Here is a 63,574-nt window from a genome sequence, read left to right on the forward strand (position 1 = left end):
ATAATTCTAATTTTTAAAAATGATTTCCTTTTTCTCTGTAATAATAAAACAGTACCCTGTACTTGATCCCAACTAAGATATAATTAATCCTTATTGGAGGGAAAACAAGCCTATTGGGTTTATTCAATATTTAAATTATTTTTAGCTGAATTAAGTTATGGAGATCCAAATTATGGAAAGATCCCTTATCTGGAAAACCCCAGGTCCTGAGCATTCTGGATAACAGGTCCCATACCTGTATCACTGTTTTTTGTCAGCAAACATTCTAAAATGCCTCCGTAGGAAACAATTAAAGCAGCTGTTAAAAGAAAAATGTTATCCCTTGGAATACCTGCTGCATGAATGTTGGTTCTACAGTGATCCAGAAAGTCATTGTCGGTCATTATTACACTAATGTTTACATAGCAAATTTACAGCATTCTTGGTGCCTGGGCACGTTTGCTTTAAAGAGTCATTAGCTGGAGCTCTAAGTGTGAAAGAAGTAAGAGTCCCAGTGATAGTCATTAAATGCCATTTTAATTGCTGCCTTTTAGAATCCATGATCCAGTTTACTGCCGGAGAATAGACTTTCGGATTATCTGTATTCATGGTGAGAAGTTGTTTGCCCAAGAGTCAGTTATGCTCCAAATGTGACTCTTTATATAATTGTTAAATTTACCACTTTACCACAAATATTTTTTAGATTTTTCTGAGGTACCCTTGAATATTACTAGTGATCCTACTGCAAATGAATGTTTTTTTTTTGTTTTTTTTTAAATCTCTTTGAGAATGTTGGCTTAATGACATGTTACCCTCTCAGGATGTGCTGGCACACAACTCTGTTCAATTATAGAAGTGGGTCCCTAGACGTCCCTCGACTGCATGGTACCTCTTAATGGACTAACATAAAATGCTTCATACATTAAATTACTTAGCATTGGAAGACCTCTTGGGTCTCTTCAACAAATGTACAGCCCTGCTAGGGTGAATATAGTTGTACTCCATAGTTCTGAATTCCGTATTGGCAATTCCAGAGTGCACTTCAAGATGATCCTTTGAAAAACCTGCATTTTGTCCACATTTATTCATGTCTTCCCACTGCATCACAGTACACACAAATATATGGACACACCTGTAGGGTTAAAGGACAATTGCTACTATTATTAGATCAGATTAGATCAGGAAAGTGACACTATGTGCATTTATTGCTACTGAAATCAGCACACTACTATTTCACACCAAAGGCCAGATTTGTACTCCCCAGTGTTGTGTGTGAGTCTACTCTCACACACAACACTCCTCCTCCTGCCACTTGCACCCCAGCACATCTCCAGCCCCCTTACCACCACTCGCCTATTCCCTTTCTCCCTGCTTCTACCCCAAATAGATCTGCACTGGTGTCTGGTAGGGCTTGTGGCCTTCTCAAAAATAGACTGTTCCCACCAAAGTTGGATTGTGGTAGAACTTTTTATTGTGCCTTTTTAGATGAACATATTTCTTTGCATCTGACACACAAAAGGAGGCAAAATCACACTTACTTAAGTACCTTCCTTTTTATTACCTTTTTATTAGTGTGGAACATTACTAATATTTATTTTCATCTGCCATTATTCCCAGATGATTTATTGGGACACTTCAAAACACTGAACTTTGGAGCAAAGCCTCAAAAGGGGACCTATTGAAATGGAAGGGGGCTCTGCTATAGGCAAGTTTTGTGGAAATGATAGCTTATTTACTTTTCTGGATATCCCTGGTATTTGAACATGGCATCTTATATAACTATGGGGCAGATTTACCAAAGCACGAATTCGAATCCCGAATAGCAAAAATTCGGATTGGAAACGAAAATTTCGCGACTTTTTCGTCGCCGTTGCGACTTTATTTTATTTTGCTCGACTATGTCATCGCCATCGCGACTTTATCATATTGAACGATCATAAACGGCGGAAAAACCTTTCCAACTTTGCATGATTTTGGAAGCCTCACAGAGGAATAAATGGCACTCTGCAGCTCCAACCTGGCCCAAGGAAAGTCACAATACTGAAGCTTGAATGAATCCGAAACTTTCGTACTCGGCACAACAATACGATTTTTTTGTGACGGCGACAAAAAAGTTGCGAAAAATATATGAAAAAGTTGCGACGGTGACGAAATAGTCGCAAAAATACAGATCATTACAAAAAAACCGCATTCGAAGCGTTCGTGCCTTAGTAAATCTCCCCCTAAGTCTTCATATAGTTGCAACCCTGTTATAAGCTTAGGGGTCCAACTAATTCTTGGAGCAAAAAAGAGGAAAAGAAACAAAAAGACCTCTGCTTTAGGACATTATACACCCTCAATCAAAATTCATTGCACAGCTTTTTAAATTAGATAGATGAAATAGATTCTACATAGTCCTATTGTATTAATGCAGGGATGCTTGGTGAATTTCAGCATATTTTTAACACAACTTTATAGGAAATGCAGTTTTGCATTGTTAGTAGATGAGCTGCATTTCCATATTTTTTAATCTAAAAAAAATAAAATGGCTTTCAATTTGCCTACTTTGTGCATTCATTTTAATATGTTGTTATTGTGTTGTCTTTATAAAACAAAATCCTCTTTTAATTAGTATTAGGGCTTTCCATGATAATATAACCAAGCTTCAAATGATGCAAAGCATAATTAATGTATGTTTATGAACTGGAAAGCTAAAATACATTAGAAACCACGGCACAGTATGTTGTGAATGAATTGCCTTTTGTTTTATTTTCAGTTTTTAACAGTATTTCTTGGAATCTACCCTTCCATATATTAAAGGGCCAATGAAATACCTTTCTATGGTAAATGACATATTAAAATAAAATAGTGTTGAGCCTTTATTAAAAACAAATAGGGCCGGGGGAAAATTTTCAAACAACATAGCAAAGCCATTTTTCCCTCCCCCTAGAAGTTCCTTGAGTAGGCTTGGGGTGTGTGCAGAATACTGTGTGACCAAGAAGACTTTCTATGTGCAAAAGGAATCACAGGTAAAGGAAGGTGGAGTCCAGTTAATAAAATCACTGTATTTTAGTGGCCTGCTGTCATGAGCTCAATTTATTGCTTCTTGCATTCTGTTGGCTTAGTAGCTATAGCTTTCTCTTTGGCTGTACATGTACAGTGAAAGCTCAATTTTACATACCCCAATTTTATATTTTCCTGCATTTTACAGGTTTTTTTGTGGTCCCAGCAATTTATAATGCATTTAACTGGGCGCTTTTCCCTGATTTTACATAATGTTTGCCAGATTTTACATAAAAATGTTGCCCTAATGTTTCCCATAAATGTTATTATAGAAATAAAGAAGTTTAAAATTCCAGCCAGATGCATACTTTGCCCTGCTTCTGTCTGTAATTAGTCAATTCCAATTAGTCTGCACCTCATACAGTCATGCACATAGTGTAACATTCATGTTGTCTTTGTCATTAACACAGTAAATATTGTCAAAGTAAACCTGACTCCTCTGCTTATATCTTTTAACTACTTGAAGAGTGATTTGCTTGCTGCTTGATTTTACATTTTTACATTTAACACAATTTTTGTCTGATCCCCTGAAAAACTTAAAATGGGGTTTCTACTGTAATTTCATTCGGTAATAGCCTGTTTTTTTTGTAATAAGAACCAAATCCCATGTGTATGTGTAATAGACCTGTCAGATTACATTTAATGTGTAAGAAAATCTAATCTGATCACGGAATTCTGACCTTTGTTGTGTTTGGTCAGTGGTCAGCTTTAGGCTGAGTGATTTAGTCGCCCCACGATAGATCTCTTCTACTGCGTGTGACTATTCGCTCCAAAGTGCCTTTCCACCAGCAACAATGGCAATCGCTAGTGGAAAGGCCTACGCATCGCTTCGGTTTTCAAAAGTCACACGAAGTTTCCTGCTGCAGGCAACTTTTTGTGATTTCGGAAAATCAAAGCGTTGCATAGGCCTTTTATCACCGGTGATTGCCTTTGTTGCTGATGGAAAGGCAGTTCGGAGTGGTTAGTCACCTGTGGTAGCAGAAGTCTATTGCTGGCTACTTAATTGCTCCTTGGGACATTAGCCTTAATGTGTATAAAGGACTTTTTAGCCCATAGTATGGCTCTAAATGTAGACTCTATAGGTTATAATGCTACATACAGAACTATGTGTATTAGTATAGCTACATTATAACTTCAGTAATACAATGAATAATATACTACACAAGATGAGAGGGTGACATTAGACTTCAGAAACTTTATCCAGGAACTCAATATCCAGAAAGATCCGAATTATAGGAAGGCCATCTCCAATAGACTCCATTTTTAATATTTTGGCACCCCTCATGAAATACGCTTTAATTTAATAAATCTTTTCTGCATAATGGTAATACATTATATCTAATGGCTGTTGCAATTCAATTACAATTTGCCTAATATAAGGTTGAAGGGAGTTGTTGCTGGCAGGAGGAGGGCCGTACCATAGTATCCAACAGCTAGTGCTTTAATGGAGACTGTTACACAGTAGAAGCTGCGTGGAAATAAAAGTGCTGGGAATGAGACAACTGCTGATATTGGGGCACAGTATAACCTTCCAGTTTGGGGCAGCGCCACTAAACACACACTTGGGCTGCTGCTACTGCACAGTTCTGTTTGTCACTTACAGTTATGACTGTTTCTTGTGGGAGAAGGAAAGGACTTGCCCAGCCCTCATTAAAACAGTAAAACACATTGTAAACCAATTGTATATTTGACATAATACAGTTAAAGGAAGGGGGAATATGATACTAGGAGAAAAGGCTGCATTTTGGGATACTGTCAGCCCAAGTGTTGCTCCATAGAACAAGAAGCCCTATCTGAAAGCTTCACTGATGACATCATGAGCTGGAAAAGACAAGAGAACTATATGGGCAGTCAGTTAACTGGGCAGTACGGTGGCGCAGTGGGTAGCACTGTCGTCTTACAGAAGCACTGGTCACAAGTTCAATCCTGGCCAGGGCACTCTGTAAGGAGTTTAAGTGTATGTTCTCCCCGTAGCTGCGTGGGTTTACTCCGGGTTCTCCGGTTTCCTCCCACACTCCAAAAACATACAGATAGGATCCCCCTACCCTTAGTGAGTGAATGTGATGTGAATGTTGAGCCAGTATGAATAACCTCCATAGGTGGAGGGAGATACAGGTGATTGATGAGTGAATGTTTTGCAAAACATTTGTTTTTCCCCAAAAAAGAAACATTGAAGTCAATGGGCCCTTTTTATCATATGCGTTGTTTTGCAATATGAAATTTCAACATGCAACAAAATTTACCTAATTTATCTATATTTTTGGAGGTAATATAATACATTTTCTGAAAAATTTACATTCATATATTTTTATAAAGGACATGTCAACCCCAAAAATATTTTTTTGCCTCATAAAAGAAAACATAATTCGAAGCAACTTTCCAATATCAATTAGTTAAACATTATTAGTGCTATAATAGTTATTGTGTTGGGTTGAAAATCCCACAGACTGTTCTTCCACTTTGGTTTATTCTTCCGCTTCTTATTCTTAGCGCCCCCCATTTTCTAAACGCTACTCCTCCTACAGTTTTAGGGGTACAACACCCAAACTCCCCACACTTCTTCGCCCTATAGCGGAGCAGGTTGCTTGTGCTTTTCTAAGCTATCCGGCCCCCCATCTTTTTGTGGCGCCGCTCCGAACACCCCAATATTTCCATTGACTTTGACAGGGAAGATTTTCAAACTGCTGCCACAATTACAGCTTTAAAGCTACACCCCCCAAACTTGAATAACATAATCATGGGGTCACCCCGAATGAAAGAGTGACATTTGTTGGATCACCCCAAAGTGGGAGGGGCCAACAACAGCCAATCAAATCTTACCCATTGACTTTAATGGGGAAATTGAAACTGCTGCCAATCTTACAGCTTTGAGGCGACATTCCCCAAACATGAATCACATAGTCATGGGCTCAGCCTGAATGAAAATATGATGATTGCTGGATGCCCAAAAGTGGGCGGAGCTGTGAACAGCCAATCAGATTTTACCTATTGACTTGGTGGAAATCCAACCTGTTGCCATTCTCACAGTAATAACACCGGGGTCCCCAAACTTTGCAGACTTAGGCACCAGGTAACTGCGGTTAAAGGTTAGAAAAAGTGGGTGGAGTCACCAACAGCCAATCAGAGTTTACCTACTGACTTTCAATGGGGAAATTCAACCTGCTGCCATTCTCACAGAATTAACACCAGGGTCCCCAAACTTTTCACAGTTGGTCACTAGGGGACTGCAGCTTTAGTTTTGAAAAGTGGGTGGAGCCACCAACAACCAATCAGATTTCACCTATTGATTTTTATTGGTTTGTTGCCAGGGTTCCCAAACTTTGCATAGTCAGTCACTGGGTGACTACGCATTTAAGGTTTTTTGTATTTTTTTAAGTGGGTGGAGTCACTAACAGCCAATCAGATTTTACCTATTGACTTTTAATGAGGAAATCCAGTCTGCTGCCATTCTCACAGTATTAACACCAGGGTCCCCAAACTTTTCACAGTTGGACAATAGGGGACTGCAGTTTTAGTTTCGAAAAACTAGGCGGAGCCACCAACAGCCAATCAGATTTCACCTATTGAATTTTAATGGTTTGATGCCAGGGTTCGCAAACTTTACACAGTCAGTCACTGCGTGACTTCGTACACAAGGTTAGAGAAAGTGGGCTGGGTGGCCAAAAGCCAATCACATGTCTTTTGTTTTCAGTGGGGAAATTTTAACTGCTGCCATTCTCACATGTTTAATGTCAGGGTCCCCAAACTTTGCACAATTTGTCACTGGGTGACTATGTTCCAAGTTTAGAAAAGTGGGCAGGGCCAACAACAGCCAATCAGATTTCACCTATAGACTTCATATGTTTAAATTTAAACTGCGGCCGTTCTTTAAATATTTATACTAAGGTCTCCAAACTTTGCAGAGCTAGTCACCAGGTAACTGTGGTTAGAAAAAGCGGAGGTTTTGAAAAGTGGGTGGAGCCACAAACAGCCAATCAGATTTTGATTGATTTTCAGTGGGGAAATTCAACCTGCTGCCATTCTCACAGTATTAACACCAGGGCCACTAGGGGACTGCATTTTTAGGTTTTGAAAAGTGGGTGGGGCCACCAACAACCAATCAGACTTCACCTATTGAATTTTTTTTGTTTAAATTTAAAATGCTGCTTTTCTCACACTATTTATGTCAAGGTTCCCAAACTTTGCACAGTCAGTCACTGGATCACTACATATTCAGGGTTAGAACAAGTGGGCAGAGCCACCAACAGCCAATCCATTTCCACCCATTATATTTCATTCTTTAACTATTAATCCTAGGGTCCCTAAACTTTGCAGAGTCACTGGGTAACTGCAGTTCCAGGTTAGAAAAAGGGGGTGGAGCCACCAACCACCAATCAGATGTCACTCGTTGCCTTTCAGTGGGGAAATTTATATTGCTGCCATTCAGACACTATTAAAACCAGGGTCCCCAAACTTTGCACAGTGGTTTTTACTATATAACTGTGGCCCAAGATTAGAGAAAGTGGGCAGAGCCCATTCAGTGACTTCATGTTTTTCAATTCAACATGAAGTTTGTTCTCAAACTTGCTTTTCTAGTTTTAATCTATAATTGTTCTAAGCATGCAAATTGCATCTTTCTCAATGTGAACCTACAGTAGTTACACAGTTGGTAGCAGGACATAACACAAAACACTGCATCTTTTGTTTTTTTATTCATTTATGAAACGTTGCGCGTCAAAATGAATTGTTGCACGAGTAATTTTTTTGATGCGCATGCAAATTTTTTTTGATGCAGGTGACAATTTTTGGTCCCACAGCAAATTTTTCCGCCCGCTTCGTGAACCAAAGCGCCAGTGGCGAAACAGGGATATTCACCACAAATCCATGCCTGCCAAAATATTTCAGCCATCACTAGTCTCTCTATGACCATAGTCCATAGTTTGGGTCCCTACTATCTCTTTACTTTCCCTTTTAGTCTGTATTCTTATTAGCACTTCCCTATCTGCTTATTCTGTCCCCACTATTTAGCTATTAACACATTCCAGTTATATAAAGCAAGAGACGAGCGCTTAAATGCTAGGGAATATGTACAGTTTATCGAAAATTTGTGAAAGTTACAGTGGCACAACTAATATATTAACGTCAAAAGTAGGAAAGTTATAGTTGCACAACAACTTTGTCTGAAAATGAAGTTTCAAAGTGCCAATGTATTAATTAAATACTAACAATTTCATTGTAATAAAGTGCATCACAATGAATTTTGTCTAAATTGTTTGCATTTAATTAACTTATAGCACATTGGCACTTTGAAACTTCATTTTCAGATAAATTTGTTGTGCAACTATAACTTTCATGCTTTTGCCAATAATATATTAGTTGTGCGACTGTAACTCACCAATTTAGGATAGCAACTCATGTTTCAGTCTGTACATATTTTGTGTGGGTGCAGTTTTATATCTGTCTTAATACAGTTATTAACAGTTTACACTATGGGTCTGTTCCCCTATCATTGTATAAAAATATATGGATGCACATAGTATATCTAATACATATGATGTAAATGTTTATTTGTGCCAATGGCTCATTTTTAGCATACTTAGCCATTCGCTTCCCCCGCCCCCCCCCCCCCCCCAAGCGCACTGGCAAACCCCATGACCCCATGCGACTGTTTACAAAGACAAATTTAAAAAAATTAAAAATGAAGGTAGGACCACAATCTTGGCAGGCTTATATAGAAGCAAAACAGCCTTTGAATATTTTATAAATCTCCATGCCTCAATCAAACTAGGCTATGCTAAAAATAAATATTTTAGCATAGGGAAATCCTGCTGTTGGTGTCACAAAAAAATACACAAAAGGTTTTTTTGAGGTATTGGGAAAGCTTTATTAGTACATTAGGCAATACTAAACAACAAGCAGTCTTACAACACACGTCCTACTTTAACACAAGGGCAATGCTGGACGCCCCCACTGATATAACACCATTACCGTTACACCATTGGTAGGTCCTGACTGAGATTCAAAATAGGCCCTGACATTTCATGTAAACAGAGGTCCGAAGAGCCCTCGCCAACCAAATAAATAGTGAGACTGTCTATAGCATCTTATAGTATCCCCTCTAGCATTTGCCAGAACCCAGATTACCAGTCTGGGCCTAACTAAAAAACTTAGAATTCATGGTTGAAAATGCAGTGCAAACTTAGAGACCTATATATATTGAAAAAGGTCCCAAAAGGGACCGAAACGTTGGTTGTACATGCAATTATAATACACGAGAGATTTTTTGAAACACAAAGACCCTTGGTGCTGGCTGTTTTATTTTGATATATATATATATATATATAGCGAACCCAGGGTGGCACTCTGCTTCAGCTCTTACCTCGGGTGCAAGGTAAATGATTTAAATATCCAAAAAAACACCAGCAACACCGAGTTATATTCCAAAAAGATCAATCGTGTATTAAAAATGCATGAGAAGCCAACGTTACGTTTCAGTCCCCATCGGGACCTTTCCCAAGCTGTTCAAGGCTGTTCATGCGTTTTTAATACACCATTGATCTTTTTGGAATATAACTGTTGCTGGTCTTTTTTTTGATATATATATATACATACTGTACATGTGTAAGACCCATTATCCAGAAAGCTCAGAATTACAGAATGGCCATCTGCCATACACTCCATTTTAATCAAATAATTCACATTTTTTAAAATGATTTCCCTTTTCTCTGTAATAGTAAAACAGCTGCTTGTACTTAATCCTAAGATATAATTAACCCTTATTGCAGGTAAAACAATCCTATTGAGTTTATTAATGTTTAAATTATTTTATACTTAGCTTAAATTATGGAGATCCAAATTACTGAAAGGTCCCTTATCTGAAAAACCCCAGGTCCCAAACATTCTGGATAACAGGTCCCATACTTGTATAAATATCCCCCAGAACTGCCTTAAATATAATGTGTGAAGGCCAGAATGTTTTTCCCAAGAGACAATACACAAAAATAAATAATGGAGGTTTCTTTCTTAAGAAAAAAAGGTGCTTTTAGCCTAATTATTAACTAAAAGAACTTTAGTCAAGCTAACCTGGGCATGGAGTTTGGAATCTGACCTTTACTACATCTAGATAAACATTATTCCTGTGCCTGAAGCTCCCTTCACTTTGTGCCTCAGTCTGAACAGGTCACTCATTCATTTCTCTTTAAATTAGTTATAATATTTTTTGCCGGCTGAAACAAACGGCACCAAAAGCTGAGAAACCAGAATAATGATACAGTTAACCTTGCTGTTTTTTGTTTGTATATTTTCCACATTTTCTGCTTCGATTCAAGGTAAGAATGGAACAATGACTCCTTTTATATTGGGGAAAATGTTTAATGATATGGCAGCATTTGAGAGTAGAAAACAAGTTGCCTTGAATAATATAACATATCATATTCTATATTTACTTGGGCTATAGATAACTGGCAGAAGCTAGCATGCTATTGCATTTCAGTCTCAGGACAGCCTCCTGTTGTTCTTCCTATAAACTTACATATGTTATATTTGCCCTGCAGATTTTTAATATGAAATCTGAGTGCCAATACCAGAAGAATCCAGATCTGCGGTATTAGATGGGAGCTGTTTTGAATTTATAAATGGGCGCTATCACTTTTTTAAGTGCTGCAGTTTAATGCTTCCTTTGTTTAATATAAATAAAAAATGTTTTAAAAATTATTGTACTACTTACAATGTTATAGTATTTATCCTGGGAGGCAGCCTGGCAGTCTTTAAACACAACAGCCAGGTCTCTTTTATCTACATTTGCCTGGTATGAGCTTTATTGAGCAGGGCCCTCTTTACCTAGTTTCTTTCAGTATTTGTACATAAGTTGTATATTATGTTAGATGTATACACCCTCCTACTGTGCATTGGTGCGGAACATATTGGCACTGTAAACATACAGTACGTATTTATAGTAATAATAACTACTTCAGGTCTGATTCTGTTTTTAAAGAATCTATGCAGACAATTTACATAGAGTAAAGTTTTTGTAGTTTATCTTCTACACCAATGGCATTTTTCAAGGATATTAGGGAAGTAAGAAAGAGAAGAGAAAATGAAAGATTCCATTGCATTCTTTTTAGTAGATTACAAAATACAGCAATGGTGCAATGTTTAGCATGGCTGCCTTATAGTAACCCAGTCCTAGGTTCGGTTTCAGCCAGAGTGAATGATGTATAGTCTCCTTTAAAGGAACAGTAACACCAAAAAATGAAAGTGTATAAAAGTAACTAAAATATAATGTGCTGCTGCCCTGCACTGGTAAAAGTTGTGTTTTTACTTCAGAAAGTCTACTATAATTTATATAAATAAGCTGCTATGTAGCCATGGGGGCAGCCATTCAAAGGAGAAAAGGCACAGGCACATAGCAGATAACAGATAAAACACTATTGTATTCTACAGAGCTTATCTGTTATCTGCTATGTAACCTGTGCCTTTTCTCCTTTTTTCCAGCTTGAATGGCTGCCCCCGTGGCTACACAGCAGCTTATTATATACATTATAGTAGTGTTACTGTAGCAAACACACCAGTTTTACCAGTGCAGCGCAACAGTACATTATATTTTTATTACTTTAAAGCTCTTTCATTTTTTGGTGTTACTGTTCCTTTAAGTACTGCAGTATATGTTGCCATTATATAAATAAAAAATAATATTTGTGTGAACTTTAAAGGCATATATGGGGCCAACCAGACATTAGTTTCACCCAGGAGCCAAATGATTATGGTCACAAATACATAACAGTCACCTTTCCATTGTTCTGCTAATAGAGATGTAGCGAACTGTTCGCCGGCGAACTAATTCGCGCGAACATCGGGTGTTCGCGTTCGCGCAAATTCGCGGACTTTTGGCGATGTTCGCCGCGTCTTTTTTTTTGGCGCCGCGTTTTTTTGCCTTGGTTTTTCCGCCGCGTTTTTTCGCTTCGTTTTATCGCCTATGCATATACATAGGAATAGCTTGCGGTTTTTTTTTTGGCGTTATTTTTTTGCGTTTTTTGGCGTTATTTTTTTGCGGTTTTTTTTTGGCGCTTTTTTTTGGCGTTTTTTTTACAAGTATTTTTCTGAGAAGTTTTTGCCCTTGATCCCCCTCCTGCATGCCACTGTCCAGGTCGTGGCACGCTTTAAACAACTTTAAAATCATTTTTCTGGCCAGAAATGGCTTTTCTAGGTTTTAAAGTTTGCCTTCCCATTGAAGTCTATGGGGTTCGCAAAGTTCGCGAATATTCGCGAGTTTTGGTGAAAGTCCGCGAACGGGTTCGCGAACATTTTTGCGCGGGTTCGCTACATCCCTATCTGCTAATTCAGTCTTCCTAATTTGCCAATGCAACATGAACTTGCACATATGGTGCATCTGCAGATGAGGTTCTCAATCATGCCTGATTAATGAAACAACCAATAGTATATGAATATCCATCTGGATCCCTGGGCAACCATTCATGCACCAAAAAAGTTATCTGTATGTGTATGGCTAGCTTCAGATTCAGTTTAATTATCAAAGCTTTTGTGCAGTTTCATTATTTCACAAAGTCTTAAAATTATGGATTGTATGTGTCAGTGGACATAAAAAGACAAAGACATCCTTGGTGCCTCAGAATATGTTAAGGACTAGGTTTAAGAACCGCGGGTATTCATTTCAAACTTATTTTTTAAAAAGCAAAGTGTTTGCAATTTCTTGTCACCCGGTCTCGATGACCTTTGAGACTTTCCTTTCTTAGCCTTCTTGATTATCAATAAGCAGGGCAGATTGCTTTCTATCTGACTTCCAGTAACTTGCAGTACACCCACCTTTGACTCACTAAAGCAGTTACACATTCCATACACATAATTTAAGAAAGCAGAAGAAGTATTATTATTATTATATTGTATATTTAGTAATTCAGTCCTGTCAAAAGCTAAGGAGATTCCATTTGGTAATAAGATTTATACAGCTTTAAGTATCAGTAATTTCTTCTGGGCCTAATACAGATGGGTATGGTCTAGATTTATTATAGAATTCTGTAACATAATCCTTACTGATGTTTATTGGAAAAAAAAATAATATAACATTTTATTAGATATTTAAAGTAGACTATCTCCATAACTGCACAATAGGAAGTATGGGTCACTGAAGATAATTTGCTAATAATAAACACATTTTCCCTAGTCCTAACCTTTCAGCAATTAGGTCTGATCAACCTACAGAGGTATTCTATAATGATATGAGTGAGTCTACGTGGGTCTCTGAACATCATATCTAGTCAGTGTCGGACTGGCCCACCAGGATACCAGGAAAACTCCCGGTGGGCCCAGGCGTCAGTGGGCCCTCTTGCTTCTACCTATTTAGCCTATTTCATGGTCATTCCCTATTTCTGTATGGGAACAAGGAAGCTTGATAAATGGATGAATAGAGTATATTATGTAGAGAAAAGAGACTAGGATAATAAACATTTTGAGGGAAGAGAGGAGGAATTAAAGTTATGAGAGTTGGCCCATGGTACAGGGTTTTCTGGCGGGCCCCTGCCATCTCGGTCCGACACTGTATCTAGTGACAATTTCAGCAACATTTTAGCTGCTCAAACCAAAGCATATTTAGAAGAGGGATATCTAGAGTCCAGCTCAGGATATATCTAGAGTCCAACTCAGGATGTAACCTGACAACTGAGATGAATCTCAACATCCAAGCCACACTGTAACAATGTGAAATTGTGCAATATCAACAGTAGATGTGTGCAAAACTAGTCCACTTTGGTTCAGAGTTCAGAAAATCTCACGGCTTTGCCTAATCTGAATTAGGTCATAGAAGTCACTTGTTGGCAGACTGGCTTGTTGAAGTCACTGGTGCAGCCAGCAAGTTGTTGCTCAATGTGCATGTATGCCCTGTAATTTTCTTTTAAAGAGGACTTTCACTTTAAACCATTAAGCTTGCAGGTATTGCCAAATAAGGTGTTACAAATAAAATTGCTGATTTCAACATTATGAAATCAAATTTTGTTACAGAGGTCAGTTTACAGAGGTCAGTTTTTCATTTGGCACAATTTAGAAAAGATAGGCTAGGGTGTCCCAATCAGGAGTATTTTATTCATTATCAGCTGTTTCATAGTTCTGCTTTATTTCTTTTCCACTTCTGACATAACCAATAATATTCTTGTCCAGGCAGCTGCAGGCCATTGACAGAATCACTTAGAAAGTTTAGTAATTGATACATAGTGAGGCTCCATATATTCTTAAAGATAATGCTGTAACTAATTGGTCTTTGAGTTTTTTATTTATTTGCCTTTCTATTCTAAATCTTTTCAGCTTTCAAATGGAGGTCACTGACCCCAGCAGCCAAAAAACTATTGCTCCGTGAGGCTAAAATTATTGTTACTTTTTATTACTTATATTTCTATTTTGACCCTTCTCTATTTATATTCCGGTCTCTCTTTCAAACCACTGCCTGGTTGCTAGGTTAAATTGGACCCTAGCAACCAGTTTGCTGCTGAAATTCCAAACTGGAGAGCTGCTGAACATAAAAAGCTAAATAACTGAAAACCTGCAAATAATAAAAAATTAAAAACAATTGCAAATTGTCTCAGAATAGCAGTCTCTACATCATGCTAAAAGTTAAAATGTGAACAACCCCTTTAAGATATAATGTTATGAATGGGAAAGAGATAAGGGTACAAGTGAAACTGTAGCCCTCATCGGTGCTTAAGACACCCAAGTAAAACATTACCTTATATAGCTGAGGCTTTACTTTGCCTGGTATCTCTCCCACCACAAACAACATGTTGTGTCTTGAGCAGGGCTTCTTATTGTTATGTGTCTTTTACTTTTTTGATACATTCATTTACTCTGCTCCTGTCTTCAATATCATAGGCTTTTTGTTACAAGTTTATCATTCTTTGTCTTCTCTTCCATCTAATCATCATATATCCCATTACCACCTGTGATACTGTGCTAATTCTAATTGGCAAATGGAAGTGGAAATAATGGTAAATTACATCTTATACTGTAAAATGATTGGGGTTGGTCCCGCTGGTGATATGCAAAAATCTTTTTTCAAACCTACTATTAACTAACCATTACTTTAATGATATCAGGCAATACTCCTTATCAGATTTCTGCAGTGGGATTATCAGAACACAGTATGGGTATATGAGTAAATTAAATTTGTGGCTCCAGAATATAAAAGCAAAACAATCACATGCAGGGCCATTACACCATTACCATTACCATGTTTGGCCCCTTACTTCCCCAGAAGCAAAACATTTCTACCTTTCAACTTGTATTAAAAATATTCCATAGAATAAATTCCCCAACCAAAATTGTCCCTGCTGTTTTTCTCAGGGACCAGGTACCAAGTCCCCAGGAACCCATTTATCTTAAGAATTAATACATAATTATACATAATACAAAAGTTGTACACATTAACTTTTACAATAAAGTCCAACTGTCAATATAACAACCTAAATGCACTGTAATGTAAAGCCTAAATACTTTTTTATTTTATTTTATGCTAATAGCTTAACTTTTTGTTGAATGAAAGAATGGTTGTCATTAAAATATCTATGTCCTACAAAGTGCTGAAGCACAGTTCACAACCTCCTACAGTTTCAATACCCACTATCGCAGCTGTTGTAATCCTGTGACAGACTCTCCTGTATGGACAGGCAGCAGACCCATGGAGCAGTTGGTGTTTATTGTGGGAGGCAGGTCAATGCCAACGTCAAATTAACTTGCCATACTTGTTCTTGCTTTGCAGCTTTATTTTTAATGACATCTTATATAAAATGAATCTATTAATAAAGGTTCATCCCAGGAAGGTCTTTATGACTCCAACCCACTGAAAGTTTTAATGTGTTACTGTACTTGGTTTGATATGAGTGGTTTCTCTGTATTTAAGTATGACTTCATTTTCTTTATATAAGCATCATCATAACCGCAGGAGCTGTTTGTGCATGGGGTTAATGTACATCAAACTTTTAGCAAATAGTCACTTGCAACTTTACAATAACATTACATTTGTATCTGTTTTTCATAACATATTTTCCTAGAAATGTACCTGTGTGATTAGTGCCTTCACTTCATATACATCAATGTTGAAAGGTAGAGTCTTTTCTTATAACAATATAGTGGTTAGTCTGCAATATATACAGCATGCCATACTTTCATATATACAAAATAATGTTTTTAGCAGGCATGCCTTTCTTGTCTCTTGGTTGGTGGCTGTGGAGCTTCATTGTTTGGTATTGTATATAAGGATAAGAACTTCCTAAATCTGTTAGGCAAAGAAAAAACTTTGATGCTATTTTGACATTAATAGAAAAAAAAACAAGGAGTTGAGGGAAATATCCTCTTCCAACCTGTTGTAGGGACAATAAGACACATCTTGTTGTTGAACAATGACACTTTATTTCCTGAACATTAACATATCTGTTAATGAATGAGTGATGTCACTCTTATAAGATCAAAAGGTATCTATACTTAATCGTGCCCATATGTTAACATTTGTTCTTTCTATAGAATATTAGAGTAGCAAACTTGGGGGTTGTGTCTGCCCTCAGTTGTTGCTATCTAACATTTTTTTTTAGCAGAAAATGTATGCACACATTAATTAGTATTTGCTATGACTAACCTACCATTCTGTTAATATTTCTAAAAGTTGTGCACAAAAGAAACTGAGAAAGTTAGATGGAAACTTCTATATAACGCTCTAAACAAAGTTGGTAACACCTGAGATATGATTCTGATAAATTCTAACACTCACAGTAGGCTTAGCAACCCTCTGGCTTTGATATATTAGCATTCATCTATGAATAGTGTGCCTAGAAAAAAAGTTCCACCTGCAATGGTATCCCTTTTGGTTTAACATTACAGACTGTTGGGCCCAGGGGAGGCTGTACTAAATGCCTGTTTGAAAGATGCTCAAGCTTAGGGGCAATCCAGGGAACACAATGAACTTTGAGACCACTGTTTTCTTTGTTTATTTGCTTGTTTCCCAGTGACTAAGCCTTTACGCTGATTTTACATTGGTCAAATCTCAATGATGGTTAAACGTCAAAGGAAGTCATCCAAAAATATGACAAAGTGCCTCCAGGTGAACATGGAATATAAGTGAGCTTCATCAGATATATTAACAGCAACTGGATAGTGCTTGATAGATCCATTCGCTTAACAAGTTGCACTGCTTGGCAACTAATCAGCTCCTAAGAGTCTGGAAGGAACTAATACATGCCTGACTCTGAATTTATCTACATCATTAGATCTGGTTGTGCTATGCAACTTTTGTGGACCGCATCTATATATATTTAGTACAGGTATGGGATCCATTATCTGGAAACCCTTTATCCAGAAAGATCCAAATTACAGAAAGGCCATCTCCCATAGACTCAATTTTATCCAAATAATTAATGTTTTTAAAAAATGTTTTCTTTTTCTTTGTTATAATAAAACAGTATCTTGTTCTTGATCACAACTAAGATATACTTAATCCTTATTGAAGGCAAAACAATAACATTGGGTTTATTTATTGTTTAAAACATTTTTTTAGTAGACTTATGGTACAAAGATCCATATTATGGAAAGATCCCTTATCCAGAAAACCCCAGGTCCCAAGCATTCTGGATAACAGGTCCCATACCTGTACTGGGAAGTTGCCCATATTTACATCTACAGTAGAGGGTTTCTATGGTTTCTTTGTACATACAAGTGAATTCAGGAAGTGAGTGAAAAACAACAGTTTCACATGGAAAATCATCTCTTAAAGTTGCCAGAGATGGCTTTTTGGTGCCCTTGGTAAAGTGTTGTTTCAGATAAGGTTCTGACCTTGGATAATGGTGAAAGTGGCACTGATTATGCCTCTTGGGAAAATCTAATTTCCATTTCTAAGAATTTTTATCAGTAGCAATGATTTTCAAGCATGTTGTAAAAAAAGTCTACTGTAAAACATTTTGCAAATTTGAGGTGGCTGGGGCTACAATGAGCCTTTAGGCAAGATTCATTATTGGAAGCTAAGGGATATATACCAAATATTGGATGACCTGAATTCAAAAAGTCTAAAATGAGTTGTTCACCTTTAGATTAACTTTTTATATGATGTACAGAGTACTATTCTGAGATAATTTGCAACTGACCTTCATTTTTAATTATTTGCAGTTTTTGAATTAATTAGGTTTTTGTATAGCAGCACTCCAGTTTGGAATTTCAGCAGATATCTGGTTGCTTTGGTCCAATTTAACCTAGCAACCAGGCAGTGGCTTGAAACATAGACTGGAATATGAATAGGGGCTAAACAGAAAGATAAGCAAAAAAAAATAACAGTAGAGTTGAAGCCTCACAGAGCAATAGTTTATTGGCTGCTGGGGCCAGTGACCCCCATTTGAAAGCTGGAAAGAGTCTGAAGAGGAAAGCAAATATACATACTAAACGTTAACCTGAAGGTGAACCACCCCTTTAAGGCCTCTACTATAGGAAGTACTATTAGAATAAACTCCCAGTTAAAACCATCATCAAATCAGTATAAGAATATTACATTAAGGATGCAAAAAATCTATAATTTAAATTTTTTTTTGCAAAATACTAATCCAAATCCAAACCCTAAATTGCACATTCAGATTTGAGATAAGCATCAATTGCGAATGTGTATTCTTAATGCTGTTTGAGGAGGGTAGGAATGTGTTGGTGCTGTGTAAACCCTCCAGATGTGTCAAAAATGGAAAGAATACTACAATTAAACACTACATGCTTTTGCCTGGCGCTGCCACACTGCTCCTACCCAAGACTGCCATCCATTACAATAAAAAGTATAGCTGCTATGCATTGGGTTTCTGTAAAACTGTGAAAGAGACAACAAAGAAAGGGAGCTTGAGTGTAAACATACATGATTTATTATATCTAAAATCTTCACTGTCAACAATCCAAGGGAAGTATTTTTAATATAGAAAAGAAGAATGTGGGAGGCAGGTGCCAGAAATGCATGTCTGTCATATCAGCCACACACTGACATCTGCTTATGTATGCACTGCAAAGTACACCGTATACAGTGACAAGATTTAATTATAGACTGGGCATGCTTTTGTGATTGGTGGACAGTAAACATCTCTTCTTCTTAAACTATTCTGCATGTGTTGTGAAGGTAAAGGACTACTTTGCATTTCTAGTATCGGGGTTTCCAGCAGAAATCCTAACATATACTCAGGCTACAGCCTATGCTCATATGGGGAAATTCTTTAGGTTTAACTTTTCTATAGTTGCTGTTTTATTTGTTTTTTTTTTTTAGTAAATTGCCATTCTGTATTCACTTTGACAAAGCTTAAACTTTTATTTATCTGTAACAGTATTATGTAAGTAATATTAGTTCATATACTTTGTTATTCTGTTTGCTCACTGTAATAAATACTTGCTACATCCAATTAAAATAGTTACAACACAGAATCCCACAATCTTTCATTGCTCTTTTAAAACAAGTTTGACCGACCCAGCATAGCTGAAACGATTGTTACTTTCTCATATCAGAACTGACTAAAAAAGCCCTGAGCCCTCTACTTTTGTAGGCAACACAGAGCAGCAGTTTCACCTTATTATGCTCCTTCAGGTTTAACATGACTGTCCAACTTGTGTGACCTTGAGATCATAGGCTGGTTATTTCTTCCCAGATTGTTTTGAGATTCACTCACTGATATCATCCATGCAATTTGGCAGTCTGGGTATACAGTCTGTCAGTATGGGTATAAACAGCACCTAAACTCAGCACATTATATGAACTGTAGGGGCATAAATATGGCATAAACCATGCAGAAATTGCAAGCAATTTAGTTAGATATTAATTTTTATTTTAGCTTGTTTTTCTTTCTATCTCCCTATGGCTGCTTTTTCATATTGTTTTGTTTTGTTTGTTAAGAGTGTACTGTTTTTGATCACATTTTCCATTTAAAATATAGTGCAGACAACAGGGCCAAGACTTAACAATGACAAGACCTACAAGTATTTCTATACAACAGAAGTCCTTATTGACCGACCTAGAGGATCAGTCCAGGATAGTGTAGGCTTCAAGATTTCCTCTGATGTAGATGTCAGCCTGGTATGGAGAAACCCAGCAAACAAAGACGACCAGCTTGTCAGATTTGAGGTATGGTTAATGTCATGTAATTAAATACATACTGTGAAAGATGACATTTAAATTAGCTGTGAGTGATACATTGCATTTCTGTCCCACCACCTGTTGATGAAATAACAACCATAACACACAGTATCCACTTCTTCCAGTATTTATTTTCCATTCCTCCATATGTATGAAACTTCTTTAAAAAAAGCCAATCTTTAGCAATGGGCCAAATCGGGATTAATATGATTTTTTTGACCCCCCCCCAAAAATGACGTCAATTATGGGGTGCCTGCAGACCCCTTATGCAAGCCGTCCTATAACTATCAGTTATTAATTGAGGGAGCTATTTTGCTGCATGCATGGGCCAATAATCTGCTGAATAGGTCAAGAGTGGTAGAACTGGTAACCAATAATAGTCCAGCTTTAATTTTATTATTTTGCACCAAAATTGTTCCATCTTTGCTATAAAAAGTGATGGGGAGCAATTAAAACAAAAAAGTATTAATATAAAATAGTATCAGGTACCTCTTAATTTATATGGCAGTAAGTTCACCAGTATGATAATGAGACAAATTACACTGGTGCCACCCACAAATATAATTAATATGTATGCATTTTTATCTTTGTATAATCACTAAAGTATTGTTTTTACTTTGTGCCCTTAGATGAAAAACATTAAAGTTGAAAGTGTAACTGAGCGTCCACAGAACAAGGATATTTTTACTGGTACTAATGCTGCTAAGATACTGGGTGACAATTATATGAAAAGTCTTCAGAGGCCATTTCTGGTACAGTGGAGTTTTGGGAAGGTAAGTAGGAACCATGTAGAACAGATATTGCAATAGGTTTGGCAGAATCCCTGGTTGTGTTGTCATTAATTTATGTGCTAATAATTAAATATAATATCCCAGCAAAAGAATGAAAATAGCATTTCACGGCCCAGGACCTTTTGGTGGTACTTCAGCCTGCCTGTATACAGAATATACAGTATATATATATATATACACCATCCATATAGACCTGTTTTATTCAAAGTGCTTGATTAATATAACATGGATTCAAACCTGATAATTCAGTTGCAATGTTAATATCCCTAAACATACAAATGTAGCCCTATTCTGCTACTAAAAGAAATCTTGCAGTGATTTCCTTCTTTTTGGTGCTACAGAAGTCCTCTGCAGCCTCCACCCACGGTCATGATAGAATGGGCGTACAGTCTGCCTGTATGGGTATAGACAGCACCAAAACTCAGCACATTATATGAACTGTAGGGGCATAAATAAAATATAGTACAGACAACAGGGCCAAGACTTTACAATGAGAAGACCTACAAGTATTTCTATACAACAGAAGTCCTTATTGACCTACCTAGAGGATCAGTCCAGAATAGTGTAGGCTTCAGGATTTCTGGAATCCTGATTTAAAAATTGCGCTCTCTGCACAAGTAATGTGCCCCCTCTGATGTGGCTGTTAGGATGGCTAGGACCCCTAGCCCTTCATTCCTGTCAGCTTATAGGGGTGGGGACACCTCCTCCCACCCCTTGCAAAGAACACAGGGAACACATTTTTTGCAGTAGACCAACTTATTAAATCTGCCCAGATTTTTTAATATTTCTTTTAATAATTATTTTTGGTGAGTGCCGACATGCTTGTGGACTTTGGCGACTAATTCTGTTGTGCTAGAAGCAATCTAAGTCTTTGATTTTTTGCAAATAGTGGCAGTGACTATTAGTGATGGGCGAAAAGTTTCGCCAGGCATGGATTCGCGGCGAATTTCCGCGTTTCGCCATTGGCGGATTGTTTCGCGAAACGGATAAAAAATTTCGCCGCGGAAAAATTCGCCGCACGTCCAAAAATTGTCGCTGGCGTCAAAAAAGAATAGTCGCGGGCGACGAAACAATAGCGCGCGACAAAATAATAGCCGCGGGTGACGAAACAAAAGCCGCGCGACGAAACAAGAGCCGCGCGACGAAACAATAGCCGCGGGCGACGAAACAAGAGCCGCGCGACGAAACAAGAGCCGCGGGCGACGAAACAAGAGCAGCGCGCGACGAAATAATAGCCGCGCGACAAAACAATAGCCGTGGGAGACGAAACAATAGCCGCGCGACAAAATAATAGCCGCGGGCGACAATTTTTTTTGTCGCACGACATTTTCGCCGTTTAGCGAATTTTTCGCCGTTTCGCGGATCTTTTCAAAGATTCGCGAATTTTTCGGCGAAGAGAAACGGAACAGGTTCGCTCATCACTAGTGACTATGTTAAATATGACACCTCTCCATTCAGGGGGTATGTCTGCAAGGCCCAGATTTAGCAGGGCTAGTTGCGGGGTAAGGTTGAGGTTTACTCCTGTAGTGTTAGTTATCAGATAAGAGACTGATCTCCAAAAGGGTCTCAGACATAGACAGCTCCACCATATGTGCATAAAGTTTCCTGTGTTTTCACAGATTCTCCAATATTTGTTGCTGGAATGCTGGTAAATCTGGTGCTATTTTTTTGGTGTATAGTACCAAAGTGTTATATGATTTTAAAATATACCCAGATGCAGCCTTGTGCTCTGCATGGCTGTTAGCCTCTATATTCATTTGATTGCAATAAAACTGAGTGACAAAAAAAATATACTCAGCTAGACAAAGTGTTTCCTTATCAGCAAGTCTGTCACCAAACAACTGACATTTAGTCAAACAACATACCAGGTGTGCTTGTCATTGTCCAAAAAAGCCTCATGCATTTTGACCTTTGGCACATTTGTTTGTCTTACACTTGGGAATAGCACCTTGAGCATATAAACAATTTGGAGGGTGCATACAATGGAGTCAGTGGGTTAGGGCACTGGCACACGGGGAGATTAGTCGCCCGCGACAAAACTCCCTATTCTCGGTCGACTAATCTCCCCGTGTGCCAGAGCCCTTAAAGTCCCCAAGTACTCACATTCTACCAGTGATTGCAAAAAGATTATTTTTATTATGCTACCCCTAAGTGAATTCTTATCACAGACTAGATTATTTTTTAGATTAAAATGCTAAAATTGCTGTCCTTGCTTTGTCATGAGGTTATAGCACTCAGGAGCATCAAGTAAAACAGATCCATATCTGCCATATTCAGCAGCCTATCAATAACTATATTCATATATATATATTCATATATATATATATATATATACACTTGTGTGTGTATGTATTGTGTACTTTTCTACTCATACCATGGTTATTGCCTAGTTTAAGGTGACAGATATTAGTTTTCTTCCAACAAACACTCGGAAATTGGTCGTACATTTTTGAAATTGTAGGATAAAGCCCTTAAAATACAAATCAGAGGATGTTCTGAACATGATATAGTTGGCAGTCACCAGTCAAGCGAAAGTGACTTCTATTGTACTGTAGGTCCCCCCAAGGAAATCGTCCGATACACAATACATGCACAGGCTTTATCCTTATCCATCATGGTATGAAAATTGGTGGGATGATAACTCAGAGCCCACACGTGGTCAGAAAATTGTACGAAACTCAGTTTAGTACGATTCTATTGGTACGTGTGTGGCCAGCTTTACATGTGTTCATGGGAAGCATACATTTTTGGCTTTTGTTATAGATAGAGCAGGTTATTTATTCTTTATGTGAAGGTCTAAATGTGAAGCAGTACCCACAGATCAGTATTTTTACCCAACAAGACAAAAATTCATCAGCACCCATTATAATCTTCTATCTTTATCTATCTGCTAACGGTTAAAAACAGGTTTCATATTATAGTACCGGTCCCCTTTGCATTGGCTGAAGCAGCGTATGAAGGCCAACAAGACAGTCTGTTAGGAAGACACTGTGGGTAGCTAAGTATAGTCTTGCAGTCTTGGGTTTTGCTAGAAACTATGCAAGGCAGCTGTATTACCTATGTTTTAGTGTATCTGTAACACTGCTATTAGTTTACATAGGCCTAATCAAATATTAGTCCTAAAAGTCCCTGCACTGAGTGCATATGTTATGGCAGCAGTTTCCAAATTGGAGATTATGGCCTTTGGCCTCCTAGATTCGCCTGATTGCTCAGCTTGAAATTCAGTTAGGGTGAGCTTTGGGGTGAATATGTATTTGATGTCCAACAAATTCTTGTAACAATGACTGAATGACAACAACATTGTTTTATATCTGTATGGACTTTCAAGGGGGCCCTGGACAAAGGTTGGTCCGTCAAGTCAGCTTGAACTGCTGGGTTTATTGCAGCTTTACATTGATCTGTTTCTTTCAGTTACAGTGGCCAAATATTTTTTGTGTTCTGTTCTTTTTTCCTACAAATCACATGTTCCAATAGAAGTGCAAGTTACTGAAAGGAGCAAAGTCCCATATCTGTGAGAATCCCATGACATCAGATAATGAGCTGTTTAAAGGCCTAGAACACAACATTCACCTACATGTAGTTTTCCAAAGTAGAACTGCATTTACAACTGCATAGTTGTAATATTTTATTACAGTAACATTGAACTATCTTTCTATAAGCATTGTTTCACTGCACCTACTGTCATTTTGGTATGGGAAAACCCTAAGGCATTCTAAAATTATAAAGCTAAATTACAGTCCTAATTTTTCTGTCACTGAACTCAGAGCCTGCACAAACATATTTATTTTTCATTCTTTTCTAACAATTAATAGAGAATGTAGGGTCTATGGAAATTACTTGTTGCAAGTCATTTTTGCATTACTGCATTATGGATAGAAATAAACTTTTAGACCCTGTTATAAAATGTTTATTGGAGATTAGAGATGTACCAAATGCCGCTTTTGGTATGTTTTTCAGCAGAACTGGTATTTGGCCCTCACTGATAATTTATATTCCAATGGTATACATCCATGAATAGAAATAGAAGGAAAAAGGGAGGAAACAAAATGCTATGCTAGGGCTCATTTATTAATGCGGAAAATATTTGAACAAATTTTGCAGCAAAAATGTATGAAGGTTTGTGAGTTTCACACAATTGTACACCTTGTGACCATGACATAAGTGATAACAGATAAGCGCACACTTAGGGGCACATTTACTAATCCACGAATCCGAATCACGAATGGGAAAAAAACGTATTGGAAACGAAAATTTCGGAAGATCGCAAATATCACGAAAATGCTTATGAAAAAATCGTATTAGTCACGATAATATCGTATTGGCGATCCGAAAGTCACAAAATTTTCGTACCGAACAATTGTAAACAACGGTAAAACCTTTCCGATTTTTTCGTGCAAACGTCCGAAAAAGTCGTGCGCCATACAAAAAAGTCGTGTGCCGTACGAAAAAGTCGTGCGCCGTACGAAAAAGTCGTGCGGATGCCCGAAAAAATCAGCGAAAATGCGCTCGGATCGTTCGCATGAACGCTCGAGCATTCGTGCTTTTGTAAATGTGCCCCTTACAGTATGCTACCTTCAGTCATGTGCAATTTTAAAATGCAACCACTTACAATGGACAAAAGAAGCCTGGGCAAAGCAGGTGTTAGGTATAGCACTTTCCCGAGTTCTCTGTGCAAGTATATGTTATATTCATTCCTAGGGGATTTTTAGAAGTGTATTTATTAGTGGTTTAAAATTAGAGCTCAACATGATGAATACGCCATAGGAATGAATAGAAATTGGGTAAAAAATTTTGTGGTGAGCTTTAATCTGAGACTTGCATTGTAGGGAATAGGACTTTAATTGGTACCATTTACACCTTAGTGCTGTTCCAAAATATAATAAATGAACCCTGCCACATGCACTGTTAATATTTTCATACTTCAGCTGTTTGTTGGTTGTTTTCTCAGGTGAAAAGCTTTTTCTCATACCAAGATGAACCCACTGTCCTGCTAAATATGAAGCGAGGCTTGGCTAGCTTGTTCCAGATACAACTTAACCCCGGCTCTGTCAGTGAGGTAATACCATCTGTAATATAAGGTGTAGGCAGCAGGCTCAAGTGGTAGCTTGTCTGCACAGCATGAAATTGGTTGAGTAATCAATGGCTTCTGTGAAATGGAAAGGCTGTGGGTGTGTCACAAAAAAGGAAGATAATGAAATGCTTTGGGCGGTGGGCAAAAATGAATTGTGGGCCTTGAAAATATGTAAATGTGGAGGTACACCTGTTCCGTAAATAATCTCAAGCAACATTTTTTCAAAGCACCAAAACAATTATTAAATGATTTTTAACATGTGAATTTTATATGTGCCATATCTGCTAGTGCAAAGGTGTGGTACAATGAAGGCCATTAAATAAAAAAACATTGTTTTTTAATGAGGGTATAGCATATACAACTGGACCGTGGCTTGGCAAATTTCTGAAATCAATTTGAGATAGGACCTTAAATGCCACAACATAGAAGACTAATTGTTATTGAGCCACATTTATAGTGAAATGCTTGCCTTTAGTTAGGCCTATAAAATTCCATATGTCCCTTAAGCCCCTATTAACTAATTTTCCCCATAACTAATAGCAGTAAAATCACTTACTCAGGTCACTGAAGTATAATAATCTGGGGAGTGAAATAAATCGAACCCATAAGTGTAGCATTTACAAAAAGGGCTTCAAAAACAAAAAGATTCTTTTTATGGAAATATGTTTTATGTACTGTGGATTGATATTTCCTATTATGATATATGCATATCAGGTTGATGTTTCTGGGAACTGCAAGGTTAATTATGAAACACGGCAGAACCAGGTGACTAAAGTAAAGGATATTGCAAGCTGCAAGATATCAAAAACAGGCTTCTCGACCTACAACAAGGTAACATATAGATAGATTTATCAGATTATTGTATTCTGTTATTATGTATATTTGTGGCCTTTGTAGTCAAGGGAATGCTGAGTAAAATGTTATTTAATCTGCCCAGATCCTCATGTATCTGCATATGTGTAGACATTTGAATGTATAAACAGTACAGTATTACTTTGCTTGGGTTATATATGTGTAATTATCTGTCACTATGTGGGAGTGGAACACTACTGGGAGTTACTGTAAATGAATTTACATTTAGGGGCCAATTCATATTTTTTTCACAATTAGTATGTTTTGCACTTAAAAAAGGATTTTAAAAAGGTACATTTTCGGCATTTATTATTCAACAAAACCACAAAAACTGCCTATGTAAAAAAATGCCATCTAAAAATTGTCGAGGTCATGTAGAAGTCAGTGGGAGCTATCCTAGACTTTTTTTTCGAACCTTCTACTTTAAAGTATTTGTAATTTTAGGGGGAGCTATTCATGCTATTTTTTTTGCTTTTTTCTTACACACATTTTGGAGTCTTCTTTTTTTGTCCTGGTTCAGTCTTACAAAGTTACATAGGGTTGAAAAAAGACCAGATTCCATCAAGTTCAACCCATCCGAGTAAACCCAGCACGCACAACCTATACTTACCAATCTATACACTCACATACATAAACTATATATACAACCACTAATACTAACTGTAGATATTAGTATCACAATAGCCTTGGATATTCTGCTTGTTCAAAAACTCATCCAGGCCCCTCTTAAAGGCATTAACAGAATCTGCCATTACCACATCACTAGGAAGGGCATTCTACAACCTCACTGTCCTCACCGTGAAAAACCACCTACGCTGCTTCAAATAGAAACCCGTTCCTCTAATCTAAAGGGGTGGCCTCTGGTGCGTTTGCTTTTATGGGAAAAAAGAACATCCCCTATCTGCCTATATTCCCCTCTAATTTATTTGTATAGAGCAATCATGTCCCCTCGCAAGCGCCTCTTTTCCAGAGAAAACAACCTCAACCTCGACAGTCTAACCTCATAGCTTAAATCTCCCATCTCCTTTACCAGTTTAGTAATTAATTCAGGTTATGTATAAATAAAAAAAGGTAAACGTTGCAAATTTGTGATTTTTTTTTCAAGATACAGAATCAAAATTCAAAGTTGAGAATTAATAAATTTGACCTTCACATATAGGATCTATAGCAAGGGTTGTAAGCCCCTCATAAAACTGTCCCATAGTATCCCCTAATTCTCTTATGGTTATTTACAAATACAAGAGAATCCACCAATGAGAATACTGGTTACCAGCACTATGTACCATCTTACCGATAAAGCTTACTATGTTATTATGACCATGATTATTACACTATCATGAACATCACAATCAGAACATGTTGCAGTTTAGTTGCAGTGAGAAAATTCGTAAAAAAAACTCAACTTTTTCAAATTGTTGCCACAAAAATCCAGACTTTATCAAATTGTTGCTGCGAAAATTAGAAAAAGTCATGATTTTAGCAACATTTCTAAAGTTTTGAGACGAAAGAACTTCAAGGAAAGAGAAGGGACCTCTGCTATTGACTTCTACATGAACTCAGCAAATTTAATCTGGTGAATTGTCGAATTCAGATTTTTAGGCGTTTCAAGGCATAGTAAATCTTGGAAAAGTTGCAGGGTTTTTTCTTCTGCAACTTTTTTGAAAAATAATTGAATCGAGTTTAAAATAAAAAATTTTGGTTAGTAAATAAGCCCCTATAAGTCAAATTGTTGCAAAATGTAGCTGCTATGAAATTTAAACAATGATGGCAGATTTTTTTCAGACTTTCAGTAAACCTAATGTACATAACCCACAATTACATATTTATATTTATGTTTTTCAGGTGACTGGCACTTCTAATAAAGGAACATCCAGTACAATTTACATTCTTGATGATAATTTTATTAAATCGGCTTTAGCTGAAGAAAATCACGTGTTGACTCTTAATGCATATAATGCAGTGGCAGGGAAAATTGTGTGCAAGTAAGTGAAATCCAACCATCGCCACAGTGTGCAGTAGTGTCAGGAGCCTGTGCACTTGCCCATATCTAAATATATCTACCTCTAATTAGGTTTCCTTAGTGGTGTAGCGGATTAGTAGTCAGTATAGTGCTGTATAGTAAAAAAGTACAGTGCTTTGATAGAAACATATAACGCTAAACTGAAAAAGGTATATTTTGGTAAATTTGCTCCCATGCAGTAACCTGAAGCAGCTAAACCCCAAATTCCCTTTACTGCTCTACCTGCAGTAGACTAAATAAAGTTAATTGATGACTGGTTGCTATGGATATGTATTGTAGGATTTATCTAGGAATGCAAGTGCAATGCACTAGATGCAAAAATGAGCTCAGAACATCATACTTTTTACTCATACTGCAGTATTTTCCCCCAGAATTACAATATAATAGTGGGCACCCACAAAATAATTTAAGTAAGATTTACCAGTGCAGGTGCAAATTATAATCCATGTTTACACGTGCAAATTATTTGCTGGTGTAAACTGGTGTGCAGATTACATTATTTCAGATGCACAAATGCTTCTGGTGCAAAAATCTATGGTAGCATGCAAAGAGAGCCCTTAAAGTAACACCTCCTATGCCTATACTTGCACCTCATGCCACTGCCCTGCACCTTGCACCTCATGTATAGAAAACTGCAGTTAACTGGTGTTTTGATGCAAGTACCTTTGTGAATTTCATTTAAATGGATGTTGTATTGCACAGGGCCGGATTTAAGTTCTCGGCGCCCCAAGGCCGCATACGCCCCGCCCCCCCCCCCCGAGTGCGCATGCGCGAACGCGCGGTGCCCACTCTCCCCGACTGCGCATGCGCGATCAACGCGCATGTGCAATCGCACATTTAAACTCCCATACGTAGCAGTGGGGAGAGGTCCCGACTGCTCCGTATGGGAGCCAAATTTAAAAATTCTGTTGCAGCGGGGCGGCATGCCGCCCCTAAACTTGTGCCGCCCTAGGCCCGGGCCTTTGTGGCCTTTCCACAAATCCGGGCCTGGTATTGCACACATTTTTCCTCTTATTTTGTTCATAAATTATCCATTTTATGTAATACTGGCATGTAGCCAGGGCTGACCTTTTATGGATATTCAGATATACAGAAGAACCCAGGGCCTGGGGGCCCCGCTGCTCGTTTAGGGCTGAATCGTCAGATATTGAGGTAGAAACAACAGGGATTCTACCTCCACCTGCCGATTCAGCCCTAAATTTAGATTTTGCTTGGGTGCCGTTCAAAATCTCTTAACCCACCCGATCGGCGAGACGATATCCGCAGGCTTTGTGATATCAGTCACCTCGTTAATCCGCCATACACGCACCGAATACCGCACAAAACGAGGTTTCATATGATAATATCGGTGTGTGTATGGCCAGATAATCTGATCACAGGGAACTACGCAAGTTACCCCAGCTTTCTGACCTTAAAAAAATATAGTGTTTTAAAGTAAATAAATAAATAATGTACTACAATCTCTACCATAGTTTATATAAACTATATATAAAAAGCTGTTGTGTTGCCATGGGGGTAGCTGTTAACTATTAACTATACCCTTAAAACCCTTTAATTAGCTGTACAAAGAAAAAAAAAAAAGAAAGCCACTAAATAATACAGAACCCAAGGGCTTATGCTTTTCTTATTTTTTGTTATTTATTTTTTTAACATATAGGCAAAAATTGGAACTAAAGTCTACACAATCTGGACCCAAAGAAACTCCAGGCAAGCAGATTGGCACAGTGATAAAGGCAGTAGATCCGAAATATGTACAGTTTCCCTTGGTAGCAGATCCAATAAAATCTGACTGCAAGAGTTGTCCTTCTGTAAGTCAACAAACTCCAGGTTTGGCAAATAGACTTTTTTGCAGGTAAAATGTAGACCAGGCTTCAATACGTTTCAGTTACTAGGGAACTAAAATCATCAACTACATATAGCAAGTGAGCAGCTGCGTAGATACATTCTGTTCTGTGAATCTCCTAGGATAAAGCAAAGTAAAGATTACCATATTACCAAATTACCTAATAAGTTATACAACAGTATACAGCTTTTCTTAGTTTAGTTTTTTAGTTTATTTATAATATGTCAATAAGAGAGGGAAAGATCAGCATTATTTACCATTACTGCACTTTTGCTGCTGTCTTCATTCATTTACATTGCGTTAATCCTATGTGCTCTTGATTGGATTAATACTATGCAGATGAATAATGAAGACACTGGGCAAGTTTAGGCGCAGTACAAACTTACTGGCATTTGGAATTTTTATCTCCCTGTTGCCAAATTTCTGCATCAAAGAGTAGGGGACAGTGACCATCTTCTTTAGGGGGGGTAACCTAAATTCTCAGAATCAGTAGGTACAAACTTCATTTATTACATACAAGGGGCCATATTCATTTAAGAAAAGGGTTTATCACATGAAAACACTATTGAAGTCTATGGGAAAAAATGGAATTTAATTAGGAGAAAAGGTTTTTTCCCTCAAAATGAATCTTGTCCATAAGTTTTCACATGATAAACCATAAGATAACTTTCTCGCTGAACTGAATCTGGCCCAAACTCAGAAACCGTTATATTAGGAAGAGTGTTACTTTTGCAAAATCACATGCAAAGAAAGCGAAACAAATATTATTTTGTACCAAATTTGAACATTGATTGGAATATTGGGTTCATATGCCTATATAGTTGACCCTCTCCATGCTGCCACTGTTTGTGATGCTGCCCCCCTAGTGGCTGGGTTTTTTCGTCTTGTATGCCTATGCAGTTATATTTCACACACCTTCCCACCCCTAATCCACCTAATATGACTTCTATGCAATTAGTCAGTGTTGTGTTTGTCACACTGGATGGCAAAGGTCACAATCAGTGAAGTCCCTGTGCTGTCTGTAGGAAGAGCAGTCAGTAGAGCTGTAAGGCATGGAGAGATGCAGAGAGCTGCATGTACACAAATAACAAATCCTCTCATAATTGAGATTTTTGCAGCCTAAGGACAGAAATTGGGTTTAGAGAACTTGGAGACAGCGTAGGGAGTTCCTTTCAGACAGACTGTTACACTTCTAATTCATAGTGTACCCTTTACCAAAACTGATAAATATATTATTTCACCTTGAAGTTTTATGGTCATGTTCCTCTGTGGCTTTTATATCTTCATAAACTGCAGTAAGTGATACTTTAACCTCTGTATTACTGACATAAGGAGGCTCTGGATAAATTGAATTGCTCAATTTGGCATATATTCAAAATATAGGCATAAAAAGAAGGCCTACAACAAAAAAAACATTTGAACACTTTTATGGCAATTAGGCAGGGTCATGTTTGAAGTGTTTCATGGCACAAGAAAAAAAGCATCCTAATTTTTCCAGATTCATAAGTTCACAGTGGGCCCTATAGTGCCATGTGTGTGGCGTAAATGTGCTTTAAGATCTTGACTTGCTGGAAGTTGGGTAGAGGAGAGAAAGGCATTGTAATAAACCTTCCATTAGCATTTAGACCACTAAGATATTTGTGTTAATGTTTATTTTTTAGCTCTTACAGCACTGGCAAGTTAATCGTAAGCATTTTGAGCCTCAGAATCTTTCAAAAGCTGAAGCAGCCCGTAGCTTCCTCTCTCTAATTCAAAGTCTCCGCAGAGCAAAGAAATCCGACATTTTGAAGCTTCTAAAGTCAGAAAAGGAAGATGTTCTGTAAGTGCTACTAACTGCACTATGTGTTGAATGGCTAAGACCAAACATGAAGATTGTTTTAATACAATGCATTACAGCAAAGTCGTCTAATAAGTTAAAGAAATACATACATGGATACATGCATTCTATAGAAATGATGAAGCTCAATATTTCAGGGGATAGTCCTCCCTTTGCACCCTGAAACTTCATCACTATAAACTCTTAATTCCCAAACATACACATAAAAGGATTTGGTTGTAGATTTTTTTTTAACAAGAAATGCTCCACATGGCTGTATTAAAACCATAGCATACTTTCTGGCCTGCTACTGAGAGTGCCCTCTAATGTCAGCAGTGCTGCATAGCAATAACCATGAACAAGGAATAACAAAAGAGCCACTGTTAAACAAGTTCATTTCCTGAAGTTATTTAGGTTAATACAAAATGCAATTTACCATCTTTTTCATGCAAGCCGCAAGTATAAAGGAGCATGCAAGTATTTTTGATATAGTGTTTATATGAATGTTGCAATACAACGGGTTTTGATGTATGCAGTAACTTAATGTATATATGTGACACATTGCATGTGGTTCAATTGCACACTTGAGAATTCTATAGAATAATAAAAAACATATGTCCTTATCATCCCAATAGTCCACAGCTGGTTGATGCTATAACTTTTGCCCAGACATCGGAATCCTTGGCGGCCATGCTAGAGTTTCTTGACTTCACCAACGGAAGCAGACCATTGCTACAAGAGAGATTCTTGTATGCTTGTGGATTAGCCTCACATCCAAATGAGCAAATGCTCAAAGCTCTCATCGTAAGTTTCATGTATTACTGTTTAGATTTGTAATATTTTTATAATATTTGATAGAACATTTGCTGATTATAACCAGGGGGCATTGTTTTGTTTCTCCTAGTACCATTTTATATTCTCAAATGGGCAACTTGCCAATAACTGTTGTGAAAAGAGCTGATTTTTAAATATGGCCCTCTTGCTCATGTTTCACTAAGTCAGAGGTCTTCAGTCTGACCTTATGACTCCTCTTCCCCATAAGCGTTAGTTTTAATGATATCCTTACATAAGCAAACATGGATCAGTCAGTGGCTCAGTCATCTGACCTCTCCACCTGTGCTCATTTGAGGCGTTCATTAAAACCTTCCCTTGCCGGAAGAAATGCAAAACTGGAAATGAAAACCTGCATTAGACACTTAGATATTTATCCTACAAATACACATCTTTGATAGGAACCATATTTAACATTTGTGATTCACCTCATCACTATTAAAATAAAAATATCAGCTCTTTCTATGGGTGGGTGTAGAATTAGTACCTTAATACTGACAGTTTAGGGCTTGGATATGAAACTTGCAGACCTCTAGCTGTTTGGAGCTACAGATTCAAGCATCCTGGTGCATCACAGAAACTTTGCTGGGATTCAGAGAATTGTAGTTTACAACAGCTGAAGCGTGTCCTGACATATTTCTGGTATGCTGAAGTTTTCTTTTAATTCCACCAGGCAAAGTCCAAGGGGACAATTGCAAACCAGGAGATCAGGGAAACCGTGGTCATAATTATTGGTGCGCTGATCAAGAGACTGTGCCAGAGTGGAATATGTGATCATCCGGTAAATATTATGTTGCGTTATTTCATGGAATAATTGTATTTTGTACTTGACCTAGGGTTGTTACCCCTTTAAAGCTGAATTTGCAAAAAAACTTAAATTAGCAGTTAATTTAGATGAATGCTGCATGAATACAAGATGATATCATCTTCTAAAATAAAGAGATGCATCTGGTACTCTCCCATGATGATGGAAAATATAGAGAAAATAAAAAGTATATCATGGCTTATTTATTCATTTATGTAAGATAAACTCTAAATGAATGCAAAAATGTGCACCTTGTAATACTGAAGTTTCCTGGCAGTCAAGTAAGTTTTAACCACTAGACACATTTATCAAATATAAAACAGATTATTCCTTTGAACAGCCAAATACACCCCTTCCCGATACAGTATGTGTCACAAAGTACTTTGATATCTGCAGCAGTATATTCCTCAACATTCTATAGAAAGAGTAGATAAAGAGCACTAGTAAGCTAGAACCTTAACTCAGTGCACATGTTTATACAGATAAAATGTGGAGCTGTATTATTGTTATTCTGCCTGTGTTGATAAATACAGCAAGTATGGCAGCAACATGATTTTCTCAGACTTGTGTTGTAAATCTGCCATGTGGCAAAGGAACTACTATTATTTTCATATTCAACTTAACCAGGACAAACTAATTAGGATATTTGTCAATATTTTATAAACAGCTGTGCTAAACTCTAAGGGTAAGGCCCCACGATGCAGATTAAAGGCAACCGGAAGCAGGCACATGCAGCTGATATCTGCCAACAAATATAAACAATATTGGCTGTGTGTGCCTGCACCCAGGTGTATTCAGTGCTTTTAGGTGCAGGCACAATTAAAAGATTTTCAAACGTATAACAGTAATATACTGTTGTCTAATGACGAGCTACTCTTTAGAGTTCTTAAGATAGCTTAATTTTCATTTTCTTTACAGTCAGTTTTGGAAGCAAAAAAGTTGATCATAGAAGGTTTGGAAAAGGCAGAAAAGCCAGCGGATATCAAGAACCATCTTTTGGCTCTAAAAAATGCCATACTTCCAGAGGGAGTTCCTCTGCTGCTGAGATATGCAGAATCTGGGGAGGGTCCTGTCAGCAGTATTGCAATCAGTGCTCTCCAGAAATATGATACGACTTTCATCAATGACGAGGTAACTAACAATTTTACGGCCGCAAACGAGTGCACAAGCACCGAGAAACACTGTGCCAAACAATATATAATATAATATAATTCCTTCTGATCAATATATTCTGAAATTGAACTATAACTGTTAATATTAGCAGACACCTCCAGAAAAATAGGGATAACAAAAGGCTCACAAAAATAGGCTTTAAATTAAATGTGAGCGTATGACTTATTGCACCATTTTGAGGCATAACAATGTTGACAACAACAATCCCTGAAATCCATCTTTCTGACCATGGTAGTCATTTTCTCTGGCAAGACTAGCTTAGGACTTTATCCTGTCTAACTACTTACTTGCATGGCTCTTAGCTGAATAAATATTTAGTGATTTATAAAAATTGCCAGTACCTAAGTGCAAACTTTCTGTTTTGTGTTGCCACAGTTTAGCTGTTTCCTCTTCTTTATTCTGGATTAAAATAATGAATTCCGTTAAATAAAGTCAATTTCTCTACCTTCTCACTGTCCAGAAAAAAAAAATACATATTTATATATGCTTTTTAGCATAACTCTATATGCACTGTATTTCTTTCAACTAGGTAAAAAAAGCAATGAACCGGATCTATCATCAAAACTATAAAATCCATGAAAAGACTGTGCGAACGACTGCTGCTGACATAATACTAAACAATAATCCTTCCTACATGGACATAAAAAACCTCTTGCTTTCTATTGGGGACCTACCAATGGAAATGAACAAGTACATGCTCTCTGTGTTCCAAGACATCCTACAGTTTGAGATGCCAGCCAGGTATATCTAGTTTTTATAGCAGCCGTTGTGCATATTGCAGAAATATCGGTAAACTATACTCAGACACTGAATAAGTGGCCTGAATATAAAGCTATAAAGCAATGTTATAAAAAGCCTTTTAAAAGAATAATTCATTGGCTTTTGGAGTTGTAAAACCAAAACAGCTGTGTACTAGCTTACTAATAACTGTAACTTTTGTATCCTGCAAGTTAATAACAGATTATTATTAGTATCCTTTATAATTTATATAATATAGCGCCCACATATTGTGCAGCTCTTTACCGACATAATGCTAATTATACATCTGTCATATAAGTCCCAGCCCCAAGGGATCTTACAATCTAAGTACCTGTCACTGGATCCTGGCTGTATGTTTTGGTATTCTGTAAGAAAACTATACTACACAAAGGAAAACTTGCGCAGACATGGGGTAAACATGTAAATATATATCATATAAACTCCTTCCAGCCCTTACTGGATTAAAATTTAGGAACCCAGCTCTATGGCAGCAGTGCTTACCATCGTGATACCATGCTGCCCACCATATTGCTATCTGATAATGTACAACACCAAAGAGAGTATACACATATGTCAAATTGTATATTTATATAAATATATATAAATATATTACCATCCACAAAGTTAATTTTGAAAGGTTAGTTCTAAAATCATCCCCTCGCAGCTCCAAAATAGTGGCCAGTCTTTTGATGCCAATTGAAGAATGATGTTAGTGTAAAAAAAGTGGGGGAAAATTTGTCTAGAGGGCAGGAAGGAAGGGATGTTATTTATATTTTTAATATCACAGGTGTTCTTTGGTAATACAAATAGGAAAAGAATGATACATTTTAATTTCTAATCATTAATTTATATAGTAATGGAAAATAATCATTTTATACTAATTTATTGGACATATTTATATTTAGAATTAACATATTAATATATGTATTGAAAACGTCTAAACTAACCATGTTCAATTTGTATTACATATTATTCATAGATAATTACTTTCTTTGAACAGACAAACTGTGTTTATATTTTAAACACATTAGAAGACTTCTATGCAATTTCACAGTAAGAATTATTTTGTCAAGAAAAATTGATTGCATGATTATGTTATATTTTACAGTAAGCTCATTCGCCAAGTTCTAAAAGATATGAGGGTTCACAACTATGACCGCTTTGCAAAGACTGGATCCTCTTCAGCTTTCTCTGGCTATGTGACCCGTATGTATTGTTAATGAAGAAATTAGCATTATAAAATGACAATTATACAATAAAAATCTATAATGGAACATAGTCTGCTCCAAAGTACTCCAAAGGAAGATCACATGTTATTTGTTGCATTGCTATTATAGAGATGTGCATACCTTTGTTAATATATTATAATATAATATAAGTATATGTAAAAAAACAAATTTAGGGAGCACCTGAAAGGGAAAAGAAAGGAGAAAAAGAAGAAGTAGAAAAAGAAGGGGTAGCATCTCAAAAGACAGTTCTAATATATACAGGAGGGTAAATAGTCTGCTAAAATGTGAATAGCATAATTTTCTTAAACAAAATTGGTTTGACTTTTCACAACCATTAATAAATGTGCCCCATTTGTTGTAAGGAGAGCCCTCACCTTATTTTTACAGTATGCAAAAAAGTAGCAAACCTGGGAACAAAGCCAAGTTTAAATCTATTTTTATGGAGCACCCTAAAGGTTAAAAAACTCACGGTGCTGCTCAGATCCTAATAGTAAAGGAGGGATTACAAACACAGTAAGTATATTAAATGATAGATATATTAGATATAGGTTAGCATAGTGAATATTACATGTAATTGCTTTTTTTAAAGCAGATTTTTGTACAGTTTACTGTGTGACTGTGCAGAGAGTTTACTGCTAATCATGGTTGTGTTTTATATATTGAAGGTGGACTCGATTCATCATCAACCTATAGTCTGGACATTCTCTACTCTGGATCTGGCATTCTAAGAAGAAGTAATATGGATATATTTTTGTACTCTAAAAACACTGAGCTGCATGCAATTCAGGTGAACTTATTTTTCTTTTATAACCAATATCTTTCCAAGCTTGTGAAGGTACCTGTTTTTTTCCAGTGCAACTCTAACATACAATCCTGCATTGGGATATACTGTGCTAGGCAATATCATATGCTGACTTACGTTTATGTGACTGTATGAACTGTGAGATGTGGAACAAGTTGCAGCTTTTGCACAAAAATTGGCAAGCTGAAGCAGACAGAACCAAGATCATTAGAAGGAACCCAGGCTAATGTCACTGGCAGGTTGATTGCTGCGCACTGTTAATCAGTTATGTAAACTTTATAGCTATTCCATAGGTGGAACGTTGGGTTGAGCTGACAATATTATAATAATAAATCACTCTGGGAAAGTGACATGTATGACTCTAGTCTAAACACAACTTTCAGTTGTTTCTTGACCTTCCATTAAAAATACCTCAAAGAAAAACAGTAATTTTGTTTGGTGGGGGGTGGTTACACTGAATCTAGTATTGGTACACTAGTGATTAAAAAAAAGTTTAAGCTTACTTTCTTATTGTCACTGCCAGTTTCAGCACCAGTTTGTGAGAGCAAATTTATTGGTGCTTATTATTTATTGGTGCATTACGTTAGTCAGTATATGGTACTCAAGGGAAAGAAAGGAAGGGTATCAAGGTGGACAGATACTTTGTGTGTATATTATCCCACTTATCCTAACTAATATCTATGGTATTATGGATAGTAACTGGTTCCAGATCAAACAGGTTTAAAAATTTCATCAGCCAGTGCACGATGCATCAGCTGCGGCTTCTCTTCAGTTTTTGTTGTTCCAAAACTGGACCTTAAAAAGGTCACATGACCAGACAACCCAAGAGTTTAAAAGCTTAAGCAAGAAGCTATGAAAGACTAGGGGGCAAAATTATCAATAACAGCGAAAAATAATGGGAAAGAGTATTATCTGTGTGTGTATGGTGGTCTAGATGCCCAACCCTATCTGTTCATCCTTCTCTCATGTTGCAGTTCTTGTTTTTTAGCCTAGAGAATTATTATAATTATTAAAAAAATACCCCTTTTCATTGGCATTATAACAAAATGAAAAGATTATTATCAATATGTGTCAGCTTTACATGTGGTTATGATTGACAAATATAAGATATTGGGCAATTGGACATGTTATATCTTAGATGGGAGACGGCCCTGCATAATGGCATTGGCCATCATATATAACAACCCCCCCCACTGCATTTTTATGCCTGACCTTTTATTGTTTTTTTCTTTACCTTTTGACTGTGCAGACATTATTTATTTTTACTGTTGAACAATGTGATTTTGTTCTTTGGCATACTTAATGTATATACTCGAGTATAAGCCTAGTTTTTCACCACCCAAAATGTGCTGAAAAAGTCGCCCTCGGCTTATACTCGAGTCGGGTGCCATGGGTCATGGCTGCCCTCAACCAGACCTTCCAGTGCCCTGGCCCGTTTCCAAATTAATCTTCATTTACCATCCTCACCTGTCCCATTCTGCACTAGACATTGCACTTTATATTCTATATAAACTATATATAGTTTTAAAGGATTTTACCTCTTTGTGTTTTAGCTTGGTTGCTGTTTGAGCTAAAGGGGTAGTACTCTCAAGGTATCATTGTTGATACCATATTGTTTTTGTTGACCCTTTTCTCCACTTACAGAGCTAGTTTACTGTTTTTCTTAAAAACATATACCCCACTGATGCCTCATTTAGCGTAATTTTATTGGTATTTATTTTGATTATTGAAACTTAGCAGTAGCTGCTGCATTTCCCACCCTAGGCTTATACTCGAGTCAATAAGTTTTTCCAGTTTTCTTATGTAAAATTAGGTACCTCGGCTTATATTCGGATCGGCTTATACTCGAGTATATACGGTACTTGATATGTTTGAAATTATAATAAAGTACAAAAAAAAATTATTTTCAGGTTGTGATTGAAGCTCAAGGTATTGAGTCCTTAATAGCTGCAACTGCCGATGAAGGTGAGGAAGACCTGGAGTCCTTTGCTGGAATGTCAGCCATCTTGTTTGATGTTCAACTACGGCCTGTTACATTTTTCCAAGGATACAGTGATCTAATGGCAAAAATGTTCTCAGCAACTGGTGACCCTATAAGTGTAGTGAAAGGACTTGTGCTTCTGACTGATCATTCTGAGGTAAATACAATATATTTTAAAAATGGTTAGCTAGGAAAAGGCACAACAGGTAAGAAGGGTATGGGTCATTTGTTTTACAATCCTACTTAGTCTAACTACAGCCTGAGTTCATGTTGTAAAAAAACTAATGACACATTCAATTTCACATGTGTAGAGAACATCAGAATACAATGACTGAAATCTTGAGCCATTGGTTAATAAAATAGATTCTAGTTCAAGCTATCAAAGCTGGGCAAAGTTTTCTCAACAAGTGATACGTTGAAATGGTCTATGGGTGTTGTTTTATTTGTCTCCAGTTACACTGACTAGGGCAGGGATCCCCAACATTTTTTACCTGTGAGCCATACTCAAATTTAAAAAGAGTTGGTGAGCAACACAAGCATGAAAAATGTTCATGAGGGTGTCAAATAAGGGCTGTGATTACCTATTTGGTAGCTTTTACGTGGACTGGCAGCCTAAATATATATATATATTCGAAAAGGATTTTTTACTGTGAGAGCTGTGACGTTGTGGAATTCCCTCCCCGAATCAGTCGTGCTGGCTGATACATTATATAGCTTTAAGAAGGGGCTGGATGGATTCTTAGCAAGTGAGGGAATACAGGGTTATGGGAGATAGCTCTCAGTACAAGTGAGGGAATACAGGGTTATGGGAGATAGCTCTTAGTACAAGTGAGGGAATACAGGGGTATGGGAGATAGCTCTTAGTACAAGTGAGGGAATACAGGGGTATGGGAGATAGCTCTCAGTACAAGTGAGGGAATACAGGGTTATGGGAGATAGCTCTCAGTACAAGTGAGGGAATACAGGGTTATGGGAGATAGCTCTTAGTACAAGTTGATCCAGGGACTGGTCTGATTGCCATCTTGGAGTCAGGAAGGAATTTTTTCCTCCTCTGCAGCAAATTAGAGAGACTTCAGATGGGTTTTTTGCCTTCCTCTGGATCAACTAGAAGTTAGGCAGGTTATATATAGGCATTTTGGTTGAACGTGATGGACGTACATCTTTTTTCAACCTAACTTACTATGTTACTATGTAAATGAGACTCTATTTGGCAGTACAACTGGGCTTTATGCAACCAAAACTTGCCTTCAAGTCAGAAATGTAAAAATAAGCACCTGCTTTGGGGCCACTGGGAGCAACATCCAAGGGGTTGGTGAGCAACATGTTGCTCATGAACAACTGGTTGTAGATCACTGGACTAGGGGATCTACCTGGGATTAGCAGAGGCGTGAATTCCTACAAAAATGTCCATTTTATAATCTCCACAACCTCTCTGTCACTGGAAATTGACCCTTTAGTTAGCTATTTTGCATTAATAACATTAAAACTGGGAACCATTTTTCTTGTTAAAAGTTGATAACAACAACAATGTATTATTTTCATTCTAGACTATTCAGTTGCAATCTGGGCTTAAAGCCAATGCCGAGTTCCAGGGTGGATTGTCCATTGATATCTCCGGTGGAATGGATTTCAGTTTGTGGTACAGAGAATCCAAAACCAGTGTTAATAATCGGTAGGATATCAAGCCACACAATATAAATTTGCATGCAATGTTGTTAGGTAATGATTGACAGGTTTGTCAGGCAAAATGCAGTGTTCTTATTTACGCTACCAAAACATTATGACATACTTTGGGATAGATGATAGATAGATGATAGATAGGTAGATGATAGATAGATAGATAGATAGACTTTGTTTTATTTTTAAGTTTCTTTTTTTCCATTTGAAAGCTAAAAAGAAGAGGAAGGCACAAAATTCAAAATCTATCCAAATAAAAAATGAAGACCAATTGAAGAGTTGCTAAGGATTGGCTCAAAGTTAACAAAGATGTGTAGTACCCCTTAATGAAATTTACTGTAACAGCCTTTGGCTTGTGGATTTAAACCTCTAGTTTTATATTTACCAGCACCCCCAACCACCCACTTACTTCTAATATACTTGCTCCCAGCTAACCCTTTCCTTCCACTCCATTTTTTACATTCAAGATCAATTACTCTTTAACAATTAGGCTGAGAGAAATGAGCTAGTGGAAAACACACAGTAGGACAGGATACAACAGGATTAATTTACAATCACACCCAAATAGCATATGGAATGTGCCCGCACCTAGCTGCACTTACCTATACTACTGCTGTGCACCAATTAAACAATTATCTCTCTTTTTGAGCATAAAGGTGCAAGGTGTGACATTTCCAAGGAAGAACATTGGGGCCTCCAATGTGCTAAACATACTATAAAATGAGGGGGAATTTAATTTATATGTATTACATGTATTGGTAGTTATCCGTGACTAGCCTCATGCCATTTCTATGAGTTAATCTACTGAAAATGTTGGACATTTCTCTTCCTAAACACCATCCTTATTTTTTTAAACATATCCGTGACTTTATATAAGAAACAGTTGTATTTTAGAAGTAATATGTTTTAGAATCATTTTATAACACCATTTAAAAGTATATGTATATTACAGTATACGTTTTGTTTCAACAGAGGGGCCGTGGTGATTACTGGCAATATAACAGTTGATTCAGGATTTGTAAATGCTGGGATGGAAACTCGCCTTGAATCAGAGTCATCCTTTGATTTTGTTACAACTGTGAAATTTTCTTCATATCCGTTTTTGGTTTGCATGCAAATGGATAAAGGAGCAGTTCCTTTAAGGTAATAAGGGATACTGTTATCAAAATAAAAACAAGTTTACCTTGCTGCATTACTATGGTTAGCATACTATATACTGACTCACATTATTATCAGGGCAATAGTGTCATATGTCCCACTACAAAGTCAACTTTCCTTAAAGAAATACTGTCATTGGAAAACCTGTTTTTTTTCAAAATGCATTAGTTAATAGCAGACTCCTGCATTGAAATCCATTTTTCAAAACTGCAAACAGAGTTTTTTTTAAATTTAATTTCATATGTGGCTAGCCATGTTCCTCATTTACCAGGGTGCTACAGCTATGTGACCTGTCACACTTTACTGCTATGCTGCAAGTTGGAGTAATATCATATATATAAATATATATGTAACTATGCAACTATATATATATATATATATATATATATATAGGACATGAACACGTGAAAGATTTTGACAGGGCTTACTCAGGTGGCTAAGATGCCCACCATAGTCTTTCCTAATGTAGGCTGACCAATTTATAGGCCTATGGCCCACACAGCAGGTTTGAATCCTTATGCCCAACACATTTTTAGTGCACAGAAATACACTCAAACTGACCCTCTTGCAATAGAGTTATATGGCAGAAGGCAGAAAAAAATTCTAAACGGGGAGAATAAAGATGATGAAAGGTGGAGAGAATGGATAGAAGAGAGAGAAAAACGTAAGATTTGTCTCTATATTGCCAGTTTGTTTATCAGATACATTTACTAAGATTTACCACCTTTATTTTTATAGACAATACATCACAAAGTATGAGAGCTTGCCATATGGAAAATCATATATCTCCCGAAAAAGAAGAGTCCAGATGGTGGCAGGTTCCGAGCTCCCGCTTCACCAAGAGAACTCCAACATGTGTAGGCAGGTGATTGCAGAACAGGACAGCTCCCCAGACAGCTGGTTCTGAAATCCACAGAAATCATTTCCTAGTACTGAATCAGTGGCTCCACGGTGGACAGTTGTTTGTATACTGTATGTTGTTAGCGCATCCATGAAGTTTACATATTTAGATGTATTTAAGTCTTTGTAAAATGTTCTGAAATAAAGAAGTTTGCAGATGTAATGTATATGTATTGTAATACATATGTTTTATAAGCCCATCACCATGGTTCAAATCATTTCCTTTTATACCAATATTTGGCCAGCGGATTCAGGTGTCTCATCTAAATCCACTACAAACTATAACTCACAGCTATGGGCAACAGATTGTTTTTTCTCACACACCTAAAAAGATATAAAAGGGACCATTGGCTGGGTGGGTAGGATGTTTTTTATGCGTTTTTAGCTTTAGGACGAAAATAGTAATGTATTTTAATATTAACATCACCACAATTATGTAGATTGCAGATATATATTGCCCCTTTATAACAGTTGGTCAGTGGGAGGTACACCACCTTATGTAGACATGGAATTTTACATTTAATTTCTTCTTACAGAGACTATGAGGAATATAAACCAGAAATGTAAACATTTGGGTGGGAACTGCCACACTGCCTGGTTGCTAGGGTAAGAGGAACCCTCATAACAGCCGTAGCTAATATTCCAAACTTAACAGCTGCAGAACAAAAATTGAATTAATAAGACAAATTGTACAGAAAGATGAACTACAATTGATCTTAAATTACCAATTTTTGCATCACATTAAGGGGCTGATTTACTAAGACACAAATTCGAATCCGAATTGGAAAAATTCCGATTGGAAAACGAACATTTTGCGACTTTTTCGTATTTTTTGCGTTTTTTTCGGCGCCTTTACGACTTTTCGGAAATTATCGCGACTTTTCCGTTACCAATACGATTTGCACGAAAAACCGCGAGTTTTTCGTAGCCATTACGACTTGCGCGAAAAAACGCGAGTTTTTCGTAGCCATTCTGAAAGTTGCGCAAAATCTGGCGATTTTTTCGTAGCGTTAAAACTTGCGCGAAAAGTTGCGCCTTTTTCGTAGCGTTAAAACTTAAAAGGCGCGACGTTTTGCGCAAGTTTTAACTCTACGAAAAAATCGCGACTTTTCGCGACTTACCGGTATTGGTAACGAAAAAGTCACGATAATTTCCGAAAAAATCGCAAAATACCGATCATTACGAAAAAAACGCAAATGGACGCATTCGGCCCATTCGTGGGTTAGTAAATGTGCCCCTAAATGTTAATATTAGGGAGAACTATCCCTCAAAAATGTAGTACATTTCCCACCAGTGACTGGCTTCTGTGGCTGTACAGCTGTGGCTGAACTAAAGGCCCCATATTCAAGCCCTGTAAAGAGAATATAATGAAAAGCACATAATTACAAGTCTTTTAAAAATGACTGATTATGGGACTTCCATTTGAGCTACCCCATCCCTTTGAGAGCCAAAGGTTACTGGACTGCAGCTGGTTGCAGATGAGTGACATAGGTAGTGATATTAAAGGTTGAAAGCTGCTCTGAATAAGTTGACACTTTGTGCTCTGCTGTGTGCTGTACACATTTAGCTATTGCTAATTCAAATATTTATCATATGTCAGGTATGATGGATGAACACACATATGTCAATGCCTACTGCTAAATATACTATGTGCAGGGAACCAAAACTTGAAAATAAAACTCTTTGAAATAACAACATATGGCCTGTTTTTCAGTAAATAACTCCAAGTCTGTTAAAATATATGAATCAAACTAATATAAATATGAGAAAATAATTTTATGATGTTTATAATGTTATTATGTGCTGATGCTCTGCTGATACAGTATATCACATAGGGATTTTTGGGTGTTTAGTAGCCCCATCCCTTCACTCAAAATCACCTGAAAGTACAAGCACTAACTCTTCCTAAGCAATTTTTGGCAACTGTACGGGCTGCCACAAACATAGTTGAGAATAACTAGACATACACAGCTGCTTTTGCTTTTAGATGTTCCTAATGGGCCAGTAAAGGGCGTGTTCAGGCATTTTGGCCCAGTGTGTTTAGTCTGCTAACAAATGTAGTGAGCAAAATTCCTAAACATAACAGTATACCTAGACTTTATATCCACTTACAAATGGTTTTATCTAATCTCTGTGTTATATAATGCTATATTGAAAATTGTCCTCTTTACTTAGCAACTATCCAGATAACAATTAAAAAGAACTAGGGATGCACCTAATCCACTATTTTCAGATTTGGGCAAATCCCGAATCCTAATTTGCATATCCACATTAGGATTCGGTGTGTTACTCAAAATGGTGATAACTGTGCGGGCACAGCAAAAAATTTTCAACTTCCGTGTTCATGTGACAAAAAGTCACATGATTTTAAAGGAGAAGGAAAGGCAAAGTCACTTGGGGGTGCCAAAATGTTAGGCACCCCCAAGTGACTTGAATCACTTACCTTGTACCCCGGGCTGGTGCCCCTGTTAGGAGAAAACAGCACCAGCCCGGGGTACCTGCAGCGCTTCCTACTTCCTGCTTCCGTGCACGCGCATGCGCAGTAGAGTGAAAAGCGGAACTTTAACAGAGAAGTCGGCTTTTCACTCTACTGCACATGTGCCTATGTGCCAGCAAAACGAAGCCGGAAGGAGGAAGCGCTGCGCTACAGGTACCCCAGGCTGGTGCGGTTCTCTCCGTACAGGGGCAACAGCCCGAGGTACAAGGTAAGTGATTAAAGTCACTTGGGGGTGCCTAACATTTTAGCACCCCCTAGTGACTTAGCCTTTCCTTCTCCTTTAAGGATTGGGTTTGGCCAGGAGCGTGGCCAGGCAGAATCTTGGCCAAATCCCAAACTGAATCCAGGATATGGTGCATCTCTACTATCTATTCCAATATATTTATACACACAACACATACTGTATACATATTGTGGCAGGACAGCGTAAAAATTCAGTGGTGTAACTATAGAGGATGCAGACCCTGCGGGTGCAGGGAGGCAGGTTTGCTTTCTCTATACAAGGGGCCAGCATGGGGGGAGGGGGGGCAGTAATGGGTTACCAGCGAAGCACACAAAATTGTAAAAAAAAAATTGCTGGGAGGGTCCTGGCTCATAGATTTACACCACTGTAGAAATGTACAGAGATGTGTGATTTTAAGGTACACTATATAGGCTGCAGAGGAATGCCTAATTGAGTTATTCGTTTTCTATAGTGTACCCTGCACGTCTATAGTATATGTGTGTGTGTGTGTGTGTGTGTATATATACACAAACACACACACACACAATTTTTTTATATAAAAAGTATCTGAAAACACTGTTAATGGAATCAAGATGCCTGCATCCAGGGAAAGGATCCAGACATTCCTTCTAAAAACTCTATACAAAAGTAATAATGTAATTTTCACCCTGGCCACTTCCCCAAGTACGTATGGTACACAAAGATGAAACAGAGTCTGTACCTGGTGCATACAGACAGTCACATGTGGAGCAAATGTTAATCAGTTAAGGATGATCTCAGGCACAGAGGTGGGCCAGACAGTTACTTTCACTTTCTATTCAGCACGTCCTAGATGTCACTGCACTCCTCACATTCCTCCTTCCCATGGTCTATAACTACTTAGCCTGTGCATGGGCATGGTCATTAGGAACCCCTATTCTGGCACATGCACAAGGTTTTGGGTGATACAAAACTTGCCTAAAAGGGGTGGTTCATTTTAGGTTAACTTTTAGAATGGTCAGTTCTTAGCAACTTTTCAACTGACTATTTCCAGCTTTCAAATGTGAGGTTGCAGTATTAATGCAATTGTTACTTATTATTGCTACCATTTCTTTTCAGGTTCTCTCCTATGTATATTCAAGTTGCTTATTTAAACCATTGCCTCGATGCTAGGATAGTTTGGACCATACTGGTAACCAAGTTTCCATGTGCACATCCAGGCCTCCATAGCTTGCACCTGGTGCTCAGTAATAAGGGAGATGGCACTCCCAACTACAAAATAGCTATAGTAAATCCTGAAACATGGTTCTTCCATACAGGAACAAGCCCCTATGCAAAAAGAGAACTTGAATCTAATCCATGTCTAGTTCTTATCATGTAGATAATTACAGTATATCAGCAGTGCACTCCTAATCACCACTGCACAATTACCTTTTGCTAATCTACAGTATAAGCCAAAACAATGGTCATGGGTTATGAGCATATTTTTCACTGATAATCTATCTACCTTCCAAGGTATCCCTTTTTACCCTGTCAAAAAATAACAATAGACTTTTTCTAATTAAAACAATAAACTAAAAGTAAATTCAGCACAACGCTATTTATTGCGCTTATGTTGCACAAGTAGTAATACTGCTCCTTTAATAAGTGAACAGTGGCATAGAGAGATGCACCTAATCCATACTGTATAAAAGGCACCAGGGTCACTGCCAGCCATGACTAAATATTAAACATTTGGGCAGAGACACTATAAATAAAATGTAAATGTTAACTGGTGTTATCCTGACAGCTGGAACAAGAGGAGTTGTACAAGAGGAGTTTATGGTCTCTCTGTTTTAAAGGCCTACTTGTATATCTGAAGCGTCTGGAAACTTCTAGATAAGGGATTATTTTGCCATAGCATGGATTGATGGTAGCTTAGTTAACATACCAGGTACTGAATCAGCTCAGTTTAATGATTAGTGCACCCAAGCCTTTCTAATTCTCCCTGCTAAATGCTATTATCCTTTCCTGAACTTATGTTCACTGCCATATCTGTGATGTCCTTGGCTTACCCAATGCCTTGCAGCCTTTGGTGTTTTCTAGCCTATGCCTCTGAATTTTATATAACCTAGGCAGAGTTAGACTGGTCCACTGGGACACCAGGACAAATCCTGTTGGGCCCTGAATCAGTTGAGCCCTCCACCTGCCAATCCAACTTTGCAATAAAATAAAAATGGCTGTGTGTTCCACAGTGGAATACATATCCATCTTTATTTTTTTCACTGAAGGCGCAGCCTGATTAACGTCAGGCAGTAAGTAACAGGAAGGGGGAGCATTGCAAAGTGGCAGAAAGGCTGCGGGCAGGATTTCAATGTGGCAGGGGGGGGCGGTAAATTGGATAACTCGTGGACCCCAGATATCACAGTCCGACGCTGAACCTAGGGTGGTTTCAGCCTCTGCTAAATGCAGTTCTACTGCTGTGCCACATTCAGAATGTGAACAACATTACACACTTGAATCTGATACTTGACAATTCTTCTTGTGATACCATTCTATAACTTTGTAAATGACCCACATTCTGGGGGTTAGTTACAAAGTTATAGGAAGATATACCGAGAAGAATGAGTTTTCTCTAAAGTATATGATTTCTAGCATACAATAGTCATGAGGTCGGTTAAGCTGACAGTGCACTTGTTTTTGGAAATAGTTACTTCAGCAGCTGAACAGAAGAAGAATGTATTCTATTTAACAGCTGTGAGCTATATGTTAAAGACTCCCATGGCTTCAGAAGCAACAAAACTGTTAATCTGCCAAAAATAATGAGTGCTTCATGTGTGTGCTCTTGAGTCTAAGTTTATGTGAGTAATTAAATCAATATTATCCTCCTATGAACATTGCACTATAAGTAATTGAGACAGAGGGATCATTTTATGCTTGTTAATACAGGAACATCCCCATAATGGAGGACATTAATGCTATATTACGATGACATTATTTGAGGATTTGGAGAGTGTCTGTGACTCCTGTGGAAAATTGTCTTGTCAGTTTCCCCTCTTTGTGTGTCTTGAAACCTATAAGATTGATCTTTAAAAAAGAACTAAACCCTAACTAAAGACAAAGGGCAGACATGTTGTACATTATGTTTGGGCTTCTGTTCCAGCCCAAGGCAACTACAGCCCTTTAGCAATGAATATCTGTGCCCCTGAACATGCCCCCACTAAGTCCTCATATTCTCTCTGCTGATTCACTGCACATTCTTTTGGCAAAAGAGCCAATATGCTTTCCACTATTATCATTAAATACAGAAAATACTTCATAAAATTGGATGGGTATTAAGGGTTAATCCTGTCCCAACTGTATTCCCACTTCTTCCATCTTATGCTTCACAGAAAACTCAAGAATTTGTCAATGTGACATAATCTAATACAACTCGGAATTTGGTAAATATATTGCATTTTTAGAACTAAAAATTCATGATGAGCTAAAACTAACCTTTCCCTATGAATCATATTTTACAGCTTCTTTTTCTTGATATTTATACTTATTCAGGATTAATTTACCAGATTGCCATACAATGTTTTCTTTTAAGACTCCATCAAAAAACTTTTTAAATACATTCAGTGAGCAGATGAGCAGGGTAATACTGTGGCCCTCGAACAAAATTGTAACAAATACCTAAATACATGCAAAGGCCACACAGTGCTACAGGACCCAATCTGAAGGAATATTACAGGTATGGGATCCCTTATCCGGAAACCCGTTATCCAGAAAGCATCTGAATTATGGAATGCCCGTCTCCCATAGACTCCATTTTAATCAAATAATTCAGAATTTTAAAACTGATTTTCTTTTTCTCTGTAGTAATAAAACAGTACCTTGTAATTGATCCCAACTAAGATATAAATAATCATTATTGGATGCCAAACAATCCCATAGGGTTTAATTAATGTTTTATTGATTCTTTAGTAGACTTAAGGTATGGAGATCCAAATTACAGAAAGACCCCTTATCCGGAATACCCTTGGTCCCAAGCATTCTGGATAACGGGTCCTATACCTGTATATGCCTCCTGTGCCTAGCTATGACAATAGCAAAGATAACAAGCAAATAACATAGCAAGCAGTTAGGCTTAACAAAGTTGGCCCACAAAATTTTTTTGGCTTATTAGTTAATACATATATTGCAATTCATTGACCTAGATATTTGTGTTTATTCTTATGGGCAAGAACTGACCTGGTAACTATTTATGAAGTCCAGCACCACTGAATTGTCAAATTATCATTTTGTAAAGACACATTGAGGGAGCACTTCAAGGATAAGTGAAATATAAGTACAGTGTAAGTGGAATTGTTCTGGAAAAATTTATTATAACAAAGGGCTGCCATCAGAAATCTTGGGGCCTGTACAAGATATTTTTCCTCATGAACACAAGTGTGTAGTACCAACATTTTTGGCCACACCGCTTGTATGCACTACCCAAAAGATCAACTAGCAGGTAGGTAGGTGTTGCTAGGAATTTCCCATCATTTCCCCCATCTGTTCGACTTCTTGTTGCTGTGCAGGGGAGCCTGTTGCACTGAAGTATAGCAACCAATCAGCAGATAATCTGATAGGGAACTGAACCCAGTCTTTTCTTGCGTAACTGAACGGCTGTTATTGGCTATCCCCTTCTTACTGTGCTTCTGGCAGGGACCATTAGGACATGCCTACCACTCATTTGAAACGCACAGGGACTGTAGCTGATCTATGGGGCATCCCAATAAAGGGCCCATTTTTAAAGTTAATATATTGTTTTGCCCAAAGTGAAACCAGTGCCATGTACTGTATATCCTATATGTCTTCTTTAAGTACTAGGTCTGGACTGGGATTCAAGACACAGAGGCCCAAACAGCCCCCCCACTGCTGGGATTAAACTTTTGTGCACTGGACTATGAGGAGATAAACTTGGAGCAGAGAGCTTAGTTACCATCAGAGCAGTAGAATGGCACTAAGATGAAAGACCAATGAGAATCTCTGTGACTTATTTTTGCTGGGGCATAATTAATAAAATGAGATATCTTGCTACCTCAAGAGATAGTGACTTGCTCAAGTTGAAAAGGAAATGACAACAATAATAATAACCCTAAAGCTAGCAATACACATGGCCTCCAGGCCAACAATGGAATCATAAGGGAGGCTTATGAAGACTTGTTGAGAAAGGAACATATTTTTTGCCAGCTAGGCAATTACCATACAGCCTTTGGCATGAAACTGTGGACATGTTGGAATATTTTTTTTTTTATTCTTGGCCTGTAAGTTACAGACTTTGAGAGTGTGTGTCCAAGGATCGGATGAGATTATTTAACATGTGGGTGAAAGCAATGACATTGTAGGAAGAAAGCATTTTGACAAAATGAGAGAGAAAGGAATCCAGACACATGCAGTGAATGGGAGGAAGAAAGGTATTTTATAAGGTCTCAGTGGGAGAGAAAAAGGTGTCATAGTAAGTCTGCAATGATTTAAAAATGTTTCAGTGTTGGGTTAGTTTAGAGAAGAGGGAATGCCAATGTGAACAGAGTTTGTTACTTATAAATCAATCTTTAAACTCCTGATTAGAATGGGTGATGCAGAGCGGGTGAGAGCAGGAAGTCTAATGATGGTACTTAGGACACAAACAAAGAAAAAAATGTGAAATGTGGGAGTGTTTATCAGTGAAGTTGGAAGAATGAAGTGTTAAAGGAAAAGTAACGTTACATCCCTAGTGGGTGCCACATATTAGGCACCCCCCCCCAGATTATAATCACTTACCTGATACCCCAGGTCAGTGCTCCTGTTAGCAGAAAACTGCATTGGCACAGAATTCTCACCACAGGGCAATCTTGTTCTTCTGCTTCTTTGTTCTTTAATGGCCACAGGCCAACACATGTGCATTAGAGTGTAAAAGCTGCCTTTTTGCTTAAAGTTCATCTTTTTATTGTACTGTGCATGCACACTCAGTGATTGCTGAGAGGAACCATGGGCCTGTGTTAATAGGAGCACTGGTCTGGGGTATCAGGTGAGTGATTATAATCACTGGGGGGACCTGACATTAAGGGGCACATTTTCTTATCCAGGAACACTCCCAGCTTTCGTGCGATCAGTCCCATCGTATTTTCCATGACTTTTTTGTACCTTGCGCAACTTTTTCGACGCTTGCGCAACTTTTCCAGCAATGTTGCGACTTTTCCGACGCTTGCACAACTTTTTCGTATTTTTAGCGTGCAAAAAATCGGATCGGTTTTGCCGCTGTTTACAATCTTTCGGTACGAAAATTTTGTGACTTTTGGATCACCAATACGATATTATCGGGACTAATATGATTTTTTTGTAAGCATTTTCGTGATATTTGCGATCTTCAGAAATTTTCGTTTCCAATCCGAATTTTTCCTATTCAGGATTCGAACTCGTGTTTTGATAAATCTGCCCCTTAATGTAACTTTTCTTTCTCTTTTAAAGTAGGAGTTGTAAGAGAAATTGATGCACTGTGTAATTTCTCAGTCTTTACGGGGGTTAGCTTGCAACACTGTAAACTCCATGTACATTATATTCACTCCTGCATAACTCATGTGAAAGTTGAATTGCATCACCTTCCTTCAATTCACTGGACCTGTTATAGTTTCTGTAGTTAAACAGCATATGGAAATATGGTGGATACTTCTTATCTCTAGGTGTCTAAAGCCTTGCCTATGGCACCTGGCAGAGTGTATCACAATCAAAACTTTCTCAAGCTAAGGCTGCACTCTATTTTGTTTAAATGCAATAACTTTTCAATTTAGTGCATGTGATCTATTAACCTTGCATTAACCCAGCCTACTAGATAAATACAGATAGTTTCACAAATCATTTTGTTAGGAATGATCCACATAAATTCTTGCCTTTTGAAAGCCCTGTTCCCTTTGCACACCACAAGTAACACTTTCATGTCTCTTGGGGACCCCTGCCATGGAGCCCTTGATCGAAATACATTCCCCTTGACTGTGGGCCTGCTTGCAGCCTCTGACTTTTAAAGAAGTCAAATGTTAGTCCACAAGGTGTGATCCAATGCAATCCAATTGTAATAATCAGTCAAGCCAGAATAGTTTGGCCATTATTAGAATTCTGGGCAATTGCAATTATTACTAAATACATTTTGAGAATATTACATAGATTGTATATGTATGGACAGAGTCATTATAAGGCTGGCTAAGCAATGTAACAATCAGAGAAAATATATGTGCCAGGGCTGACAGACATCAGTGTATCAGCCATGATCCTTTAAAATAAGAATGTTTTCTCTCTGGGGCTGTTCATTTTGTGTTTTTGCCAAGTACTAATGCATGATTTTGGAAGGCTGTTCTGGTATGTTACCCTATTAGACCTAATCTTCCAGCTGCACATAAAGTCATAAATCTTGTACACAGTAGTTTTTGATTTCACTTGCCAGTGCCAAATAGGGGTATCACAATCCAAAAATAAATGTGTGCTCCTACGGTAACAAGATCCACCATTTGTACAAACAAAAGCAAAAGCTGTAGAGATATCTGTCTTCAAAGCAACATTCACATGATTGCTTTCGCGGTTTCACAGTTCTCCTTCTTGTCTTTAGTCCCTCTCCCTTCTCACAAACTATTAAAAACTTACAAACACGCAGTCATTATCGTATCCGAGTGGACTTTGTATTCTTAAATAGTTGCAAAAAAAATTTAATAGATGCAAATTTGGCACTGTCGGTTTAAATTGCAAAATTTGTGTGTTGGTTTCCTGTGTTACGATTTTATTTTACATATACACCAATTTTCCCTTTGTTTGCTTCTCAGGCCAGTTGTAGTGATAAGTGAATCTGTCCCATTTAGCTTTGCTAAATAATTTGTGAAACTGTGAAAAAAATTGTGAAAAACATTGTGAAACAGCGACCACGCTTTTTTTGATGTGACTGCAAACGATGAAATCCCATCCTTATGAATAACAATTCACAATTACAGGTATTTGTGCCTCATGTAAGGTTGGAGGCAGGCACGTTTGAGTTTGCTTTTAAAAAATGTTTTTGCTGGTGGGGAGCTATTTCTTCTGTTGTTATTTTATACCAGTCTGTCAAGAACCTGTCAGGGCCTGTGCTTTGTTGGGGCTAAGGGCGTTAATAATAATCATTACTACTTCTGCCAGTGTTATGGGACTGTTCAGTAACTCTTTCTTTGCGTGAGAAAAAGAAGGGATGGGTATCTCATTCAGATAATCATTAAGTTGTGTCTGGTCACAATCATGTCTGGTGGAATACAATCGTGCATAATATTTTTAATATAATTAAATAGTAATGCTCTTTTAAAATTGGAATTTAGACCTCTGATTACTCCAGTATATAATCTTAACTGATTTCATGGCCTACAGTACAAGATATGTGGTAGAGCTAGTGTACATGCCCTAATAGGGGTGTTATAAGTCTCTGCAGGAGTGAACAAGATATAAGAGGGGGCAGGTTATACAACTGAGGATAAACAGTAACACCCCAAACCTTTCCTACTCATCTAAACATTGGATGAGTCTCAGATCCCATGAACCATGATCTGTTCACAGTACCCTGTGTGGGAAGTGTGAACAGTTGAACCAATTTTCACCTGGGGTATACCAGGTAAATAAGAGCTGGTAGAAGGGGTAATCATACCTTCTGCATAGACTAACGTTATTAAGTACCATCTCACTGAAAACCACAAGTTTCAGTTTATGACTTAGAGCCATCGCCATATGTTTTTAGTCCCATATATAGATAGCCTGTATGGCAGTGTAAACTGTTTGTAGTATGAGGATTAATGTGGGCTGCATATTCCTCAGATTTGGCATTCACCCAAATTATTAAAACGTTTATGGTCTTGTTAGGTAAATATTCCCTTAGCATATGTAGTAATCAAGTGTTGTACTGGAAAATCATACCAGATGGACAGTTTCAGGGCTGTTTAAATGAAATAACAAAGCATATAATGCAGAACCATGTTAGTCCCAACTGGAGTATAATGGTACCTCATGGACATGGTTTATGCAATGTTGTGGACTGCCCCAGTTAATAAGGTCAAGTATTGTTAGAAATCCAGTGAGAATAATTTTATGTGCTGGCTGGTCTCGGGTCAGGCTTCTCAAACCCACAGCAGCTGCACATGCCAGCTAGTTAATACAAGGGTCCATTGCAGCCTTGAGGCATGTGATGGCAAGCTACTCAGTGGTGTATAGTGCAGACCATGGTGTTAAAGGTGTAATATATGCCTATAATTATTCTGGGTTGCATATTCACTCGTGTCCATTAGCTTCTCGGGTGGACAGGAGAGTTGCATTTCCTGTGGGCATCCAGCCAACCGCTTGAGTCTTTCGGCAAAACAAAGAAATGTTCCTTACCCTCAAAGAACACACGGAGCTTAGCTAGGTATATCATTGCATACTCCATGTTGCACTCTCTTAATCATTGTTTCACTCCAGCAAATGCTGCATGTTGTTTTTGTAGCTCTGCAGAGTAGTCTTGAAAGATATGGACTGTGCTGACTTCATGCTGTTGGATACATGTCTTGTGTGGTGCTCTTAATACCAAATCTATGTCCCGAAAATTAGACAAAGAATTAGGCAAAGGAGGAATGGTCATGGGGGTCCTCCTATTGGTGGGGCCCTGGTTGGTACGCTATGGGCTCACTCCACAATGAAATAGGGAGGTAGTTTAGCATCCAGTAGTTTGTGTCAAATCCATGCCTCTGTAAATGTAGTTGGGTCTGCCCCTTCTGCCGAGGATACGGAGGTTGTTCCATCTTTGTCTATTCTCCTAATCGTCTATTTTAGCAGATTGGACTCAGAGATGCTGTTGAAGTTGTTGGAGTTGTGCTGGTATTGGGTTGCATATGTCTTCAAGTGTTGATAGTCTGGACTTGGCTTTGGTCATTCACTCTAACAGCATCCGAAAATCATTTTGGATGAGAGAGCTGATCAGCAGTCTGTTATGGCTCCTAGCAGGAGTTGCACGGCTTGGTCTACAAAGGCAGGCTGTGGTGATGGGGTTTCCCGCAAGTTTTTCTCCTCACTTGGTCCACCATATTGGGTTGTGTTTCACAAATTGTTCAGGTTTTGCAGCCACTTCAGCTTTATAAAGAGCTTTTTGCACTTTATTGCCTCTCATGGGAAATTGCATTGCTTTTTTTTCTATTCCAAGCTTTTATTTTTTCTTATCGTTTCCATGTACTTTCTATGTATAGTTATACATTTATTGTAAACCTTGTTTCCTTTAAACATTACAATTTTATACATATCAACCAAAAAAAAAGACCTTATGAATTCGGTAGTTGTGTATTGATTTTCCCTTGTTTTTTACTCTTTATTGTGCTATCTCAGTTATATCATGGTATTTATTTTGTTTATGGTGTCATTATCCCTTTTTATGTTACCTATTCTCTGTTTGTACCTTTTTGTTAATATATTCTTTCCAGGGTAGCCAGACTGCTAAGTGATCATGATATTGATCTCTAATTGATGCTGTTAGCTCTTCCATTAAGGTGGCCATACACGCACCGATATTATCGTACGAAACCTCGTTTCGTACGATAATCGGTGCGTGTATGGCATGTCAGCGAGCCGACCGATATCGCAGGAAGCTGCTGAAATCGGTCGGCTCGCCGATCGGCCAAGTTAGAAAATTTTGATCGGGCGCCATAGAAGGCGCCTGACCAAAATTCTCCCTTCAGAGCTGAATCGGCAGAAGGAGGTAGAAATCCTATTGTTTCTACCTCCTTACCTGCCGATTCAGCCCTGAATGGTGTGTGGCGGATCTGACGATGTTTCGTGCGACCGACGGTCGTACGAAACATCGTGAGATCGCCACGTGTATGGCCAGCTTAAAGCATAACTCATTAATTACCTTAAACCATTGATCTTTTGTAGGAATTTTGTCTGAACGCCAGTGTACTGGTATTGTGGACTTGGCTGTCATAAGTAGCTTCAGTATGAGATCTTTTTTGGTCCAATCTGTAGGTTCGTAGCGGTGAAAAAGAAGTATCGCTGGAGCATCTGTATTTATCTGACTTCCCGTAACTTCTTCGCAGATCTCTTTCACTTGTTTCCAAAATGAGGTGAGTTTTGTACATGTCAGCCATAAATGTTCTAACGTTCCTTTTGATTGGTTGCATCTCCAACAAACATCATTTGACATCAATCCCATTTTATGTAGTACCACTGGCGTTCTATACCATCTAGATATTAATTTATAGGAGGACTCCTGGAATCTACTGCACACTGAGCCTTTCGTTATGGTTCTAAAAATACGTTTCCAATCCTCGTCTGTTAGTGTTATATTAAGGTCTTGTTCCCATGCCTTGGTATATTTGGGTAGTGTTTTGTATTGAAATTGCATTGCTTTATTTCAGGTTTCTAGCTAACAGCTGCCAGGCTTGTGCTCGCTCCAAATCAATTTTTTTAAATTGCTCACTGTTTTTTGGGGACATGGCTAGGGACTAGTAAGAAAAACTAATTTCTTCTTAGATTAACCTCTCTCGTTGTCCGTTGGATTGGCTGCAAGCATGGTGCAATTTTCAGTCCCTATACATCCCCATACCAAGGCTGCTAGTAAAATGAAAGTGTTTTATCTGTATTTCCACAATTCCTGAGTGAGGTATTTTTACTCCCTCATCAAGGTTTCATCCCCTGTCTGTTTCTGACTTCATTTTCACTTGCACTGACGTTTTCTGTTGTTGGATTTAACTTATTTACTGTCTGCCTCAACCTTTGGTCTTATTCCAACTGTGGTTTATTCTCCAGTCCTTGACCTCAGGGGACATCTGTTCATGTTCAGCTTTCAAGTTGGCTTTCCCATAGACGTTGTTGGGGACAATTTCCAACCTTGTCTTCTTCTTTTAGTGAGCACTGTTTCCATATATATATATTTATTATCTGGAATGTGTGAAAATATTAAACAAGCCCAATAGGATTGTTTTGGCACCAATATGGATTCATGTAGCTAAGATAGAATGAAGTATAAAGTACTGTTGTATTACTATAAAGATTATTTTAAAAAGTTACAATTATTTGCTTAAAAATAGACTTTATGGGAAATTACCTTGCTGTAATTCAGAGCTTTCTTGATAACAGGTTTCTAGATACAGAATCCCATACATATAGATATTTGTATTTGTTTTTTTTTTTGCTTGCCTTGAATTTTGTGATAGGAATTAAGGTGGTATGACAAATAATGTGTGATTAAATGTAGGTTTATGTTGTCCTTCAGTTATGAAAAAAGCAAAATATAATATTTTCATCTTCAGTAGTAAATAGTAAATAATTTCTCCAGGGTTGGACTGGACCAGACCCGAGTCCCCGCAGGGTGCCCCCTTGATCCGCAATTTTAATATATTTTAAAAGAATATGGCAACTTACCAATATTTTGGGGGCGCTAAATTAAATTTGCTGTGGGGGCCAGTAACATCTAGTTTGTGGTGCAGTTTGCGCACAGGGACCTGCCTGACACTGTCTACATATATAGCTTAGAATGATGGAAGGAAATCTCTACGTATAAAGAAGGGAAATTCCCCCTTTAAATAAACACTGGTGACACGACCCATAATTATCTATATAATCCCGGATTAGTTTTAAGCTTTGTTCTTCGAAATGCAAATGTCATGATCATGATGCTTGATATTATAGGATTTAAAGTAAGATAAATGAGGTGTAATGAAGTTCACAGAGAGGAGTGTGAATTATTCCAGGAAATGTGATATGATATAACTGAGAGGGAATGGGTTGGCATACATGGCTATATTTTTTCAGATGAATAATACAGTTGTTTCCATAGCTCATATGGGATCTGGTGGACATAATGGGCCCAGTATAATTCTTACTACTTTTACTTACAATACATTGCTTTTTCCCAGAATTGCAACACTTTTATGGTTGACATTACATGCAATGCTGCTGCTGCAAAACTTCAGCTTCCTGCTGTATATCATGTTCTCTGTTTAAGGGAGAAGAAAAGGTTTAATCACTGAGGGGTGCCAAAATGTTGATTGTAATCATGTACCTTATACCCCGGGATGGTGCTCCTGTTAGTAGAAAACCCCAACAGCCCAGGGTAGCTGCAAACAAGCGGCCCTTTTTCTTCTCTCGTCTATCTTCAGAATAACGCATGAGCAGTAGAGTGAAAACTCTCACTCTACCACACGTGTGCAAGTGGCAAGAAGAAAGAAGGAATAAGATCGCTGCCTTGCATCTACCCCGGGCTGGTGCGGTTTTCTCCTAACAGAAGCACCAGCCTGGGCTGTAAGGTAAGGGATCACAATCACTGGGGGGTGTCAAAATGTTACCTTTGTGTCTCATTTAAGGGTTTCAATGTGGGTATTACAGAGGTGTGCTGTGGATATTCTCTTACACACCATTTGTGTACAATTCAGTTTGTTCGTGGTCCAAAATACCACTAGCGGGTGGTAAAATTCCCAGCATTTTTCAAGCACCTTATCAGCATATTAGAATAGAAATCTGTCTCTTTTCCTGGGTTAATACAATCATTTATATTAATTTACAAAGGTGGTACTTTTTGCTCTTGCCTTCCTGAGAGTTACCAATAAAAATTGGCAAAACATAGATTTAGGTTCAAACTGTGGCTTAGGCAGGCTAAAAACACATCCTGTATAGCAGTGCTGTCCAATTTCTGTGGTACCGAGGGCCGGAATTTTTCAGGCCTACATGGTGGAGGGCCGATAATGGAAGCCAGTTTTGACCACTCCCCTTTTTTAAACCGCACCCACTTCAAACTACACCCATGTTATCATAAGAGCTTTTAAGACCATACCCACATTAACGGTGGTAACACTGGACAAACCCAAATGGTTGGTGCTCACGGTAGGGATATTACCCTTCATTCATATGTGAAAGAATTTTATTATGTCATATTAAGACATACCCTTAAATCCATATTCCTCCTCCCCTGTGGATAGCACAAAAACCCCCAGCATATAATTACACCATATAATGACAATTTCCAAATGTTAACAAACTTCCAGAACAAACCCATGCAAGGTTCACTTCCCACATGCAGCACAAGGCAGGCAGAATATGGCACACAAAGGCAGTATAGGGCAGGTAGAGTATGGCACACACAGGCAGCATAGGGCAGGTATAGTTTGGCATAGACAGGGTAGGGCAGGAAGAGTATGCAGTACGCAGTACTCTGCCTGCCCTATGCTGCCTGTGTGTGCCATACTCTGCCTGCCCTATGCTGCCTGTGTGTGCCATACTCTACCTGCCCTACCCTGCCTGTGTGTGCCATACTCTGCCTGCCCTATGCTGGCTGTGTGTGCCATACTCTGCCTGCCCTATACTGCCTGTGTGTGCCATACTCTGCCTGCCCTATGCTGCCTGTGTGTGTCATATGCTACCTGCCCTATGCTACCTGTGTGTGCCATACTCTGCCTGTCTGAGGTGTGAACAGGTGAACAATGTGGGGGTTTACAGTCTGAGCCTGAGGGGGATTGAACAGTAAAGGGGATTACATGTTTAAACAATACAGGGGTTTACAGCCTGAATCTGAGGAGTGAGCAACAGACACTACCAGCTCTACAAGGTAGTTGAATACAGCCAATAAAATCTTGTGCAACCTCAGAGGTCAGGGTTAATGAATCAATATGGACAAAGTGAGTCTGCATTTAGTAATAAGGGACCAGGGAGATACCTTTTTCAGTTTTCTTTCTGCAATATGCTGTTTGGTTCATGAGTGGCTGTGGATTACTACCCAACTACAACTTTCCTAAATGTCATTAGGGTGATATTGATCCATTCTGGGCATTTTTTTACTTATTTTTTCATGTTATCATTTAGAGTGAAGAGGATTTATTTCTTAAAGTGAGGACTTGATCATTATTGCCAAATTATATTTTGTTGACATTTCTGCTACTGGGCCAAGGCTCCTAACACCTCCTTACATGCACCATCCTACTGTGCTTACATTGCATTAAATTAAACTTATCTGTAATTACAATTGCAAAGGCACACATATTCTATCTCCCTAAAAACATGTCTTTAACTTTTTGTGTTCAATGCAGGACTATCTGGCATACACATTCAAAACATCCAGCAATCTACAATTTTAGTAAACTGAAGTGAGATTTAAGCGTGAAAGCAGATGCTAAGATTATAAATGTGTACAAGCAAAGGCTTCAACGAGAACTTTTGCTCTTCAGCTTAGTCTGCTATAATAGGGAGCAGATGGCTGTTTGTAAAGGGCATCATGCCTCTTGCACCTGTGATGCCTCTAAAAACAGATTGCAGTAAGAACTCTGTCTCTATCCCATAGACTAGAATAATTCAAGTCAGAAAACAAACTCTCTTCACTTTGCAGAGATTTAGTATAGGTGTTTCTCATTACATTCTTAATAAGAGGGATATATAGGATCATATATAGCTATTTAATAAATAACCCACTTTCATTTTCCCTGTTTTGCCCAAGGAATTGCATGGAGAGAAATAAAAAAGCTAACATTTAAAAATAGAATATAAAAAATAAACTGCAAAAAATGAGACATGGTTGTTCACCTTAGTGAGTTTTGGGGGTTTGCAGGTTCCAGTTTCTTGTTGTGTGCCAATAATAGTGCAGAGTTAGATTTTAAAGGACCATGACACTATGCCATATTATGCTATGCCCTCCACAAATCTTCAAATAAATATTGTAGTGAGAATTAGAATCATACTCCCCAAGAATACTGGGGAATATCTACCGGAACAATGGTGAATCATTAGAATATTAGAACTTTTCTACTGCTCCACACATCAATTCATTCCTTGGGGAAAAACATAGATATGCAACCAATATCAGGGCAGTGCCAATGTCCTATGAATCCTGATTTCAGTTTGTGTATCCCCTTATTACAAGTCAGTAGTAGTTCTGCGAGCGGTAGAACGGATGCCGGATAGATGATTTGAATGCCTTCCATTCAAGGTTATGTATACGGATGTGTAGAAGCATGAATGGAAGGCATTAACACCATGGATATTCGGTGACCAACTCTGTGGCCCAGTTTTAGCTTCTGACTCAGTAAATTGTAACATTTAACTTATTATTTACATTAGGCAAATCACAGAGCATAGAGATATCAGATTCCCGTCTGATATGGAATGCCTTTAATATTCAATGCTTTTTTAATTTATTCTATGCTTTGGAGTATTTCCTAATTAATGAATCAACTGGAGCAGATACAAATGTGGACTATTTTTTGCTATGCAACATTCATTTATGTCAGAAAATTAAAGTTAACCTAAACATATTTATTTTTATGATTTTTGTTTTTATTTTCACTACAACAAAGCAATTGAAATCTGTATTCCCAAATGAAAAAGGCCACATGCAGATGTACAGGGCCCCCTCAATATTATTGCTACCAGAGAAATTATGGTCTTTAGTCGTATTTCCCCCATCTGTGCCTGAAAGGTGGGAGAGCACTTTGTCATAACTTTTTCTGCTTGACCTTTGGGTATCTGGAATATGAACCCATGGGTGTAGGTAGTAAAACTCTTAGCCTGTGTAGCAGTGAGAAAAACACAGAAACACAGCTGGACATTGCCTGTGAAGAACACCCTTTGCCATGCTGATATGGATTGGGTATATGAAGAGATATGTACAGTTGCCTATTACTACCTACTCTTGTAAAGGGGTGCTAATGGACAATACCCAGGGGTGGCCATCACGAGTAATCACAGAACAATGGGGACACGCTAAGGATCCAAATGGAAAAGCATTACCTCAGTATTTTTATGTTTTTGGCCATACTTGAAAACCTCACACCAATTTTTAGGCCTAATATCCAGCGCAATTGCAATATTGAGCCCAAGTCAAACTTTAGTAGTATGCACACAGGTTTATACATTGTAGATTCAGGGGGGTCAGTTTAACAATAATATACATTTCTACAAATTAAATTAATGATATTGTAAAAACCATCTCCCAGATACACCAAAAAAAAAACAATCACCTATGACAGTATGGACTTCTCCATAGCCTTTTTCTTATAACCTACCTTTTTAAGGGTCATTCTTCCGATTTATTAACA

General features: G+C 37.9%; 1 protein-coding gene across 1 annotated transcript; it reads left to right on the forward strand.

The window, feature by feature from the left end:
• The first annotated feature begins 10,141 nt into the window (after positions 1-10,141).
• Positions 10,142-44,500, forward strand: mttp.1 (microsomal triglyceride transfer protein, gene 1). The gene is made up of 18 exons (XM_002934767.5): positions 10,142-10,328; positions 19,938-20,125; positions 20,767-20,910; positions 25,877-25,984; positions 26,714-26,830; positions 28,694-28,833; positions 30,529-30,679; positions 32,376-32,533; positions 33,166-33,334; positions 34,035-34,142; positions 35,085-35,297; positions 35,869-36,080; positions 37,207-37,304; positions 37,993-38,114; positions 40,040-40,267; positions 41,658-41,782; positions 42,760-42,930; positions 43,684-44,500. The coding sequence occupies exons 1-18, from the start codon at positions 10,265-10,267 to the stop codon at positions 43,850-43,852; spliced, it is 2,685 nt and encodes an 894-aa protein (XP_002934813.2). The 5' UTR covers positions 10,142-10,264; the 3' UTR covers positions 43,853-44,500.
• The last annotated feature ends 19,074 nt before the right edge of the window (positions 44,501-63,574 follow it).

The sequence above is a fragment of the Xenopus tropicalis genome, chromosome 1 (assembly GCF_000004195.4).
Source record: "Xenopus tropicalis strain Nigerian chromosome 1, UCB_Xtro_10.0, whole genome shotgun sequence".
In the NCBI taxonomy this organism is placed as follows: domain Eukaryota; kingdom Metazoa; phylum Chordata; class Amphibia; order Anura; family Pipidae; genus Xenopus; species Xenopus tropicalis.

What these genes read in the sequence shown, in the direction of transcription:
- mttp.1 (XM_002934767.5), top strand. Translation starts at nt 10,265, where the DNA reads ATGATACAGTTAACCTTGCTGTTTTTTGTTTGTATATTTTCCACATTT. An exon ending in ACTGCAAGAGTTGTCCTTCT is followed by an intron (nt 30,680 to 32,375) that starts GTAAGTCAACAA and finishes TTTATTTTTTAG; the next exon opens with CTCTTACAGCACTGGCAAGT. An exon ending in GTGGAATATGTGATCATCCG is followed by an intron (nt 34,143 to 35,084) that starts GTAAATATTATG and finishes TTTTCTTTACAG; the next exon opens with TCAGTTTTGGAAGCAAAAAA.